The sequence below is a fragment of the Arvicanthis niloticus genome, chromosome 25 (assembly GCF_011762505.2).
Source record: "Arvicanthis niloticus isolate mArvNil1 chromosome 25, mArvNil1.pat.X, whole genome shotgun sequence".
Classification (NCBI taxonomy): Eukaryota; Metazoa; Chordata; class Mammalia; order Rodentia; family Muridae; genus Arvicanthis; species Arvicanthis niloticus.
The window spans coordinates 35,685,616-35,757,704 of NC_133433.1; the positions used below are offsets into that span (position 1 = coordinate 35,685,616).

Sequence of the window (72,089 nt, forward strand, 5' to 3'; positions counted from 1 at the left end):
ATATCCCTGGAAGGCCTTCTGTTTTCTGAAGGGAAGTGGAGAAGGAGTGGGTCTGGGAAAGAGGAGAGGCATGTGGGGGCACTTGGAAAGAATGGAAGGAGGAGAAACTGTGGTTGAGATCTATTGTGTGAAAGAAGAATGAAAAAATAATTAAAAACAAAAACAAAAATGCAGGCAAATGCCCACAAGAAAATGTATGCACTGCTTGGGCCTTGACTATATTTTTGTCATCACCAACTATGAATTCCTAGGAACGTTGCCAAGTTTACATCCAAACTGTCATCTGTAAAATGAAGATAGTAGTTGGAAAGAGTGATCTCAGCTGTTCTGAAGACGGAGTTAATATATTCAGTGGGTCTTCCATGTTTACAGGTTCCACCCATCTGTTGAACTGTTTCTGAACCAGATATGAAGACATTTTTCTTGTCATTGTTACCTAGATAGAGCAACTATCTATGTTGTTTTAAGTATTACAAGTAATCTAGAGCTGATTTAAAGTATATGGTAACATACATTTAGAATATATATACAAGATGATACTTAAAAAAAAACTGTGATGCTGGGAATCAGCCCAGGGCCTGCCTGTTAGACAAGACCATCCACCATCTGCTCCAGCCTTTGTGTTTCTTTGAGACTGGGTCTCCCTATGTAACCCAGTGTGACTTTGAACTCAGACTCCTCTGTTCTAGCCTCCTGAGTGCTGGAGTGACAGGCCTGAAGCACCATGCCCAGCTATGCCACTTTAATGCTATTTTAAATATCATTTTCTATAAGGGAGTTGAGCATCTGCAGATCTTGGTATCCATGGGGGTCCTGGAGCCAGTCTTCCATGGATACAGAGAGATAGCAGTCTATGGAAATCTCTGTATAATGAGTGTTACATAAGCACTAGCTGTTATTACTAAAAAGAGTTCTTGACTTTCAAGATGAATTATGCATTTTTCTCTGACAAAAAAATTCAAATAATCAAAATTTCTTTACCTTTTTGTCCCTCAACAATACTGCCTGTGGAAGGTTGCTACACAATGACTAATAAGTGTATATAGGTACATAGGCTCACTCACTCTATCTATCTATCTATCTATCTATCTATCTATCTATCTATCTATCTCAGTAAAATTTTGGCAGTGAGCTAAAACTGCTAAAAGTAACTGCTACCCACTTTTAAGTGTATATATGTTCTGAAGGAAGTACTTTGGAGGAGAACATTTTGAAAGGTTTAAAATATTTCCGATCAATGTATCATTGTAAAACTTAAATTAACAGTGAGCCTTGTATACGCTATCCAAACATTTGCTCACTAAACTACATCCTTGGTGAGAAAAAGGCACATTAAACTCTATATACATTAAAAATTTAAAGAATCTGTTTTCCACATATTTAAATTTTTCCCAAATAATGAGTCTCGGTCATATCTGTTGAAAAGGTCATCTGCAAAGTCTTTTGTAGGTGAGACTTATTAATCTGTAGCAGAAGGTTGGAAATTTACTAGTGGAACCTCCACCAAAGCCGTCACAGAGTTGGGTGATAGAACTGAGAAGAAAAACGAGCTACTTAGCAGATACAGCCAATAGCAAAGCATTAAAATAGCATTTTAAAATATCTTTTCAGCACAGGAGCTATTAAAGCGAAGCATTACGGTAAGGAGACCTGGACCCTGACCTTCAACTCACTATATTCACAGAGACTGAAACCAACAGTTATAAAACAGCATGTATGTTTTGTGTTTTAGTAGTTCGACAGATTTTTGCAAAAAGAATTTTATACTATCAATAAAATGCTATGGGACAGAGTTGGGGATGTGTGTATAGTTGAGGAGATGGCTCAGCTGTTCAGAGCACTGGTTACTCTTCCACAGTTGTATCCTATATGATACCCTCCATGGATTCTCAGCATCTACATTACAGCTTATAGCCATCTGTAACTCTGGGTCCAGGTTTTACAATGCCCTCCTTCTGGTTTCCACTTGCACCAAACATGCGCATGTACATGCAGGCAAAACATACATATACACAGAAGTAAACTTAAAAACACATGTTAGTGAACTTGTGTATCCCTCTCCCTTTCACTTCCTGTCATCTAAGGATCCAATGTTCTTTGTTCTCTCTGTTCGGTGAACAGTTGCTGAGACTTGATGTAGGCCAAGTTGTCTAGGTTCAGAGTAGAGAAATAAAAAAAAATATGATCATTACCTTCAAACTACATTTGCCACCATGTACAAGACATATGATAAGGAACTATACTCACAACCAAACTCCACAGACTCCTGTGCTCTGCTCTGCCTTCTGGCTCTACTCAAAGGCCTTTAAACGACCAAGAGTCTGCTCATTTAAATTCAAGGACTTAGATTTAAAACTGATCTTTTGAATGCTTACCTGGTTTTGAGTAGTCACAATGAAACATTGTGACCTTCTCTTTTTCTGGATATCTACAAAGTGGTTTATGACAATCATGTGAACGGAAGCCTTACTGATTGGACAAACATTTTCTTTGCAAAGCACTGTGCTAGACAAGGTACAAGGTACAGAGATACACTGGGTTTTCAGGGGTGAGGGGTGGGGTGGGGTATCTTTTCCTTCCTTACGTGCTGTGGGTTGAACCCAGAGCCCTGTGTGTGCTGGGCATGAGTTCCAGCACTGAGCTACATCCCTAGTCTCACGGGGATTTTATGTCCTTGACACAACTTGAAATAATGGAAGGAATGAGGAGAGCACCCGCTTTTCTGGCATGGTCTGAGGACTGTTCCACTGCTGAGTGTACCTGTTGCTACTTTGTGTTTCTAACTATTGTGTTAATTCCACCACCTTGGTGTTGTACTGTTTGGAGATTTATTGGGTTTTCTTTATCAGTTGTCACCTTTTCTCCTTCCTTGTCATGTCAGTCTGAGACAGGCAAATTATGTTTTATTTCTATTTATTTGCAGTAAAAATCAGTATCTGAAAAAAAAAAAATGGACAAGAAAGCACATTTACTAAGACCGTGAAAAGAAAGTTGAGCATATGCACCACCCAGGCTGGGACTGAACTCAGGGCCCTGTGCGTTATGGTGGAATCATATACTTCTCCCTAAATAGCAATGAAAAGTGGTAGTTTGGGGTATTTAAGGCAAAAGACTGACCACATGACTTCCTGTGGGTTTGTTTACTTTTAGATTGCAAATAAGCAAACCCAAAGCTCTCAGCTTTAGAAGAATTTATACCAGTTTTATTTATTTATTTTCCAAACAGGGTCTCTGTGTGTAATTACACTAGCCTAGAATTAGTGGGCCTCTCCTTTCAGCCTCCAGTGTGCAGGAATTTACAGGCATGTACCACCATGCCTGACCAATTTATCTTTTCAAAATCAAGCAGTGACTTAACAGTTCAGAAACTTTAGACCTGGAGTGAAAAGAAAAACTCAGCTACTGATCTTGTCTCATGATTCGTAAGCTACACGTGACAGCGACCGTGTTGTTCAGTGTGCTAATTGTTTGAATTTTAACTGGTACTTCTTGCTCTATCCCTCCCACAAAATGCCTGTTTTCATTACAATAATCTTTTGTTGGAAAATGAAAAGAAAAGCACAGTTTGAACCAATTTTTAAACCAGCCCAAGGCTGGAGGACACAGCTCTGGCTGAAATCTCATTGTATCACTCACTTATCAGCTCTGGATCTAGATACATTTTTAACTAGCCTCATTTCTTATAGTAAAAGTAGCTTTTACTTCATAAGGTTATTAGAGGATTAAATGAGACAAACACATATATGGAAAACAAATTTAAATTATCTAATCTGAATTACATATATAACGGATATACATATTAAGGTTGACTGGCGATTCTTGCTGTCTGCCTTTCAGTCACTACTTTGAAGGATGCCTATGTTATATAGCAAAGAACTAACATTCCATATGGAATTAAGTTTGCCTACCAGATGCCAATAAGAAGGTGAGCCCAATGGCTACAAGGACCCTAGAAAGTAGGAAAGGGAACAAAAGCATCAGAAAAAGGAGATGTAGCTCTCTAGTATGTGAGGCCCTGTGTGTGATTCCCAGCACAGCAAAAGAAGAAAAAAGCAACATACATTATCCAGGTTGTGGTGGTATGTGGTGCTTGCCTTTAATCTCAGAATTTAGGAGGCAGAAGAACTCATCTCTATGAGTTCAAAGCCAGTCTGGTATACAAAGCAAATTCTAGGACAACCAGGAATACAGAGAGAAACTCTGTCTCGAAAAACCAAACACACACACACACACACACACACACACACACACAGAGAGGGGGGGCGGAGAGAGAGAGAGTCAGTAGTCTCTTTCTCTCTCTCTTTCTTTCTTTCTTTCTTTCTTTCTTTCTTTCTTTCTTCATTTTCTTCTTTTTCCTTTGTTTCCTTCTTCCTTCCTTCAGGCAGTGGTGGTACAAGCCTTTAAATGTCAGCACGAAGGAGGAAGGTAAATCTCTCCGTTCAAGGCAAGCCTGCTCTATGGAGTGACAGAATGAGTTCCAGGACAGCCAGGGATACACAGAGAACCTGTCTCAAAAAAAGAAAAACAAAACAAAACAAAAAAAAACATTTCATGAATTTTGGTTGCATTCTTAAACAGGACTCATGCTAATTTTTGTATTGTTCCAATTTATATATATATATATATATATATATATATATATATATATATATATATATATATATGTAGCTTTTCTATATGCTAATAATTAATTTGCTAAGCAAGGAAGAAAAGAAATAGGAGTTGGGGAGTCTCACAATACCTTTGACACAAAGGCAGGGACCTCTGAAATAGACGAAACGGCTCAGAAACTGCACAGCTATAACCGGCTAACTTTTGGCAAAGATGTTAAAATACATATTAGAGGAAAAAACATGATGTTTGAAAAATTGGATTCCTACGTGAATGAAATTAGATATGTATCTCTCGCCCTGCACAAACTTACTCAAAATGTATCAAATACTTTAATGTCAACCTAAAGTTTGGAAACTGCTGGAGGAAAAAGGCTTTAATATGTAGACATTCCAGGACAAAGAGATGGCTCAGTAAAGGTACTTGCCACCAAGCCTGACAATCTGAGTTTGATTCCCTAAGACCCACAAGACAGAAGCAGAGAATAAATTCCCACAAGTTGACTTTTAACCTCTCAAGTCCTATGGCATGTGTATGTGCTCACACTCACACACAACTACACACACACACACAAATGATGAATAAAAAAATAAAACCTTTGCCCCTGTGCTCTGGTGCCTTTGGTGTGGGAAGGTACTCTACAGACTACTAAAAGAGAAATGTAAATACCTTTGATCTACAATGGTGTACTATTAACAAAATCTATGTGCTAGGGAAAGGTGGCACAAAGCTTGTGGGAGTGACCAACCAATGTCTTATCTGACTTAAGGTTCACCCCAGGAGATGGAACCCATACCCAACATTGCCTGGGTGACCAAGAACCAGAGACTAGATAGCTGAGGGACTTATGGTAAATATCAAATACTACTGGTCTAAAAACAAAATGTAGCATTAAAATGCTTCCCAATGATATTCTACTATTCTCATAAATCAGTGCCTTCCTCAGCCAGCATTAAAAAAGCTACCTCCTATGGCAGGGAGCAAATACAAAGATCTCCCAGACCGACATGATGCAGGAAGAGAAACTTTGGAACACAAGCTTTTATTGGGATTTCTTCATCAAATCCCTTCCCTCAGAGCCCAGGGAACCCCACAGAAGAGGAGGCAGAAAGAATGCAAGAGCCAGAAGGGATGGAGGACACCAGGAGAATAAAGACATCTAAACCAACAGAGCAAAGCTCCTATGAACCCACAGAGACTGAAGCAGCAAGCACAGGGCTGCAGTTCCTCTGTGTGTTACAGCTTTCAGTTTCATACTCTTAGGGGACTCCTGGGTGTGAGAGCTGAGGGCTCTGATTCTTGTGCCTTCACTTGAGGCTCCTTCTGTTGGTTTGTCTTGTCCAACTTCAGTGTGATGGGTTTGCTTTATCTTATTATGTTGTATTGTGTTATGTCTGGTTGTTGTCTCTTAGAAGCCTGTTCTTTTCTAGTGAGAGACAGCAAGGGAGTAGATGCGAGTGGGAGGAGGTGGGGAGGAGCCAGAAGGAATACAGGGAGGGGAAACTGTAATATACTGTATGAGAAAAGACTCTACTTTTAGTGAAAGGGAAAAGGACATAAAAATAGGACATATATTAATAATCGAGAACCATTCTATGGAGGGAGAGGATGGTACAGTGACATGCAAGGTGTCACAGACAGCAGAGTGCGTGTAACAAGGGCTGGCGTTCCTTCCAGGTGTTCTTGGAGGTGTGCACAAGACGAATGACTAGTAGAATGTGGCTCTTTGTGGAGTCTTTACCGTCTTACAGCTGCCAGCAGAAAGGATGAAGAATAAAGGCCAGAACTTAATGGTAACTGGTGACGAGCAATTAAACATCCAACCATGAAGTCATAGATGGCGCATAAGGGCACTTGCTGGAAATCAGACCCTGGATGATGGATGCAAGCACTGGGGCAGCATGAGTGAGGCTCTTGTTGTATTGTGTTATGTTTGGTTGTTATCTCTTAGAAACCTGTTCTTTTCTAATGAGAGACAGAAAGGGAGTGGATCTGAATGGGAGGGGAGGAAGAACTGCGAGGAATAGAGAGAGGGAGAAACTAATCAGAATTTATTTAAAAATAAAGAAAAAATAGACACAAAGACTTTCTAAGCAACACTCCAGTAACACAGGAGAAAAAAAATTAAGAATTGACAAGTAGAAAAAACCGAGAGTGATTGAACACATCTTTAGTTCTTGCACTCTGGAAACAGACACAGGAGGCTCTGTGTGAGTTTGAGTCCAATCCTAGTCTATATAGCGAGTGCCAGGATGACGTTGAGAGACCCTGTCTTAGAAAAAAGACCAAAAAATGCCATGGAATTAATTTCTGCCCAGCAAAAGAAACAATCACTAAGCCGGGCAGTGGTAGCTCACGCCTTTAATCCCTGCACTTGGGAGGCAGAGGCAGGCAGATTTCTGAGTTCGAGGCCAGCCTGGTCTACAGAGTGAGTTCCAGGACAGCCAGGGCTACACAGAGAAACCCTGTCTCGAAAAACAAACAAACAAACAAACAAACAAGCAAACAGAAACAATCACTAAATGAAGAGCCAGACTACAGAATGAGGGAAAGCATCTTTGTCAACTACTCATTAGACAGGGGATTAATGACAAGACGTAGAAAGAACCTCAAAAAATAATTGCCAAAATCTAAATTATCCAATAAATAAATATGCCAATAATTTCATAGGTTCATATGCAGAACCTGAATTTAAGTATGTGAGTTTGTGTGTGTGTGTGTGTGTGTGTGTGTGTGTGTGTGTGTGGTGTATTTTTCCGAAAGAAAAACTACAAATGACCAATAGATACTTGCAAAGTGTTCAACATGCCTAGGCCTCAGAGAAATGCAAGTTATAAGTACTCTAAGATTCCATTTCACTGAGTCAGAAATGCTATCATAATGAAATCAGATCACAATAAATGTGCTGGCGAGAATATCGTGAAAGAGGAACCCTTATTCACTGCTGGTGGAAACGTGAGCTTGTGCTACCACAGTGGGAATCCATGTGGAAGTTCCTCAAGAAACCGAAAATACAACTACCCTGTGACCTGTGACTACCACTCTTGGTATTTACCCAGAGGATAACACCGCAGAGATGCACATCTGTCTCTATCGCTTCACTGTTCACAGGAGCCAAGAAATGGGACCAGCGTAGATGTCCGTCAGTAGATGAATGGATTTTAAAAATGTGTTGATACACCTACTGGCAGCTCACAAGTGTCTGTAACTCAAATTCCAGTGGAGCAGACTCCCTCACGGAAACACACGCAGAACAAACACCAATGTACATTAAATAAAAATAAAAGATTTAAAAAAGAAAATATTTTTTTTAAAGTAAAAAATGTAGAAAAGTCAACTGAATTCACTCCCGAGTCTTTCAATAACAGAGCAGAGCGTGGCCACACTTTGACTTTTCGTTCATTAATGCTCATAGCAGACATCTCACCTATAGCGCTGTAGGATGGTTTTATTGGTCTTGTTTAAGGACTCTATATTTATGGCCACATGCTGTAGTGGCAAGTGGAAAACAAAGCAGTGTGGATGTATATGTTTAGATATGTCAGGAGCCCTTTAAAAATGTAGGCAAGTGAGAATAATATGAAAAACCTTCTTTAAAAGTGTGTGTGCGCGGCCGGGCAGTGGTGGCGCACGCCTTTAATCCCAGCACTCGGGAAGCAGAGGCAGGCGGATTTCTGAGTTCGAGGCCAGCCTGGTCTACAGAGTGAGTTCCAGGACAGCCAGGACTACACAGAGAAACCCTGTCTCAAAAAACCAAAGGGGAAAAAAAAGTGTGTGTGCGCGCGAGAGAGCACATGTAGAAGCCAGAGATTGATGTACGTGCCCTCCTATTTCCACCTTCTCTTCAAGATAGCCTAGCCAATCAATTACCGTGGAATGCTGGGCCAAAAAACCCCATTGGTCTTCCTATCTTGACTTCTCTGGGACCGTGGGTGCTATCCACTGTGCCTGGCTTCTTATGTGTGTGCAGAGAGTTTGGATTCAGGTTACTGTGCTGTTGCAAGCACTTTACGAGTTGAGCCATCTCTCCAGCACTAGAAAACTGTGTTTGAACATTATTTTCCACAGTGGAAGCCAAATCAATTCATCACATTTTGTTTTTTAAATGAATTTGGCTTACCATAGCGTAAGATGTTCACCCAAGCAGTAGAAGGCTGCTGGTTTACCAGACATTTTAACCCAGATACCTTCTTGCTGGTGAGACCTAACCACGATAGAAAATAAAATTTACTCAGGTGAGATCTAGCATCATATCTTTTTCTTACTTGTATACAGACACCTTAGAATATCATACAGATGTGTTCTGTGCTGACAATACCAAAGTCTAACAAGCATGACCCTGCCTTTTCTCTGAGGTCATGAGGTTTATCGAGTTTGTCACCCTCCCTGAGAGCTTCCTGCCTCCCTTCAGCCCCATGATCACTATCGCCCTTTAATCCTCACAACTACCCCACCATTATCCTTATTTCACAGATAAAGGACCAAGAGATCAAAGAGGTGGAAGCGCCTTGCTCAGGTCAGTGATAGCTCTTCTGTCTGAAGCTCTGCTCTCCCCAGGGTGCCCAGAACCTCCCATGGCAGTCAGCAGAGCTGGCTGAAAGGCTTTCTATCAGAGATGTAGAAAAGTTTACAAACTTATTTTTTTAGAATATATATGTATATATATATTATATATGTATATATATTATATATGTGTATATATGTATATATACACATATATGTATATATTATATATAATATATACATATATAATATATACACATATATAATATATACATATATCTATATGTATATATAATATATAGTATATAGTATATAGTATATAGTATATAGTATATAGTATATAGTATATAGTATTATATATATATATCACATATACACAATACACACACATATACACACTAAAAGAGGGCATCAGATCCCATTACAAATGGTTGTGAGCCATCTACCATGTGGTTACTGGGAATTGAACTCAGGACCTCTGGAAGAACAGTTGGTCAGTTAGTGCTCTTAACTGCTGAGCCATCTAACCAGGCAGGACAAACTTAAATTTAAATGACTAAAACAACTGGAATACACTACAGAGGCCTCGTGTCAGGAGAGGTCAAATGAGATGATTAATGGCAACTAGACAATTAATTAGTCCCAAAGAATGGCAATTGTGGGGGGTGGGTAGAGATGCTTCAGAAAAACAAAAAGTTCACGCCTTCTCTAAAGGGAACAGTTAGCAGCTAGTTATTGCTATATAAGGACACAAGCCCAGTGTTGCCATGGGTACTAGTTACTTTTCTTGTTACTGTAAAATACCCAACAAAATAAAATGCTGGACAAAAATAATTTAAGAGAGGAAGGATGAGCCGAGAAGATGGTTCAGTGAGTAAAGGCACCTGCCACCTACACTCAGCTGATGAACTGAATTCCATACCTAGGACTTACATACTGGAGAGAAAGGACTCCTCAAAGCTGTGCTCTGACTTACAGGCACACACACACACACACACACACACACACACACACACTGTGAGAAGAGAATGCATATGTCCTTACTCCAATACACACAGAGAGATAATAACTGTAAATTGATAAATGTAGTAATTTTTAATTAAAAAGGAGAGAGTTCATTTTGGCTCATAATTTGAGAGTATAATCCATCATGGCAGGGCATGGTGGCAAGAACAGTCTAGCTTTGGCAGCAGAAGCATGAGGCAGCTAGTCTCATGTTAGTCAGGAAAGGAGAGGGAGAGGGAGGGGGAGGGGGAGGGGGAGGGGGAGGGGGAGAGAGAGAGGGAGGGGGAGAGGGGAATGCTGGACTCAGCCTACTTTCTCTCAGGATTCTGCGTAAATAGTACAAACTTGATTCACTGCCCAGTGAAACCTCTCCAGAGATGCCCTCAAAGGCTCAGACTGTATCTCCTAAGTGATTCCGTTCCAGTGGAGCCGTCGATCAAATTTAGCCATCATGCCATGTGTATTAATTTTTCAGTTAAAGCCAAAACATGTATCCTTATGTAAACATTTTAAAATACTAAGAATGATTCCTCATTTTACTTTGAACACTGTTTGGGACAAACAAAGTGCATTTATCAGGCCAACTTGCCTATTTGAGAACATCACACAGAGAATATAGGAATTAGTACTAATCCAGAAAATGAGTCTATTAAAGAACAGAAAAGAAAAAAAAAAGTGGATCAAAATTGTTTTCCCTTCTCACCGTGTTAGAAATTGGGCTTCAGACTTCGTTTAGAGAGAAATGACATAAAAATTTGAAACTTTCAAACTTATGCAATACCAAAAGGGGAAATAACAGTTAAAATTAATACATGCTTGAGACTAAATGTAGCGGCATTTGCCTGTAATTCCAGCACTTGGGAGGCTAAGGCAGGAAGATTGCAAATTCACCCTGTCTGGGCTACTACATAAAGAGACCATAACGCAAAAGGAAAAAAAAAAAAAAACAGTCAAACAAACTTAAGACTCTCGTAGATACGTGAGGGAGGAAGTTCTGGTTTGAGAAACGCAGAAATATCTGGAAGAAGATGGATGAGTGCGAGTGGGTGCTACAAGTTGTCACCACAGTGACCCGTCGCCAGCAAAAGCGCTGTGCCCCATGAAGACGTGGGGGAGGGGCTCAGCTGTACGGAAACCTGCAAGGTAAGCTGTGCATTTGGCTCTGTGGTAGATCTCTCGCAGGGATGAAACCCTGGTTTTGCACCCCAGCACAACAGGAAAGTGATAGCTGGCCTGTAGACTTTCAAGAAAAAAAAACAAAACAAAAACAAAAACAAAACAAAACAAAAACAATGAAGCAAACTAACAGAGGCCAACCCGGTGGTGTGACATGTGTCGTCGTTGACCCCCACCCCCACCCACCCCGGCCCCCTAGCACAGTGGGGAAGAAGGCAGAGAGCTAACACACACAGTGGGAACAGCAAAAGCTCGACACACACCATTAATGATGTTTTAAATTGCTCTGCAGTTTTACGGCACTTAAAAGCACACTTCATTTTTTGAGCAGTGTCATGGTAATAGCAAGACTAAGGAATAAGGAAGGTTAATAGCATTTGTTCCGATACACATTTGGCCCCCACACCACAGGCACTACCCCCCCCCAATGTCTCCACCCCCACGGGCATGTGTTACAGCTAATAGACCTACATTGAAGCATTGTCACCCGAGCCCACGGCATACCTCAAGAACACTCTTGGTGCTATGAAGTCCGTGGTGTTGGACACATGCATAATGACATGTACCCACCGTTACAGCATCATGCAAAACAGTTGTACTTCCCTAAAATCTTCCATGCCGTATCTATTAATCCTTCCCCTCTGCTCAGCCCCTGATCTTTTTTACTGTCTGCACATCGCAGGTCTGGAGAGCATGCAGCCGGATCTATATAATATAGTAAGTGCCTTTTTCAGTTCGGCTACTTTCCCCTGGTAATATACAGCCTGCCTCTAACCTTCCCGTGGCTTAAATGTTCATTTGTTTTCAGAGCCAAAAAAAAAAAAAAAAAAAAAAAAGGGTGTTCCATTATGTGAACACGCCAGTTTATTTACCCATTTACCCACTCTGGGCCCTTTGCAGTGGTTGCCATGTTTTCTACATTTATGAATAGAGACCTTATTTAGGAAGAAATGAGAAGCATTAGTTTACTTTTGTGTCACTGTGTCACTGTGACCGAAAAGCGCAACAGAAGCAAGGGAGAAAAGTACGGTTGCCGCTCAAAGATCCAGTTCCCCTGTGGCAAGGAAAGGCCAAGTAGCAGCTCCATTTGTAGCAGTGTGCTGGGGGCTTTCGTATCGTGGGACGAGGGAACAGAATGAAGGAAGCAAAAGCTGCCCGGAACCTTTAACAGCCCTCTCCAGTGGCCTGCTTCCACCAGCCTAAGTCCCGCTTGGGGAACACATCCTAGAGGAACTTGTCACACATCACCACTTAAGATTGCCCACTCTACCCAGGGAAGTGTGCTCATTTTATTATGTAGGAGTGTCTCTCACAAGTCTGTCTCTCTTCTGTCTCTGTCTCTGTCTCTCTTTCCCTCTCTCCCCTTCTCTTTCCCTCTCTCTCCTCTCTCCCACTCTCCCTCCCCACATCTCAGATTCCACCAAGACTCTAACACAACCTTTGTAGGTCAGACTACAGCAGTCTTCTCAGAGAGGGGAACTGGCTTTTAGCGACCTCTGCCTAAGTGGGAGGCAGATAGTGAAATAGAACCTGGATCTTGGACACGCCTGTGTGAAACTAGCCTTACCAAGCCTGAGCGAGTGAATGAGTGGGAATGACTTGGTTGAGGTCCTTAGACCCGGTTTAAAAATGGTGAGGGGACCACACTTCTGTTCATGTATCTACTGGGTAGAAAGGAAGAATTCTTTTTCAGTGTCAAAATCCCACACTGCATTCATTGAGCCAAATTATCCAGCTGTATGGTCTTTCCCGTACTCATTAACCGTCTGTTTGTCTGAAGCAATGTGAAGTTTTGAAATATTTTCTGGTTTCATCAGTACTCCAGGAATTTGAGTGCTTGAGCCACACTATTAAAGGGGAAAGCGTGCCCCCTAGAGGCCAGAGCGCCCTTGTTTACAATCCTCCATCCGGCTAGCATAGAAAGAACATGGAATGCTGTAAAAACAGTACGTGTGTATGAAATTCTCACAAAAGATATAAATAAAATAATATACTTCACCAAAGATTAATAAATAAATATTTGGTAAACTTTTTAAAAGCATTTTATCTTAAAGCCCTCAGTAAACTGGTGTGTAATGATTAAAGAATTAGAAATACTTATTACTCTGATTTAATTATTATATACTATATATGTATACTAAATTACCATAGTGCACTTCATACACTAAGCAGAAAAAGTACAAATAGTATTTCTTATTAAAAAATAAAATAAGTTAATATTTATGGAAGATTTATTTTTTAATACAATAAAGACATTTTTCCCCCCAAACAGAGCCAGCTTAGGGAGGTAGGATGGCATACACCCATGTTTCCAAAACAGGCTGAAGCTGAACTAGGGGGAGTTTGAGGCCATCCTGGGTTATAAAAAAACAAGGTTGATTTGAAATGCAACAGTTCGTCTTTGTTGCTCTGTATCCGGAAACAAACTTATAAATCTTACTTACAAATGTTCAAGTTTCACTGGGTACTGTTTTATTTCTTACTGAATTGGGGTCTCGGTAGGTTGCCCAGACTGGCCTTGAATTCCCTATCCTGTCTCAGCTTCTTGAATGCTGGAATTATAGCTGGATACCGACATGTCCTGCTATCTCATTGGAATGTAAAAAGAACTTAATGGGGCTGTGTATACGGTGTCCTCGCTGACAAGCTTGGCATTTCAGAGCCTCTGTGAAGATTTATTATCACTATGCAGTCTGGAAAAGTATTTCAGATGAGAGTTTCTATAGAAATAAATTAGAATAAATAAGGAAAAGGAAGACTTAACTACAAGAAAACCTAAGAACATCTGTGAGGATGTGGAGAAAAAAAATCTGTGAAAACTTTCTCTTTCTTCAGAATGAATTCTCTGTTGTAACTGTTTGTTTCTTTATTTGTTTGGTGGTGGTGGTGGTAAAGGGTATCTTTGTTTGGTCTCTATTGCTGTGTTAAACAACATGAACAAAAACAACTTGGGGAGAAAAAGGTTTATTTAAGCAGTAGCCTGGACCCTCCCACGTGAATCATGAATCAGAAAGATGCTCCCCACCCCCACTGTCAAACTCTAATCAGGACAGGAGCACTACTCCCTTGGGATAAATGTTCAGAGGCTGACGAGATGCGTGGGAAAAGGCACTTGCTGCAAAGCCTGATGACCCAAGTTCGATTCCCAGACCCAACAGTGGGAGGAAAATTGTCTAACTTCCACTCAGGTACATACTGGGCCACACCCCCTGAATAAATAACTGGGAAAGGTTTTAAATTTTACTAAGAGAAATATTCAAAACCCATTTAAACAGTGAATTATTAGACTGGGTATAGTGGCATGGGCCTTTAAACCCAGTACTCAGGAGGCAAACAGAAAAAAAAAAAAAAAGGAACTAAAGGTTGGTTGGTTGTTTATCTGGAGGATAAGAGTTTAGAATGTCTATAAAGTTGTGAAAAATAGCTTGTGAGGGGCTGTAGAGATGGCTCAGTGGTTAAGAGCACTGACTGCTCTTCCAAAGGTCCTGAGTTCAATTCCCAACAACCAGATGGTGGCTCACAACCATCTGTAATGGGATCTGATGTCCTCTTCTGTTGCGGCTGAAGACAGCAACAGTGTACTCACATACATAAAATAAATAAATAAATATTTTTTTTAAAAAAACAGAAAATATTCCAAGACAGGTGCATATATAAGATCCTCTACATTTTCAAAGTGCCATTTCAACTTAGTGGGAGAAGATAAACATCTCAGAGATATCTTCAGACTACTGGTGTTTTAAGATCTAAATGCCTTCTGTAATACAAAAAGAAAAAAATCATGAAATTACTTCTAAAGTGCATAGAAACAAATATTTTAATGAACTTTGGGTGTAATTTTTGACAGCTACAGATAGATAGTTCAGTTTCTAAGGCTGACGGAAGGCCATGAAGGAAATAACAGATTGGCCAGATACATAGAGATTTCACACCTTGCACTCAAACCTGCCCTGCCTTACCTGTTTCTTTTCTCCTAGGAGTCCCAGAGGTTAGCCACGCTCAGCAAGGACAGCATGTAAGAAATAGGACTTGGAAGGGGCAGGTGTCCTAAGGGCTGTGCTTTGCTTTACTTTGATGCCGGGCATCACTTCATGCCCAGGGAAGAAAAAATGATTTCACATTTAGGGGGTTGATATATAGGCTTGAGAAACATGGTCCTGAGTCTTAGTATTTTTAATGTTAAAATGAATTAAATGGAGTAAAAATTTATTTCTACCCTCCCCTCAACACCAGTATAATTTCCATACAGTACAACAGAACATACTGAAATAAAAAGATGAGCTGGGCGTGGTGGTACACACCCATAAACCCAGCGCTTGGCGGCAGAGATGTGGATGCTAACAGTTCCAGACCATTCTGCTCTACACAGTGGAATTCGAGGCCAGTTAAAGCTAATATCAAAAAGCGAAAATTGGGGCTGGAGAGGTGGGTGCTTAAAAGTACTTGCCCTACCAGAGGACCTTTGTCAGCACAAGGCTCTGCCAAACCAAGATCCAGGGATCCCATACTTTCTTCTGGTGACCATGGGCACAGGTAACACACACTCATACACCTTAAATAATAATACTTTTTAAAATAATCCAAGTATGGTGACACATACCTGTGTTCCCAAAACTCGGGAGACATAAGCAAAAATATAGGATTCTTGGCTACACAGTAGTGAGACTTGGGTTCTTTAAAAACCCAGTCATGTTATGTATGTTTTTGTTTTAATCCCAGTTTGTGGGATGAGAGGCTGCTTCACAGCAGTGACTATGATTTGCCTTGTGTACTAGCAGGGGCGTGATTTTTGACAGCTGCAGATAGTTCAATTCTGGGGACTCCAGAGAGGGTATAAATGAAAGATTCCTGAGAGGGCCTGTGATGGTTGCTGTTCCCCTTGCTGTTGGTCCCTGCTGGTCCCTGCTGGTCCTTGCTGGTCTCTGCTGGTCCCTGCTGGTCCCTGCTGGTCCCTGCTGGTCTCTGCTGGTCCCTGCTGGTCCCTGCTGGTCTCTGCTGGTCCCTGCTGGTCTCTGCTGGTCCCTGCTGGTCCCTGCTGGTCTCTGCTGGTCTCTGCTGGTCCCTGCTGGTCTCTGCTGGTCCTTGCTAGTCCCTGCTGGTCCCTGCTGCTGCATTTGCTACTGTGTTTGCTCTTGCTCTGATTACTGGTTTGCTAGACTGTTGGATATTCTGACAACAAAAATTGGGATTGTGCCATGAAACCCAACACCCCTATTTGGCAGGAAGTGGCCTAGTGAGGTGTACACCCCCTTCCCTCTAACCTGTTTTCTCCTAACAAGTAGAGTTGGAAGGGATCTGGGTGGAATAAAGTTGGAAGGGAAGTAGAGGTATAAGAAGCCAATAAAATAGTAAAAAGATACACCCATACTACACAACAAGCTCTAGGCCAGCATAGGCTGCCCCGTCTCAAATATTGACTTACAAAAAGAATATCTGCAAGTGTGTGTAACAAGGGATTATTATTTATAATATGTAAAGAATATTTTAGAAAAATGAAACAAGAGAAAATAACCAAGGGGTTGGGAGTAAAGGAATGAGTAGGCAATTGTCTTAGTTACTGTTCTATTGCTGGGAAGAGACACCATGACCCAGGCAGCTTATAAAACAAAAAAAAAGCATTAAATTGGGGGTTTGCTTACAGTTTTAGAGGGTAAGTCCATGACCATCATGGTGGGTATCAAAGTATCAGGAGTGCAGGAACTGGAAAGAGCTTACCTCCTGATCAAAAGCAGCAGGCAGAGAGAAATTGAGATTGGGCCTGAACTGGGTGTTTGAAACCTCAAAGCACACCCCCAGTGACATGCCTCCTCCAACCAGGCCACACCCCCTAATCCTTCCTAGACAACCTACCAGCTGGAAATCAAACATTTACATATAGGCGCGTTCTCATTCAAACCATCACAGCCATTCACTGAGAATACAAGTGTTCAGTACACAAATATGTCTATGTTGGATATCAGTGCTGATCAGAGAAATACAAACTGAGGGAGACAGCTTCAGTAGTGTACCCGAGTGACAGGGGCACAGGGACGAGAGGGCGGGCAATACATTCCCTTTCTGTAGAGATTTTTTTTTTTTAAGGTTTATGTAATGTATATGAGTACACTGTGGCTGTCTTCAGATACACCAGAATTCATTACAGATGGTTGTGAGCCACCATGTGTTGCTGGGAATTGAACTCAGGACCTCTGGAAGAGCAGTCAGTGCTCTTAACTGCCGGTGAGCCCGAGAATTTTTTAAAAACAAAATCTAACTCCATTCTCTAGCAATTCTAAACTGTGTCCATGGTAAACTGCTTTCCTTCTGGGGCAGACCACACCTATTCACTTCACACAGGATTAATTGCACCCCATATTAGTGTGTGCCCATCAGCTATTTGTGGAATCAGATTTTGTGGGTGTCATACTGAAAAAATTAAATCAATATTTTAAATATGTATTTTCCTTGGCCGACTTAGTTATTTTGACAGGCTCTTACTATGCATCCCTGGCTATCCTGGAATCCACTATATAGACTAGGCTGGCCTTGAACTTGTAGCAATCCTCCTGGCTCTGCCTCCTTAGTTCTGGGAATATAGTTGAGGCTCTCCACACCCAGCTAGTAATTCCTTTATCTGAAATCCAAAGTACAGAAATATTCTCCAGGGCTGGAGAGATGGCTCAGTGGTTAAGAGCATTGACTGCTCTTCCAAAGGTCCTGAGTTCAATTCCCAGCAACACATGGTGGCTCACAACCATCTGTAATGGGATCTGATGCCCTCTTCTGGAGTGTCTGAAGATAGCTATAGTGTACTCATATACGTAAGATAAAAATAAATCTTAAAAAACCCAACAGAAATATTCTCCAAATGAGGCCAGATATACATGTAGATAAAATACACATCAGCTTAATAAAAGAGATATTTGGAGCATAACTCAAATAATAACCACTTGAAATTGAGTAAGCTAATAACGGTAGAACCCTGAAATGGCTAGCATGTGATGCTTAATTTGTTTTCAGATTTCTTCAGTTCTGACACTATAATCTTAATTTTAGACTTTTGAAGACAATTTCAAATTAAAGGCATTAAAAGAAATGTGGGCAATGACAGCATTAATGGAATGACCATAAAATCCCTTGGATAATCACCAAGAAGACATTTTAAAAATTTCAGAAAGAGAAAATTAATTTTAAAAATTACTTTTCCTTTAGGACGAGGGGTGTAGAGGTCTTACTTCACAGGTATAAGGCCCCAAGTTTGATCCCCAGCCCAGAAGAAAAAAATATTTAGTTAAAAAAATTTTTTTACATTATAGTGTGTGTGTGCACGCACATAAAATGCCACAAACACACGTGAAATTCAGAACTATATGGGTTCTCCTACTATATGGGTTCCAAAAACTAGAACTCGGGTCATCACATTTGGTGGCAAGTAACTTTACTGGGTGAGTTACCTCACTGGCCAATGAGCTTTATGTCAAGGGAAGAGTTCAGAACAAAGATGGCACAGTTTCTACACGCTTTTTGTATTTTTTACTTTCCTTATTGCTGCTGTGGGTGCTGGGAACTGAACTTGGGTCTCTGCAAGGGCAGCAGGTGCTCTTAACTGTTGAGCATGGGTGCCATGGCAAAATCAATCCCAGGGAGACAGGGCTTTTTGGGCACACAGTTGGAAGGTACAGTCCTGGCCGCAGGAGCTTAGGTCATCTGGCTGGAGGAGAAAGAAAACGATGAGTGCCATGCTCATCAGGCTTTCTCCTTTGTGTTTGGTCCAGGACCTAAGCCATGGGACAGTGCTGCCCATGTTCAGTGTGGGTCTTCCCATTTCAACTCTATAATCTACTTACTAGCTTACAGACATGCCCAGTGGTTTGTCTCCTAGAGGACTCTAGAGCAGGGGTTCTCAACCTTCCTAATGCTGAGACCTTTAGTACAGTTCCTCATGTTGTGATGACCCCAAATCATAAAACCAATATGTTGCTACTTCATACTTGTAATTTTGCTACTGTTAGGAATCATCATGTAAATGTCTGATATGCTACCTGCCCCAAGTGGGTGTCGAGACATAGGTTGAGAACTACTGTTCTGGATCCTGTTAAGTTGACAGTGTTAACTCTGATACCCTATCTAGTCATGGTATATAAAACAAAGAAATTGATGTTGGTACAGTACTGTTGACCAGGCCACAGATGCCATTCAGATTTCATCACTCTTTCCACTAATGTTCTTCTCTTCTTCCACCATCCAGTCTAGAGGTTGCATTTATTCACTATGCCAAATAAGATATGTCCATTCATATGTGGTCCCAGAGTAGCCAATTTCATAGACATGGAAGGTAGAGTAGCCTCTCCTGGAGGCTGGGAGAGAGGGGAGACTGGAAACTGGGGATGTACTTACTACTAAACTATACACTTAAAAATGGTTAATAACCCAGTGGCTGGAGAGATGACTCAGTGGTTCAGAGTACTTGCTGTTCTTGCAGAAGACCAAGGTTCAATTTCCAGTGCTACCTGGTGGTTCACAACCATCTGGAACTACAGTTCCATGAGATTTGACACCCTCCCCTGCCTTCTACAGGCACCAGGCATGCACATGCTGTTCATATATGCATGTAGGCAAAACAGTCATACACACAAATCTATAAAACAAAGTCTAGAGTTAAACCGATAAATTGTATATTATCTACCTTATCATAATTTTAAAAATAATGAAGGGAACTGGAGAGTTGGCTCAGCAGTTAAGAGTGCTTGCTGCTCTTGCAGAGGTCCCAAGTTCACGTCCCAGCACCCACATCTGGAGGAGGATCAATCCAATGCCGCTGCCCTCTGCAGGCACCTACACACTCTCCATACATGTAGTTAAAAATAAAAATAAATCCAAAACCAATTAAAACATGACACTAAAAAAATCATGGGGCAGAGTGATGGCTTGGTTGGCAGAGTATTTGAGGATCCAACTTCCTCCCCTGAACCCAAATAAGAATGTTGATATGTACAGTCTTAGTGCTGTGCAGGCAGAGCCAGGAGGATCCCTGGGGCTTGCTGCCCAGCCAGTGTAGTCTATTGGTGAGTTTTGGGTCAAAGGGAGATTCTGTTTTGATGGAAGTAGATGGCCTTCTTGAGGACTGACAAGCATGCTTGCATGTATACACACACACACATACACACACACACATACACACACACATACACACACACATACACACACACATACACACACATACACACACACACACATACACACACATACACACACACACATTTCTTCCTTGTCTCTCAATTATTTGGAAGTTATATTTGACTGCATCATTTGGAGCAAAATGTTAGAAATATTGTCATAACGGTTAGATTATGTCTATACTACTGGCAAGAAGAAAGGGAAAACCACAGGCACTGGGAAGAAGGATTTGGGGATTTTCAGACTTGGACAAGTCTGCATTTAATTCTGGAATGAGTGGACACCCAGGCTTGAAACAGAGTACAGACAGCAGAAAGTCTTCCCCCAATTTTTGAAACATGTTGTTGTTGTTTGTATGTTTTCAGTGTGGGGATTGAACCCATGGTCACACAAGTCCTAGGCAATTGCTCTACCACTGCTATACCCATTTAAAAAAGCAGATTTATTTTTCTTTTAAAATTATCTGTGCGTGTGGAGGTGAGGGTGGGGTATTGAGTACAGGTACCCTCAGAGGTCAGAAGACAGCATCAGATCCCCTGGCACTGATCCCAATATGGGTTCTGGGAACTAAAGCCTAGTCCTCTGGAGGAGTAAGAAGACTCTTAACCACTGATCCATTGAATCTTGTTTAACAACCTTTGTGTATATTATGAATTATGCAGTAATGTCATTGGGGTTCTCATAATTTATCATACATGGTTTCTAATGTTTGCTCAAAATCTTCATTGGTGATCCAGTATTGAGTAATATTTAATTAAAGCTGTTAGACTGATTCTATTATGGTTTTAGGCTAATTGCCTAATCTTTTCACGTTTCTATGTCTTTATCTGTAAGAGAATAATGTGAGGATCTAATTTTATGCCGAAGCAGAACAACTAGTTTGGATCCTGACATAGTTGATATCCAAGGAATCATAGTAATGGTCCTTCCTCATGGGACTCTTACAATCTCCAAACCCTCATGTACTCTTTCTGTTATTGAAGTTCATTCATATGTTAAACACAGAAATTACCACAAATTCCGAGAGGGCAGAGACAATGTCTTGTTACCTTGGAATCATGAACAGTATCTGACACACAGGATAGTCCCAGTAAATGGCTGGTGAATGAATAATGGGATTTGGGCCCATATTTTGTGATAATTTTAGGATGAAGAGATATCAGCCAATCTAATTAAACAAACATTTATCAATTTCTTATTGTATTAAAAAGCTCTGATCTAAGCCTAGGACGTTAGATAAGTAAGCTATGACCTGAGCTCTCAGGATAATATTAGTAAGGCTGGGAGATGGCTCAGCAACCTTCTTCCTAGTGCCTTCTACCTAGCCTAATGTCCTGGCTGGTTTTAATGTCAACTTTGCACAGGCTAAGATCATCTGGGAAGAGGAAATCTCAAATGAGAAAATGCCTTTCTTAATCAAACTGACCGTAGGCAAGCCTGTGGGGGCATTTTCTTGATTAGTAAGCAATGTTGTGAGGTGGGCGGCCCCGCTCCTAGGCAGGTGGGCCTGGGCTATAGGCAAATTATGAGAAGCAAGCTGGTGAGCAGCCTTTGCTTCAGGTCTCCTCCAGTGTCCTGCCCTTGCTGGACTTCCTGCTCTGGCTTCCTTCAGTGGACTGTGACCTGAGATATGTAAGACAAATAAACCTTCTGTTTCCCATAAGTCGCTTTTGGTAAATGTTTTATCACAGCAAACAGTAAGCTCAGGTCATATGACAACATGTTGAAGCAATAGAACCAACTCCAGTGCTCTGATTCTAGTTACAGCAGTCATGAAGACCTTGTGCTAGACTTCAGAGGCTAACCACAGCAAAGCAATCACATTTTTAGGGAGGACTTCTATTGAGGTGAAGAACATACATATTGCTTGCCTGGTTTCTTCTTGTATGTACATTCTTAAAGTAGAAAATAACTTGGCTTTTCTGATGCTACCTCCACTTCAACTATTTGTAATTTTCTAGTTTCAGAGGTTAAGAAGACCATGGTCAACAAACTGAAGTATCATCTTAATTGTTTTAAGAAATGTCTGTGAAGCTCTCTGCTATTTTCAGATTCTGGTAATTCAATAACAGCTTGGCAGACCACAGTGAGTAAGCAGATCAGACCCGAGAATGGATGACAACATTAAAGTATTAGGATGTAGGGATGAGGCCTCATGGGCAATGTGCTTGCCTGGCACGCACAAAACTCTGGGTTTGTTCTCAGGTGTGTGTAAACAATGTATGGTGGTGAGTAGCCGTCATCCTATAATTTGGGATGTAGAAGCTGAGGACCAGAAGTTAAAGATCATTCTTGGGAGTTGAGGCCCACCTAGGTTATGTAAGAACTTGTCTCAAAACTGTTAAACACTAGGCATATTCTTATTAAACAGCTTGGTTATAGGTGCCAAGTTTGTTGAGTTTTATGGTTCTTTGGGCTGGCAGTCCTGTATCCCAGATACTTCAAAGAACATTCCAGAGATGGTCTGACTTACTGGCAATTTCAAGCTAAGCTTCAAACTCCATATTTTCTCTCTTCTCTTCTTTGCTCCTTCTTTTTTAATTATGAGACTATACTTACAAGGACCATTTCTATAATTCATTAAATTAAGACCTTTTATTATGAAGTGTTGAGACATTTTACAGGACACTTTAGTTTCTATAAGTCAATGACATAAACCTTGAGACTGAGAGAGAGATGGGTAGAGGGGACAGGATGGGAGAGAATTAAAAGTTCTATGACATCATTTTTATCCTGACTGGATAACTATAAAAGGATTTTTTTTTTTAAAGAAAATCAAGACTATTTGGTTATGGATGGAGCTGAAGAGACAGCTCAGTGCTTGTGACCTTTGTTCTTCCTCCGGTTTTCCCTAGATGATACTTAATTGCCCTAAATTCTTAATTTAAGTTGTGATTTAAGCCATTCTTTTTTCTCTCAAAGCTATTAAAGAAGATTTTTCCAGGAGCTGAAAGGATGGCCCAGCAGTTAAGAATACTGGGTTCAATTCCCAGTACCTACATGGTGCTCACAACCATCTGTGACTATGAATCCTGGTCATCTAATACCTTCTTCTGACCTATATGGGTGCCACATACATGCATATATGCAGACAGAATGTTCACACACATAAAATAAATTAAATAAATTTTTTTTAAAACTCTAAAGATGAGCCTGGCATGGTGGTACACACCTTTAAACCCAGTACTTGGGAAGCAGAATTTCTGTGAGTTCAAAGCCAGCCTGTTCTACAAATCCAGGACAGCCAGGGCTACACAGAGAAAACTTGTCTCAAAAACATACAAATTTTTTTTTAAAGACTATTTGCTAATGGGACTGGTATTAGACCTTATTGTTGTTAGTTTTATGATCTGTTATTGTGTTATATAAAAATGCTCACGTTTTAAAAAAATAAATAAATAAAAGGTGAGTTTTTTTTTTTTTTAATTGTATGTAGGCATGTATCTGTTTGTATATGTGCAGGAAAGTTGCAGGTGCCCCAGGAACCAGAAGAGGGCATTGAGCTCCCTGGAGCTGGGATTAAAGGTGGTTTTGAGCTGCCAGATGTAGGTTCTAGAAACCAAACTCAGGTCTCCTGAAAGAGCAGTAGTTGTCCTTAGCTACTGAGCTACCTCTAAAGCCCCAGATGATGTTTATATTTTAGAACTGAATCATTAGTATACAACCCCCCCCCCCCCCAAATTCCATGATATTTTGAAGGTGTTCTGACATAGTTCAGCAAAGGAAGACCAGGACAGACAAATGAAAACATCAGCACACTGAGTAATCTGATCGTTTCAGAATAAAAATGTTTAAGACGATTTTTTTTTTCTTTTGAGATAGGGTCTTGCTACATAACCCAGGCTGGCTTCCTTCCCTGGCTCTCTAGGTCCTGGGATAACCCATGTGCCTCACCACACCTGACTACGGAAGTTGTCACTTGCTATTTACAACTTCCTAAAGTTGTCCTGAATTGCATGCTGTTTCTATGCAGACAAGGTCATGCTCCATCTACTAGTTATAGTTATACTTAAAAACACGACCCTGTCACCTGAGGCTGTGTGGGTGTCTGTGTTCCCATTGACTGTGAAGGACAAGGAAGCTACTTTTGCAGTGTTATCAATGACTGCAGACTCACAGCTGAGAAAGAGGGTCATAGAAGGCTCCTGTGACAACCCTTACCTGGTCCCCCAAACCAACAACTTAAAAAATCTTGGTAGGGATGCTGCAAGTGTGTAGCTCTGCACAACTGAAGGCTTCTGGTGGGAGATGGGGAGAGGTGCAGGGGAGAAGGACTTTCCACCACATGGACTTTACTGAATCCAGTGTAGACAGATCTGTGAAGGTAGCATTTGCATATGTATTGTGTAAAGGATCAAGACCTCAGCCTGATGGGAGAGCCAGATATGGACATTGGAGCATGGGATAGGACTAGAATCCAGAATGTGGTATCCTTTGTAGAAGGGCTTAAAAGACTGCCGCAGAGGTGGTGGAGACAATAATGATGTAGATGATGACCATAAGGATGACAAGATCAGGGAGCTGATGTTCTGGTACTTGCCAGTGGAGGCATAGGCCTGGGCTCCAATCACATCATCTACTTTCTTCCTGTCCTTGAATGTCACAAAGTAGGCATAATAGACCACAGTCATTCAAGAATAGTGAGTTAAACAGGGACCAGACCACCTGGTCCAGCACAAAGGTCAGGCACAGAGACCTCTCTGGTCATGTTGATCACGGTGGTTCTCACAACAGCTGAGTTGTGGGGTTCCTCCAACTTAGACACCCCTTACTCCTCTTTGATTGTCTCATAGCTTAGAGTAAGTCTGGCATTGGTGGTCAGGAAGACTTAGGAATTGGGGCTTATGGTATTGATTCTGGATCAATGAACTCAGTTATCTTTAAGGGGCTGGCCACTGGGAGTTTGACCATGTTCCAGTGAGTATAGGGGTACCATAAATTGTACTTGTGTTTCTTCTTTGATCAGAGTTATGATGTGAAATTCCTAAATAACTAAAAATACTATGTTGAAAAACAAAACACAAACCTTTTGTTGTATTCTCTGCTAAAAATCCTTCAAAGGATTCCCGTTCCTGAAATGTAACCAGAAGCTCCTGTGGGAGCTGGCTGCCGCCCTCCCTCAGCCTAGCCTTGCTAGCTTCTTTCAGATCTTCAGGTCTGTTAAGGCCCCTGACCTTCCCTGAGATGGTCATGGGACACCCTCCTCTACCTATTGTTTTCTCCGCTCTACAATCCTGTTACTTTCATTGGCAATTTTTATAACTTGTTCTTTTGTTCCATGCCTGTTTTCTCCACTTCTGAAATCTTTGTGTGTCTTCTATTTGCTACAGTACAGACAACAGCACTTCATTTTATGGATTCACTAAGAAATGTGTTTTTCTAAGCTTCAATCCTGCGTCACAGAAATACACTTGAAGTGTAAGGTTACGAGTGTTAGAAAGAGGGAATTTAGTGAATGCTATCTGAAAGGTTGATAGCTGAAGAAAAAGAAGGGGTGTTTGAAGGAAGTATCAGAGGGCAGTAAGTGGCCATTAAGCTCCTAAGTGAATTGTTAGTAACAGGGACACTAGGCAGCCACAGTGGTTCTCTGTGTGTCTGAATTCATTACTTTCTAGATCTGTGATGCCACATCTGCTCAGTCAGTGCCTGACCTGCAGCTGAGTTCTTTGAAGTACAGGGAAGAAAGCATAGCCCCTCACTAATGAGCTGAGTCAGGAGACAGGGGGCAGATGAGGGGCATGGGGCTCTCACTAGCAGCTAGGAAGCCAGAATTGAAGGAGACATGCAAAAATGTACCACTGCACCAACAGGGAGAGCTGAACACCATGTTCTAAAAACAAGAATAGGCAAACACACAAAATTTCAATAAGAGTTAACAAACTAAAGTCTATAAACGTATGTAGAATTGCATAATCATATTTATTTTCAAAACTCTATACTACATAGCATTTATGGAGAGAGCACTAGAACTCATTGAAAGAATTAAAGAGTGCACGTTAATTTCCAGCTTCTGTGGAACATTTGGAAAAGCACCACACATTGGGTCACAAAGCAAGTGTCAATCTACACCAGCAATTCAATACTGACAAGTCTAATGAAAGGGAGCTCAGAGGATGACAGCAGGGAAGAGAGTATGGTCCTTGACAAAGGAAAATAAATACAGAATGAGGGAGATGAGTGATGAGGGGAGTGAGGGAGGGAGGGGAGAAGGAATCAGAATTAAGGAACATTCTACAGAAATAACTGTCTGGTACTATAAGAATGTCAGCATTGTACTGTCCATTGTGGTACACACACACACACACACACACCCTAAACACTTGGAGAGCAAGACAAGAAGATGGCCAGTCCAAGGCCAGGCTGAGCTACATAGTGAAACTCTGTCTCAGAACCACTAGCAGCACAAGGTCAATGGTCAGAGAAGATAAAGGGTGAAGAGCTGACTGTTCAGAATAAAGAAGACTATAGACACATATCAGAATAAAGAAGACTATAGACACATATCAGAATAAAGAAGACTATAGACACATATCAGAATAAAGAAGACTATAGACACATATCAGAAAGCAACGCCCAAACCAGGATTTTCTGTAGCCATGAAATATGTTACTAGGACAATTGGTGAGTTTATAGATTAGTCTTTCGTAAACATTGGTTTCCTGGATTTTAAAAATTGGCCGATGGTTATAGAGAAAATGCCCTTGTTTTAAATAAGGACTCGGGCCGGGGGGTTGTGGCGCACGCCTTTAATCCCAGCACTTGGGAGGCAGAGGCAGGCGGATTTCTGAGTTCGAGGCCAGCCTGGTCTACAGAGTGAGTTCCAGGACAGCCAGGACTACACAGAGAAACCCTGTCTCGAAAAACCAATAAATAAATAAATAAATAAATAAATAAATAAATAAATAAGGACTCGGGGACTGGGGGCTAGGAATCCATCGTGCCTGTAAGTAAAGTAGTTCAGCAAATGTCTAACTCCAAGAAAACCATAATGGGCAAAAGATTCTTCATTATATTGTTTCAATTTTTCTCTAGAAAATTGAAACAATATAATGAAAATTGAACATGCATGTACGTATGTGCATGTGTGTGCATATGCATGCATGTGTGTGTGTGTGTGTGTGTGTGTGTGTGTGTGTGTGTGTGTCTGTTTCTCAGAAACAACTTCCTGGAGTCTCTTGCCTCCTTCCACCTGGTTCCCTAGGCAGTCTGTCTTGTGGCTGCGGGATGGGTTTTGTATCCAGGCTAGCCCAGGAGCTTTCTTTGGTCCCTCCCTCCCACCAGGTGCAGGAGAGTTAGGATTACAGATATGCCCCAAGTCATCCTTTTTTTTTTTTTAACAAAGATTCTGGGGACTGAATCATGTCATCAGCCTTGTACAGAAAGAACCAAACCAGTTCTTTGGCCCCTCTTCCAGTTTTTCTAAACCTTTGAAATGGAGTTTAAAAAAAAGTATATGTGTTAAGAAATTTAAGTTAATGTTTTCAAAGTTCTCAATTTTGGATAAGTAGGTATTTCATTATCTCCTGCATGTTTTAAATATTTATAAATAAATATTTATTTAAAACAATTTAAAAGGAAAAATTTAATCTAGCCCATGAATCTAACCTTTGTTCTTAAAAAGACTGCCCTGAATCAGAATTGCTGAGCTGTTACTCAATGCACAGAAGGTCACCTGTAGATAGGACAAAGTGCCCTCTGGGCTGCATTCCTAAGGCTTTAAGCACACAGGATGTGCTGGAGGTGACCTGTCCAGTTCAACAGCTCTGGCCTGACATCTTATCTGTAAACAGCAGGGGCTGTTTCTCTTTATGTTACAGGATACAGAGGTAATAAATGCAAAAAAAAAAAAAAAAAACCAAAACACAAACAAAAAAGCCCCCCTAACTTACAAAGATCAATGGGGGAAAGCATAAAGCATACAGGTCTATGATCCACAGTGAGTACGCACAAGTGATTTTCTTCTCCTGCCTCTGCACAGGTATCTAACAACAGTGATCATATGACGATCCACCCTCAGCACGTGGCAGACTCTGTTCTAAGCACTATCTAGGATCTCCCTAATTTAACCCTCATTGCAACCCTCACAGTGAGCACCTTTATTTTATAAATGAAGATACAGAGACACAGGCAGGACAAACAAGTTTACTGGAGTTCAATCAGGCACTAAATGACAGAGCTAGGACTCATCCTGGACAGCTGGGCGCAGAACCAACATCTGTAATCACCACATGTGGAAACAATTCTTCGGTCAGATGAAGCCCTCCACACTTGCTCTATACATCCTTCTGGTCCTTCTCCCAAAACAGGAAGACATCTGTGAAGATAGATTCATGTGGGGAAGGAACAGCCAAACACAGTCATTTTTATTTTTTATTCTTTTTGTTGTTGTTATTATTGTTGTTTGTTTCGTAATATTTTTAAATTTTCAATATCAAACTATTGAAATTAGAGCCCCAAGAGAATTTATTAAATATGAACTATATCTATACAAACATGTAGTATGTTTGTTCAGTCTCCATACCTTTGTGGATGATATCTGTTAAGGCTTATAAAACATAAACAATTGAAAGTTTATAAATAACTTGCTATAACTAAAATGATCTAAACACATATACATAAAGCAAATAGAGAAATTGGTGAGATATATATCATATGCTTTTAAGTATGAATTTTTTTTAACCTACTAGTCGCAAAAAAATGTGTTTTACATTGCTATTCTATGCCAAGGAGGATACAAATGATTGCTCTCCTATTCTCAAGATAGAAATACCAGTTTAAGCATCCTTCCTACAAAAAAATACAAAATGCAAGCTTTTAAGCTGTCTGGAAATTTTACCCTAAAATTCTGCTTTCTTAAAGGTGTCTTTTGAAGAACTGAAAATGTAGGAAATAAATATAAATTACAGCAGAACTACAGAAGCAATTTTGGTAATAACAAAATCTTTGTACTGTATTTAATCCCAGCACTAGAGGCAGAGACAGAGGCAGAGAGGCAGAGACAGAGGCAGAGACAGAGGCAGAGACAGAGGCAGAGAGAGGCAGAGAGGCAGAGAGGCAGAGAGGCAGAGAGGCAGAGAGGCAGAGAGGCAGAGAGGCAGAGAGGCAGAGACAGAGGCAGAGAGAGGCAGAGGCAGAGAGAGAGGCAGAGAGACAGGGAGTTATTATTTTAATGTCATCAAGTTGCTTGAGAACAACAATTTATTAGTAGGTAGTGTTTTAGAACATGTGATTGAGAGCAGGTTTGGGTTAATTACAGTAACCCTGACTTGTAAGTTATTTGACCGTCACCTGCCTTCTTTGGATGTTTCTCATCTGTAAGCGGAGATCTTGTCTGTCTATCATACAGGGATGCTATAGACTTAAGATGACACAAATAAGGCACCCACAGCTTCCACAGGAGCACTCTTTCTTGTTACACTTCTTTAGTGTCTCTTGGGGGGAAATACCCTGACTCATTTCATCAGGTCTAAACCTGTAGCTTACTTTCGCTGTTAGCAACATAAACAATAGCGACATTTCCCATACAGTTCTATTTATTATTTAGGATTAAATCTACTAGGATGATTACTGAAAACTTCTAACACATCAGAGAACTACCTATCAACATCTATTTACTAAATTAAATATTCTCATGTTGCTTTAAATATATATTCAATTCTAGCCAACTCTGAATTTTTTTTTAAAAAGATCTATGCTAAGTTTTAAGGCAAACCCTATCCCTGCTTAGCATGTTTCTTTTTATACATCTCACCATTTCTTCTTTGTTGTACTAGAAGGCTCTTTAAAGTATGAGAATGGCGCAAAAAGAAAAAGGTGAAATAGATTTTTAAAAAGTTAAATCTCTCCCTTATACTATCTACAATACAATTCATGTGGATTAAAATGTTAAGGGGACAAGTTTCTGTGTAACTCACAAGAGAGTATGAGCCAGCATAAACTGATCTTGGCACGAAGAGAACTTTTTAAAGGCTACTGATAAAAGCGGAACCCATCACAAGGGCACCGCTTGCACTGGGTTTCCCAAGTGTGTGCTTCCAATACAAAGTAGTTCAACAGCTAAAGCCAGGGAAAATGCTACTTATCAATTATGCCAAGAGATGGCTACAGAAACCAATGCCTCTGCCTATCAGAATCCAAGATCACCATACATTATACACTCTGAACAATGTAAACCCAGCAGACGTATCTGAAGGACATGGCCCAGTATATGCTCAAAGCATGCCCTCGTGTATTTTTACTGGTTGGGTGATTGTGTGTGGCAGGGAGGGGTGGTGGTGAAGGGAGAGGGGACAGAGATTTGATAAATACCCCAAACTAGGCCAGTAATCTTTATCTTTATCTTCTTTCCCCACCCTTCTGAGAGTTAGGAGCAGCTGCCACACCTGGATTCTTAAAGCAGACACTTGACAGACTCCTGTCTTCAGACATTCTGGAGCCACTGCTTGTCCTCTGTAAAATGAAAATTCATTAGCACTGGAGGTTCAGAGAAGTATTACAATGGAAAACAAGTCAAACTAATTGCATTTGTACTTTTTGGTTGTTGTGATAAAACACTATTATTAAAAGGAACCATGGAAGAGTTTATTTTGGCTGGGGGAGGGGTGTATGTGTGTGTGTGTGTAACAAGGGGCAGCACAGCTGTAATGGGCATCACAGTGGCAGGAGCAGGGGGCTATCTATGTCTTCAGCCATTAACACACAGCAGAGAGAGCAAACTGGAAGTGTGGCTGGTAGGTATAAATTTTCAAAACCCAGTGGCTTACTTGCTCCAGCAAGGCTGCACCACCAACTGGGGACCTTGTGTTCCATTATCTAAACCTACTGGTTCAGATAACCTACACTTCATTCAAACCACTACACTGATTTAGTCTGACTTGACTACAGAATCTTTCCTTCAGCTTGATGCTACTAACCTCCGTATGATTCATGGTGTACACCTGTTCCTGTGTTGTAATTTTATTGATTGAGGCTCCATTTGAAGGACTTTCTGACATGCCTTATTGAGGCTCAGTGCTGATGTAAATACACAAACTCCACATTAACTTGCTGCGTGCCTACACAAGATTGCTTTGGACTTAATTTTTGGCATATCGTTTTTGATATACTCACATGTTAAAAAAATAAAATAAAATGAGCCAGGCAGTGGTGGCGCACCCCTTTAATCCCAGCACTTGGGAGGCGGAGGCAGGCGGATTTCTGAGTTCGAGAAATGCTCTACCCGCCTGGTCTACAGAGTGAGCTCCAGGACAGCCAGGGCTACACAGAGGAACAGAGCTAATGGGAGAGAAGGAAAAAGAAAGGGAAGAGGAGAGAGAAGGGAAGTAGAGACTAAGACTGAGAGAAATGCAGGGCTATTATTAGAGTTAAGTTATAACTGTTAAGTGACCTCGTAAATCTTATTTTCTTTCCTAACAAAAGTATACATCATTACTATGTAAAGGGAAAGAGAGCGAGAGCGAGAGCGAGAGCGAGAGCGAGAGCGAGAGCGAGAGCGAGAGCGAGAGCGAGAGCGAGAGCGAGAGCAGGAAGAGAAATACAAGTGCAGTCACAAGCAGCCCTGGGGCATTAGTTACTTAGACTGACTATTTAAATTAATATTAATCTGAACTGTAGAATGTTAGGTTTATATCCGTTATGATTTGACTTTAAGCCAGGCACGATGGTGCATGCGTTTAATCCCAGCAATTGGGAGGCAGAGGCAGACCTCATGAGTTCGATGCCAGACTTGCTCACATAGTGAATTCCAAGCCAGTTATGATTATACAGTGACAGCCTATCTTGGGAGGGAAGGAGATTCAACTTCAGCTACATGTGTATCTGTAATCCCAGCACTCACAAGGTGGTGGTAGGAAGATTGAGTTTGAGGCCAGCCTGAGCTAGAGGTCAAGAATGATAGTTTGTGCTACACAGAGAGACCCTGTCTAGCAAAACAAAACAAGACAAAAACAAAACAAAAAACCTCCTGTTTCTGTGGCTCAGGCCTGTAATCGCAGCTAGTCCAGAGGCATAGACAGGAGGATGGAAAAGTCAAGGGTCTATCTGGGGCTACAGAATGAGTTCCAGACCAAGCTAAGCAACTTGGGCCTTGTCTCAAAACAAATAGAAAAATGAAACCTAGGGTTCAGTTGCACAGATCGTTTCTAGCATTCATGAGGCCCCAGGTTCAATCTTCTCTTCGGCATTACAAACAAACAAACAAACAAACAAACAAACAAAAAAAGATACAGCTTTAGAACAACTTCTATTACATTCATTTATGCATGCATATGTGCAGCATAGATGTGGAGGTCAGAGAATAACTTACAGGGGTCTGTTATAGCCTTCTTCCATGTAGACATCGGGGATCAAAGTTAACCTTGCCAGTGAGGGCCTTGGAGACCCTCTGCAGTCTTCCCAGCTCAGATCTACTTCTATGCTAAACCTGTGGGATTGGAGACCCAGATCTTTTGACACACGGATTTGCTTTTAACCCTAATTATGTTTCTAATGAAGAGTCAGACACTGAGTAAATTTACTGTTGCTCAGTTTCTTCATCTCCAAAATAGAAATAACTATGATGGTACCTGTTTCAATGATATTTTAATGTTAACTGAATACATGGAAAGATGCTAATGTGCAGTTGATGGTAGGTGGACGTTAATAGCTATTACTGTTATTGTTGTTGTTATTAAACAACTTTGATTCCTTTAAAAACAACAATAGCCGGGCAGTGGTGGTGTACGCCTTTAATCCCAGCACCTGGGAGGCAGAGGCAGGTGGATTTCTGAGTTCGAGGCCAGCCTGGTCTACAGAGCGAGTTCCAGACAGCGAGGTCTACACAGAGAAAGCCTATCTCGAAAAACCAAAATAAATAAATAAATAAATAAATAAACAAACAAACAATAAACATACTAAAGTGGAGAGGGGAAAGCCCATATGACCTCAACCCTACACAAAGAACTCCAGGCAGTTAAAGAGTGCTGAGAGGAGACGAATAGTCTTACCTAGGGAGGAGCACACCAGTAACTTATTCCATTAAAAAATAGTCAACCTTGAAAACATACATACAAATAACATAATACAGACTGAACAAATTGTATTTATAAATATATAACTATGTAACAGTAAGTAATGCAAAAAGCTATTATTTTTACATTACTTTTGATTAAAATAATAATCAGATAACTTCGTCGGGCAGTGGTGATGCATGCCTTTAAATCCCAGCACCTGGGAGGCAGAGGCAGGTGGATTTCTGAGTTCCAGGCTAGCCTGGTCTACAGAGTGAGTTCCAGACAGCGAGGTCTACACAGAGAAAGCCTATCTCGAAAAACCAAAATAAATAAATAAATAAATAAATAAATAAACAAACAAACAATAAACATACTAAAGTGGAGAGGGGAAAGCCCATATGGCCTCAACCCTACACAAAGAACTCCAGGCAGTTAAAGAGTGCTGAGAGGAGACGAATAGTCTTACCTAGGGAGGAGCACACCAGTAACTTATTCCATAAAAAATAGTCAACCTTGAAAACATACATACAAATAACATAATACAGACTGAACAAATTGTATTTATAAATATATAACTATGTAACAGTAAGTAATGCAAAGAGCTATTATTTTTACATTACTTTTGATTAAAATAATAATCAGATAACTTCGTCGGGCAGTGGTGATGCATGCCTTTAAATCCCAGCACCTGGGAGGCAGAGGCAGGTGGATTTCTGAGTTTCAGGCTAGCCTGGTCTACAGAGTGAGTTCCAGGACAGCCAGGGCTACACAGAGAAATCCTGTCTCAAAAAGCAATCAAACAAAACAAACAAACAAAAAATAATCAGATAACTTCAATAAAACAAATGGACAGAAATAAAATTGGAGACTAAGTATCCTTTATTTCAGAGAAAAGATAGTTTATTTAACACAAAGAACAGTTATAGATTTATATATGTACACAGACACACACACACAATTTGAAAAATGCATCAGTTGAGACCATGAATTTGAAGGAGAGCACGGAGGGGCATATGTGAGGGTTTGAAAGTAGGAACAGGAAGGGGAAATATAATTATATTATAGTCTAAAATAGAACAAATTGAAAACCTCCTACATATGATGCAGGCTGGGGTTATATCCCAGTTAGTAGAATGCTTGCCTGTCATGCATTAAGCCCCAGCACTGCATAACCTAGGTGTAGTGGCATGTACCTCTGACCCCTGGCATTTGGGAGGTGGAGGCAGAGAACAGAAAATTCAAGGTCATCCTCCACTATAGGGAGTCTGAGGTCTGCCTGGGCTCAAAAAACAAAACTATATATGCATAGAAAACCTTAATAATTGTGATCTCTAACTGCTAACAGACAATGTTACCTTTCTTTTAGACTTATTTTTTAAACATTTGATGACAAGCATTTCCCTTAATACTTAAAAAAGAAGACAGGCAGGTGCCATCACTCAGGAGACAGAGGCAAGTGGATCTCTGTGGATTTGAGGCCAGCTTGGTCTATGTAGTGAGTTCTACATAAACGAAGACAAATATAATAACAGGATGTTTTCTTGAAAAGTGTTCTTACGAGTTGGCAAGCAGTAATTCTCAAAATGTGACCTGCCCATCATTAACATCACCAACCAGAAACCCTGCTCAAAATGTAAACTCTTAGGCTGCTTCCAGGCACGTTCTTTCTGGAGCGTTGCCTTTGATTCTGATGGTTGCTTAAGTCTGGAATTACTGCCGACTTAACCCTTCTCACCTTTATACAATATAAAGACTACTCATCTTGCCCAAAGTGCTCTACAACTTAAAATTACTAAGTCCTCCATTTACGCTTGAATATACTTTCTCCATGAAGTTTTTTGTTTTGTTCTGACAAGTTTCTGCTCCATAGCTCAGATTGGCCTTGTACTGGGTCTCTCTCCTTGCATCATCCCTCCAGGGCACTAAGGGTCTTTTGAAAATAGCAACTGCTGTCCCAGTTACTGAATGATACAGAAAAACAAATGTTTTCTGGATCCAGGAAGGTAATCTGTCTCAAGGTGTTTTGATGTTAACACTTTAAAAATGTAACTTTTTTAGGGAAGTGCTGTTCACTGTTCAAACACATGTATATTAAAAATAATAATTTAAATTTCTTGTGGCCCAACCGAAACAGCCAGATTTTGCCACTGGACACCAGCTGTTGCTCACTTCTTGTTAATTTTCTCTCAAATTAGAGCAGTGGAATACATGATTATAACTATGAATAAGGTCAGTTATGGCACTTGCTAGTAAGCGGTAATTTGAAAAAATGATATCATATTTGAAAAATTAATATACTAAAAAAAAAAAAGTAGCCTCATAGAAAACTTTCTCTCCCATTTTCTTAGGACCTTTAACCAGCCTAAATAATTGGATTTCACTTCCTAGCAGTGGTGGTGGCCTTTAGGCCTTTTCCACACCATTCCTTTTCACTTTTGTCTTCCCCCAAGCACACAACTTTCTGCGCAAGAGGAAAGTACGACGGGACACTACCCACAGCAGCCTAGGAAATGTGGTTTCTCTGACTCTTTCTCCTGGGCCATAGAATGGGGGATAAACTACAAAAGAGATCCAGTTAAAAAATACAACTACCGACAAGCCCCGCGAGTCCTCGACTTCCTTTCTGCCCCCACCTCCCGAGTGCCTTCCTCTTCCTCCTCCCCGCGTGCGTCTAGTCGCTTTGCATCACGGTATTTGAAGTTCTTTCTGGACGGAAGTACCTAACACTCCTTCGCGAGAAAGCAGCCGGAAGACTCTCGTTCCCAGAGGGCAGAGCGGAAGCTACGCCTGCGCAGTCTCAGTGAGGGCGTGTATGTCTGTGTCTGAGGGAGAGAGCGAGAGTGAGTGAGTGTGAGTGCGGGGTGGGGTGGTGGCCGTTACGTTCGGGGCAACGGCTAAGGCAGTGGAGAAGTGAGAAGAGAAACAACGTCCGACGCTTCCGCCTTCCCCTAGGAAGAGGAGGAACTGGTAGGGAAAGGAAAGCCATTCGCCCTGGGCCTGGACTAGACCTCGTCGGGCCGGCGGAGGTCTGGCTATGTGCCTTTGAGGGTCGCTTGGGACGCCGAGCGAGAGCCGAGCGCGATGTCTCAGCCGCCGCCGCCTCCTCCGCTGCCGCCGCCGCCGCCTCCCCCCGAGGCTCCGCAGACTTCGTCGTCCCTGGCGGCGGCGGCTACTCCGGGGGGCCTTTCGAAACGAAGGGACCGGAGAATCCTTTCCGGGAGCTGCCCGGATCCCAAGTGCCAGGCGCGTCTCTTCTTCCCGGCCTCGGGTTCTGTCAGCATCGAGTGTACCGAGTGCGGACAGCGGCACGAGCAGCAACAGCTGCTGGGAGTGGAGGAGGTGACCGACCCGGACGTAGTGCTGCACAATCTGCTGCGGAACGCGCTACTCGGGGTGACGGGGGCTCCCAAGAAGAACACGGAACTGGTAAAGGTGATGGGCCTCTCCAACTACCACTGCAAATTATTGTCGCCCATATTGGCACGCTATGGAATGGACAAACAAACGGGCCGGGCCAAGCTTCTCCGGGACATGAACCAAGGCGAACTGTTCGATTGCGCGTTACTCGGCGACCGGGCCTTCCTCATCGAGCCAGAGCACGTCAACACGGTGGGCTATGGCAAGGACCGCTCCGGAAGCCTCTTATATTTGCATGACACTCTCGAGGATATCAAACGGGCCAATAAAAGTCAAGAATGCCTCATTCCAGTGCATGTGGATGGGGATGGACACTGCCTAGTGCATGCTGTGTCTAGGGCTCTAGTAGGCCGAGAGCTCTTCTGGCATGCTCTGAGGGAGAATCTTAAGCAGCACTTTCAGCAGCACTTAGCCCGATATCAAGCCCTGTTTCATGACTTTATTGATGCTGCCGAGTGGGAGGACATTATCAATGAATGTGACCCTCTGTTTGTGCCACCCGAAGGTGTCCCTTTAGGCTTGAGGAATATCCACATATTCGGCCTTGCCAATGTGTTACATCGTCCCATAATTCTCTTAGATTCCCTCAGCGGCATGAGAAGCTCTGGTGATTATTCAGCCACCTTTCTACCTGGGCTCATACCTGCAGAGAAATGCACTGGGAGAGATGGTCATTTGAACAAGCCAATCTGTATTGCGTGGAGTAGCTCTGGTAGAAACCACTATATTCCCTTGGTAGGCATAAAGGGGGCTGCCTTGCCCAAACTACCCATGAATTTGCTACCTAAAGCATGGGGTGTGCCTCAGGACCTTATTAAAAAGTACATCAAGCTTGAGGAGGATGGTGGCTGTGTTATTGGAGGAGACAGAAGTTTGCAGGATAAGTACTTACTTAGACTGGTTGCTGCTATGGAAGAAGTTTTTATGGACAAACATGGTATCCACCCTAGTTTGGTTGCTGATGTACATCAGTATTTCTACAGAAGGACTGGGGTGATAGGAGTTCAGCCTGAGGAAGTTACAGCAGCTGCTAAAAAAGCAGTAATGGATAATCGCCTTCACAAGTGTTTGCTTTGTGGTGCCCTTTCTGAACTTCATGTCCCTCCTGAGTGGTTGGCTCCAGGAGGGAAACTGTATAACCTGGCAAAAAGTACTCATGGACAGCTGAGGCCTGACAAAAATTACAGCTTTCCCTTAAACAATTTGGTTTGTTCATATGATCCAGTGAAAGATGTCCTGCTACCAGACTATGGATTGAGTAATCTAACAGCTTGTAATTGGTGCCATGGCTCATCTGTGCGAAGAGTCAGAGGAGATGGCTCTATTGTGTATTTGGATGGAGACAGAACTAATTCTAGGTCTTCTGGTGGCAAATGTGGTTGTGGATTCAAACACTTTTGGGAAGGTAAAGAATATGACAATCTTCCAGAAGCTTTTCCTATCACTTTAGAGTGGGGAGGAAGAGTAGTCAGAGAAACAGTATATTGGTTCCAGTATGAAAGTGATCCATCTTTGAATAGTAATGTTTATGATGTTGCAATGAAACTTGTTACCAAGCACTTTCCAGGTGAATTTGGGAGTGAGATCCTAGTTCAGAAAGTTGTCCACACTATATTGCATCAGACTGCAAAAAAAAATCCTGACGATTACACTCCTGTAAATATAGATGGTGCTCATGCTCAGAGAGTTGGAGATGTGCAAGGACAAGAATTGGAGTCTCAGCTACCAACTAAAATTATTCTTACTGGACAGAAGACAAAAACTTTGCACAAGGAAGAATTAAACATGAGTAAAACTGAAAGAACTATCCAACAGAACATCACAGAACAAGCTTCTGTGATGCAGAAACGGAAAACAGAGAAATTAAAGCAAGAGCAAAAGGGGCAGCCCAGAACTGTTTCTCCAAGTACTATTCGTGATGGGCCATCATCTGCACCTGCCACCCCAACCAAGGCTCCCTACTCACCTACCACTTCTAAGGAGAAGAAGATTCGAATAACAACCAATGATGGACGGCAGTCCATGGTTACCCTTAAGCCTTCAACAACCTTTTTTGAACTTCAGGAAAGTATAGCCAGAGAGTTCAACATTCCTCCGTATTTACAGTGTATTCGATATGGCTTTCCTCCTAAAGAGTTATTGCCACCCCTGGCAGGAATGGAAAAGGAGCCAGTTCCTTTACAGCATGGTGACAGAATTACAATAGAGATCTTAAAAGGCAAAGCAGAAGGTGGGCCATCCACTGCTGCACACTCAGCCCACACTGTGAAACAAGATGAGATTGCTGTTACTGGCAAACTGACGTCCAAGGAGCTTCAGGAGCAAGCTGACAAAGAAATGTACTCCTTGTGTCTTTTAGCAACATTAATGGGTAAGAGCAATTGAACTCTGATGGTATGCTTTAATTGTGAGTATAAAATACTGAGGTTTTTTTTTTTTGTTGTTGTGGAGAGGAAAAAAAAAACCTGTTTGGTAGTAGATACTAACATGATTATTGAGTATTAGAACAGCATGAAACTACAGAATGAAAATAGTTACTCGACTGTTACCAGATTAATATATCTTATTTCAAAATTTGTTTTAAAAAACAGATGTATCTGTAGTTAAAGCCCTTTCTCTTTCTTTCTGTCGGAGCTCCATCTTGATCCTTTTTAACTTATTTTTAATTTCATTTTCCTGTCTGTCATGTGATTTCATGACTTCCTGTTTGATGAATTGCAGTTTCTGGTGTTTATAGTCTCACTGTACTCCCATCTACTAGCCTATCTCCTCCATTTCCTGTTCTTCCTTCATTATGTTTTTCTTATGTGTTTGCTAGGTTTTGTTTTTTATGGTTCAGAGACTCCATGATTGCAGTGAATAGCTGTAAGAAACAAGCAAGAAAGATGGCAATGGGGTTAGGAATTTCTTTTTGATAACTTAGTATAAATTGAAGGAAAATATCAGCTAAATATGGTAATTTCAATCTTTAGATGATTTGGGATCCTGCCTAGTGGTATGATTTTTGAATTATTTGTTTAACCTTTGTCTTTAAGTCGGTGTTAACCTGCTTTACACAAGTTTTGAAGTATGAAGTAAAATTTAAAGGTTAGTTGTTAGAAGGGACTTAATTATGCTGAGATTAGAACTCTTAGCTAGAAAAGTGCTGGCTTTTGATTCTGTTTTCTCAGACTACTAAATAGTAGTGAATTGGACTATATAATGATTCATTATTATTATTTTTAGTGAATTGGTCTACTATAATGATTCATTATTACTGGCTTATTAAGTTGGGAGCCTACTAGTTCATGAGAGATATAAAAACTGTACAAAATTTCAACTTGATATTGTTGATTTTGGTTTGGTAGGCATAAAAACTGAATTGGAGAAAACAACCTAGGTATTTTCCATATTTCTGAGACACTGTGGTTTCTTAGAGACTTTGTGGAATAGAGGAATGGCTGTGATGTTGGGAATCAGAAGAAACAATTTTACTCTTGGCTCTAATAATTAGTGATTTTAGGAAAACTCCCCAGTACTTCAATTGCTTCTGTACAAAAGATCACTTGTAGTTGATATGAACATGGGTAAAGTATTCCCAGGATTCTGAAAATAACATCCTCACAAAATGGGCAAAATCAGGTATATACAGAAAACATGCAGTTTCCCAAGTTAAAACAGGATGATAATATCGGTCTTTAAAGAGGATAAATTTGGGGTTGGGGATTTAGCTCAGTAAGGCCCTGGGTTCAGTCCTCAGCTCTGAAAAAAAAAAAAAAAAGACAAAAATAACAAAAAGACCAAAAAGAGGATAAATTTGAACATTTACGTGGTGAATATCTCCTGTTCACTTTGTTTATCCAGTAGCTAGTGTCCAGCGAGTAGTAAGCAGTTTGAAGGGTTTTGTTTTGTTCTTAATTGAATTTAACATGTCTAAAGAAAGACTGTATCTGCAGAAATGGAATAGATGGTCAGCATTCAACATTGAAAAGGAGTCTGAAAAGCAGAATTTGGCAATGCGTATACACTGTTGTACAAAGGAGAAATATATCACTTGGGGCTCATGATAATTCTGGTAACTAGAAAGGTAATTTTTGCTGAAGGATAGGAACATTTTTATAAGTCTGGTTTTGGCCTCTCTGCCAGAACACCTTCTTTACCTGATTCCATGATTCCATAAGAGCATTTACTTGGTAACATTCATTTAGCTTCATTTGATAATAGGTGAAAGTATAGATAAGGATTCCATTTACTCCATTGTAGATTAATACATTGACATTAATACATTATAAATCAGTAGTCTTAAATATTTGCTCAGTATGGTAATATATTCTGTAATGAAAGTTAGTAAAAATACTAGCTTATAATTACTTTTCAAAAAATATTTATTTAAGCTTCCTGCATCTGATTTTCTAGGAACTAGTTTAGACTATACTGAGTTCCCCAAGATCCCACCTTCTATTCTGATCCTCTGCCTCTTCACCTTTAATATTACATGGCTGTCCATAAGCCGTAAGATCTTTTATATATATCTATTACCAACACAAAAATTAAGTATAAAGGTGTATTTCTGCTTTAAGAAATAACACAAGCCTGGTATGGTGGTACATAACCAGCACTCCAAGCATTTGAAAACCTAAGGCATACGCATCATGAGCTTGTCTTGAGCCTGGGTTACATAGCAACCCTCTAAAAAGAAGAAAGGAAAAAAAAAAAAAAACAAACCCTAAAGCAAAGTACTAAGACTGGCTGCTTTGATGTATTAGTCTTCTCTCTCTGATTGTTTTTTAATTATGTAGAAGGTACTCTTTAAAAGTAATGTGTTTGTAAAAATATTAGTTTTGGAATAGTTATATACATACATATGACCATATATAGTAATTTGGTGTTTAGATTGGTGATGCTAAAAAATAATAGGAGTTATTTGGAAATTTGCAAATTTCAAAATGTAAAAATTACTGCCTTTATATTTATTTAGAAATAGCATGAAAAATCAAGCTTTACAATACATATTTATTTACTTTCTCACTTATATTTAGTTTTGAATGTATACTCTCAAGTTTGACCAACTTTTGCTTACTATTCTAAGTAGATCCTCTTTATTTTTATATCCTATTCATTTTCCTTATAGCACCTATTACATACAAGCTTGTTTAATTATTTGCTCCTTCTCCACTAGGTTTGAAATCTACAAACATAGAAAATATAACCTGTTTTAATGGATGCCTTAGTCACCTAATGTAGTCCTGCTACATTTTATGATACCAAGCAGATGCTTACTGACTGAATGAACAGATTAGTTCATCAAAATGAATGTATGCTGTGAGCCTGAGACTACATCAGATGAATGGAGACATAATTCCTTCCTTCTGCGAACTTATGTGTTAGCTATTTATCTATTGCTATGCTAAAGCACCATGACCAGGGCCACTTAATAGAAAAAGGGCTTATGGGTCCAGAGGAATAAGAGAATATTTATTTAGACATAGCATGAAAAATCAAGCTTTACAGTACTTATTTATTTACTTTCTCACTTATATTTAGTCTTGAATGTATCCTCTCAAGTTTGACCAACTTTTGCTTACTATTCTAAGTAGATCCTCTTTATTTATACATCTCCATCATGACAGGGAAATGTGGTAATATGTAGGTATGGCATCTGTAGCAGTAAACTAAGAGCTTACATCTTAAAAATGGCAGCAGGAAGCAAAGAGCTTACTTGGAATGGCACAGGGAGGCTTTAAAACTTGTCACCTAGTCCACGCCTCCTAAATCTATCCAAACAGTACCACCAACTGGGAACCAAACAATCAAATGCTGGAGACTTGGGGGATGGGAGGGCCCTTTCTCAATCACATCAGTACAGCGTGCCTGCTAGGGTCTCTCTCTGCTGAGGAAGTCTTCTGATTTTATAGCTTTAATCAAAACATGACCAACCTTGTTTTCTATAGACATAAAAAATGATAAACCTCAAGTATATTCGTCATAGTATTTTTTTTTTTTTTTTGAGGCTGGTTTTGTTATTGAGCTAATGGCTTTAGATGGTTCAGTTTATCACACTGGGGAGGGTGTGGTAGAGCGCAGTGTATGTCATGGAGGTCATGGGGCAGAGAGAAGGGCTGTTTTGAGCTTTTATATGTTTTTGTGGTACTAGGATTGAACTTAGGACCTTACCTTCTTTTGTTTTTAAGTACAATATTCATTAAATAGATTTTTGTATTATATCAACAAAATAATATATCAGTCATCTCGGTATGGGGCATTCATAGAAATAGTCACAGTTGCTTTGAAACATAATGGCAGTACAAAAATTTTCCTGTGATATTTCACATGTACTTTTAATACATTTTATCCAGACTGTTGGAGTTTATTTTAACGTAGTTTTTACAGACTGCCATCTTCATTATTTCTTTTTTTTCTTTTTTTTTTTTTGGTTTTTTGAACAGGGTTTCTCTGTGTAGCCCTGGCTGTCCTGGAACTCACTCTGTAGACCAGACTGGCCTGGAACTCAGAAATCCGCCTGCCTCTGCCTCCCAGGTGCTGGGATTAAAGTCGTGCAGTACCACCGCCCAGCACCATCTTCATTACTTTATATAGTGTTTAAATCAACCCGATTATGGCTTTGCAAAATATACTAGTACAATTCCTTGTAGATCACTTATTTGTATTTTATTGTATGGCAACATAGTAGATATGACCTTCCATAAGAATTTGGCGCATTTTTTTTCTTATTATTTTCTGATTATCACAGCATTATCAGGAGATAAAGATAGGTTTAGTGAAAACAAAACTTGACTGTAGTTTAGTTATCTCATCAGTTTGCTACCAACTTTTGAAAAATGGAGAAGCTTATTGGATTTTATTATACTGTTTTTCTTCCTGAAAGGACTGTGGCTTTTTACTGTATACTTTTAAAATATTGGGCCTATTTGGGTCAATCCCCTGCATCCAAAACCCTCATAACACTTGTAATTTCTTTTTTATTTATTGGTGAAGGTGGTACTGGTGATTGAATCTAAGATCTCATGCATGCTTAGCAAACATGTTTCTACTTACTAACCCATCAGAATTCCTCAGGATTTTTTAGAATCACATTTGGAACTCAGATGTTTATTTTTTTAGGTGATGCTAGATCTCTGTATTATTATTCTCTCTTTATATTTTTCTTCAAATGCTAGGTGAAAGTTTGAAATCTAGGTCATGCTTATACATACTGTTATTCCTTATGTGCCATTGAATGGTTTTACTTATTTATATGTAGTACATCTGTAGTGAGAATAGTCATAAAGTTGAATATGATGTTAATCATATACATTGTACGTAATTTATGTAATTATACTTTGAAGATTAAGTTAATCACTTTATATGATTTAGCCATTTGATATATTTTACTTACTTTTATTTTCTTCCAAAGAATTCCAATATATAAAAAGTAACATTTGGTAGTTTTTTTGAACCATTGGCCTTTCCCTGAATCTGAAAATCTTTTAGTTTAAAAGAAGAAAGAAAAGTTAAACTAAATTAGCCAGCAGTGTAATAGTGGCCTTGGTATTTCTGTAAATATTGACATCAAAATAGGTATTACTCAACCACTCAGATGAATTGTAGAGGAAGTGGCACATAAATTGAATTTTATACTTTATTTTTATTGTACTTATTTAATTTGTGCGTGTGCATGTGTATACACACACCTGTGCATATACTCCACAGCACATATGTGGAGGTCAGAGGACAGATTGAGGGGGTTGGTTCTCCCACAATGAGGGTCCAGGGATTGAATTTGGGTTGTTAAGCTTGTCAATAAGTGTGTGCCATTACCTGACTGAACAATTATTGAATTTTAGTTTTTAAATCTGCCTTTTTAAGGAATACATAACAATTATTGGCCTTAGGACACTGGAATGGTTTGTGTTGAGTCATAAAAATCAAGGCAGAGGGAACTGGGTTTGATGGTGCATGCCTTTCCAGCACTCAGGAGGTGGGTGAAGAGGAAGTATGATTGGTAGTTCTAAGCTAGTCTCAGCTATCTGGTGAGACACTGTCTCACAACAGAACAAAAAGTCAAGGTGTGGTGTGAGGTTAGCAGAGAAGGACTAGCTCTTGAATTATATAAAAAAAGGATCTTGGACTTTTATCTATGTTCTTTTCTTTTCCTTTTTTCCCCCCTTTCTTTTTTAGACATTGTCCTATAGCTTACACTGGCCTTAGGACTCCTTGTGAAGCTGAGGATTTCTTTTGGACTGCTTTGCTTCAGTATGGGAGATTTAACTCTACATGAGCAAAGGGAGTTGGGGACGACAAGACTCAGGGAAAACCAGTTGAGTGGGGGCAGTAGTCTAGGCAGGAGACAGAGGTAGTAATATAGATGGAGAAGGTGCCATGGAGACTTTTATGTGACTGTGGTGAACTTGTACAAAGATCCTGATCTCCTGTTCCCTATCTTGTTTCTTTTACCAATAAAGATAATTGATATTGTGCATATTTATAAAGCAAGACTGTGAATAGAGCCATCATGTTTGTTTTAACGTGATTTGAACTCTAGTAGATGTTTAATTTTAGGGTTATGTATAAACTTTGGATTGGTGTGAAGAGTCATACCTTTTCTTGCCACTTATTAGCTGCATGATCTTGGGAGAATTATATAAGCATTGTTCTGAGCTTTGTTTGCTTGTGATAGTAGAAGAAGCTGTTAAAGGTACCTTCTCAGCTCAAAGATAGGTAAATAATAGCGGCTTAGATGGTATTATAGTTCCTTTAACCACAGAGTGATGATGTAGCATTATCCTTTGTGGAGCAAAAGTTAGTTCTTGGGGGATAGAGAATGAAAAATTTTACACTTAATGTATAAAATTAAATACAAATACATAACATAAACAAAATAGTATAATAGAGTATCTGCTATTCATATTTTATGGGGAGTGGGGCTGATTTGGAAAATAATGTCTGAAGAGTCTTTATGGGGAGATGATGAAAACAAAGAGATACATGACCTGCTTAAAGAAGACATGGTCTGGAGTGTGAAGTACTAAGAAATGTGATATTTTTCTCATTATTCTCACTTTGGCACCTGTTCAGATTCTTAACCCTAAAAGCCAAAACAACAGCAAAAAACCCCAAACCAACCCCAAACCCTGCTACCCCTACTTTTTGATGTTTCCCAAATAAATAATATCCTTGAGTATTTTAGAAAAACTGTGACTATTTAGGATAAGAGTGACCATAATTAAATGAAAGGTTATCACCATAGAAATACATTTTCTAGATAAAATTTGGTCAGTGTGGCTGTTAATAGTGTAGGAGTTATTAGTATATTTGTACTTGGGTGGATTTGATATTTTAACTCATTTTAAATCAAACGTTCCCGCATGTCTTCATTTAAATATAGCCATTTTGGTAATAGTACTGTATTATTAGTAAAAAAATGTTTGTGTAACTGAATGTTCTGGTTAAATGAAGGTTCATGTGCCAAGGCTTTTAAAATTTTATATGTTAAATTGGTTCACTAAGATAACTTTAGCTGAGTGTTACACAGCTTCATATTCCTCTTTATGGTGTGGGAAAGGAGTGCAGGCATATGGTTAATTAGCATCAGGTATTTCCATACAAGACTCAGGGCCAGCAGTATAATTGTCTAGTAGGAAAGACAAAAATTCATTCATTATTGCTATGTGTTCTTATTTTCTATGGTGTAATACAATAATGATGAAAATAATGAAAGTGTAAAGAAGCAGCACATTGACATAGTTCCATTCTTTCATTCTGATGCTTTCAAATGCTATTTTCTTTTTTTCCCTTTTATTGGTAGGTTTGAACTCTGGATCTTGGGCAACAAAAGATAACATTAATTACTTACGTTTAATCTGTCTACTTATTTTCCCCCTGCCTTTTTTCTTCTTCTTATTTGCTTTTAACAAACACATGCACAATAAAATTTTATATTCTGGTTAAAAGTGAGTATCTTTTCATAATCTTTTTTGTTCCTAACCAGTGTTTACCAGCAAGTTTCCCTTGAGGTATTCTGAAACTTCAAATATATTTTGTTTAATATGCTCAGTACTGGTTTGTATAGTTTTAAGGATACTTTTATTAGCTTCTATATTTAAAAATTGAGGGAACTTATTAAAAATTTAGATTGTTATAGTGTCCTGAAAGGTGACGTGGCCCTTCAAACACTGGGTTAGGCTTCTCTGTAACAGTAGTTGGCAGTACGTTTACATGGTCCTTTCCGTGGTCCATCGATTTTCTGGAGTGCCATTGTATCACATCCTTGTTGTACTCGTTCTGGATCTGGCCCTGCAGTCTCTGTTTTGGGCTAATCTGTGTCAGCATAGTCAAGGACGGCGCTCCTGTGTCTGAGTTCACACTTTGCTTTTGTCTTTCAGGAGAAGACGTGTGGTCTTATGCAAAGGGACTTCCTCACATGTTCCAGCAGGGTGGTGTATTCTACAATATTATGAAGAAAACTATGGGTATAGTTACATTCTGATTTTATTCTTGGATAATGTTTCTATCTAAGCTATTATAAACTTGAGAACACTCAAATAGGGGACCAGTGAGATGGCTCAGTGGGTAGAAGCACCTGCTGACTAACTTGACAACCTGATTTTCATCCCTGGGACCTACATGGTGGAAGGAGAAAACCAGCTTCTGCAGTTGTCCTCTGACCTCTACATGTACACCATGGCACTTGGATACCCCTGCACACACATGCATACACATAAAATAAGTAAAATGTAATACTATTATAAAAGGATAATCATGATATTTTATTAAAAATATTGTCAGTTGGCCATAGTACTACATGCCTGTAGTCCAAGTTGGGGTATTGATAGTGGAGAACTCCTTGAGCCCAGCAGTTTCCACCTAGCCTAGGCAACATAATGAAACATCCCACTACCACTTCTTTTATTATTTTTTATTTTTGAAATCTAGTTTATGTCTTTGTTATACTTTTTTCCCCCATACTGTCTTTATTGATTATTTGGGAATTTCACATCATGAACCATGATCACACTCCCCAGTCCTTCCAGATCTCCCCCTCCCCAACCCTTGTGGCCTTACCCCCACAAACGAAAGAAGAAGGGGGAAAAAAAAACCCAAATCCAATATATTTGTGTTGCCCAATATAGTCACTGGAGCATAATCGAACTCCCAGTGGCCAGCCCCTTAAAGAAAACTTGAGTCCTTCCCTACTCACACCCCTGCCAGAAGCCATAGTTCTGGAGAGCTATACTCTAGCAATCTTTATCACAATTTTTAAGATTTCTTGTCAATAGCTTTCTGTCTAGGCTGTTACTTTTTGGAGGCGGTGGGGTGGGTAGGGGTTGTCATAGAAACCTTCCATGTCCCTCTGTGAGTCTGCAGTCATGGGTACTACTGCCAAAGTATCTTTCTTGACCTTCATAGTCAGCAGGAGCACGGATGATGGACTTCCATGTAGTTTCTTGCAACAGCATGGACCATGCATATCCACATGAGATGCCCCTATTTCTTAAATATTTATTTTATTTTAAATTATGTGTGTACATATGTGTGTGTGTACATGAGTGCAGGTGCTCTTAGACACCAGAAGATGTTGGATTCCCTTGAGCTGGAGGGGCTTTGAGTGTCCAAACCTATGAACTGAACTTGAGTCCTCTGCAAGAGCAGAGTACATGTTCTTAACCACTGAGCCATCTCCAGTCCAAGAGACTGCCCCCATGTTTTTTTGAAGTGTGTGCATGTTTCTTTCTTTTCTTTTTTTCCCCTCCTTTAGCGCTTGTGTTTGAACCAAAGGCTTTACTCGCGTTAGGCAAGTGCTCTACTACTTAGCTATGTGTGGTTGTGTGTGTATATATAAGTTCTCACCACTGAGCTACATCCCAGCCTTGTGGATAAGTGTGTGTGTGTGTACATATATGAATGTGCATATGTGTGTGAAAGCCAGAACAGAGCCTCAGGTGTTATTCATGCCTCATGTGCTGCCTATAGGTTTTTTTGTTTGTTTTTTTAAGCTAAGGCCTCTTGCTGGCCTGGAACTTTCCAAGTAGGCTAAGTTAGATGGCCAGTAAGCCCCAGAGATTATTTAATCCATTTCTTTGGCATTGGTATATTAAGCATGCGCCACTTTTTTCCCAGTATATGTTCTGGGGATTGAACTCAGGATTTTGTGCTCACAGCAAGCACTTTATTGATAGATCCATTCTCTCCCATCCCATGTGTGTGTATGTGTGTGTTTGTATATGCGTGCGTATTTATTTATTTATTTAAATGCTATTTTTTGTTTACCAATCTGCCTTATTATCCTGATGTGGTCAGGTATGTTTTCTGCAGTGTAATTACACATTAATACATGTTTATATTGCTTTCTTGCTTCTATTTTGGTTCTTAATGATGAAAGAATACAAGCTGTGAAATTAGAGGCAGAACTGATTACACTGCCTGTGACTGTCCCAGAACCAGATAATAGAGTGTTTTTATTATTTTGTTTTAGTGGTGACTTAGTGCTTTTTAGGTTTCAGGAAACAGCTTGTTTTACATTTAACTTCTTTGTTTATAAAGATAAATACATGTGTATGTAAGTATACAGTTACACCTAAAGGATTTTAAGATCTTGGGAGAGAAGTTGATAGGGAATATATTTGGACCTCATATGTTTTTGCAGAGATGTAACAAGAGTACTTTTAGCTTCAGATTTATCATTCTGGTTTAGCTTATTATTTCTCCTACCTAGCTTTACAGACATTAAAAACAAAATTTTGTGTACACTTATTCTTTGAACTTTTTTCCTTCAAAACAACAAATCCCAAGTAGGCTGCTGTAGAAATGTTGAGAGACAGAAAAGAGCAAGGGTATTATGAGTCCTATGTACCTGTCACTTGGCTTCCACAATTATTAGTACAGTTCAACTTTCTTCTCAACTGGACTGTTTAAGCTAATCTTAGATACATGGTTTTAGAACTAAGTCCTTTTAGTGTGTATATAAAATGTGAAATATTTTACTTTTACCAAATATCAGTGTTCAACTATCAAACAGATGTTTTCTTTCAGTTCATTTGAATCAGGGAACCAAAGAATATATATATTTTAAAAAGGATCATTGTTATTTTAAACATCTTAATTTTATTGTGTATAAAAGTGTGTGTGTGTGTGTGTGTTTATGGGTGTCAGCTTGTTTCGTTTGTGGTTAGGAGACAATTCTTTGCTTTCACCTTGGGTCTTGGCAGTGAGCTCTGGTTGTGAGGCTGGTTTGTTAAGCACTTTTCATAAACTCAGTCACTGTGCCATCCCAGAGACAGGTACAAACTAAGTAAGTATCATACACAAAATATTTGGAACCAGAAACATTTTGGATTCTGGGGTTTTAGGGACACTTTGTATGTACATCATGATCTATTTTGTTGATGGGACTCGAGTCAAAAGTTCATTTGTGTGCCCTACACGCCTTAAACATAACACCTGCAGATAATCTCCTTAAGTAAGTTTGTAGTAACATGAAGCAGTTTTTAAGTCACATGAAGCCAGTTTCATAGTGTAGAATCTTCTACTAGTGGCAGTATTTTGTGCTGAAGGAAGTTTCAGATTTTGGCACATTATGGATTTCAGATTGTTGTATTAGAGGTACTCAGAACCTGTATATTCTTTAATACACTGTATATAGATTTTGAGAAATATGCAGTCCTGTATTAACCCCAGTAAAAATACAGGATATCTTCTATCAGTACAGATTTTTAGCCAGTACCCATTTCCCAGTCGCCATACACTGGCAACCACTGATTTTTTTTTTTTCCTGAGTTCATTTATTTTTCTTTTTCACATTGCTGTATTAGGGTGACTTTTTGTGCATGGTTCCTTTTGCTTAGAATAGACATTGGTAAATTAGCCTGAGGGACATGTCACATCTTCTTCCCCCTTCTTCCCCCTTCTTCCCCCTTCTTCCCCCTTCTTCCCCCTTCTTCCCCCTTCTTCCCCCTTCTTCCCCCTTCCTCCCCCTTCCTCCCCCTTCCTCCCCCTTCCTCCCCCTTCCTCCCCCTTCCTCCCCCTTCCTCCCCCTTCCTCCCCCTTCCTCCCCCTTCCTCCCCCTTCTTCCCCCTTCCTCCCCCTTCTTCCCCCTTCCTCCCCCTTCCTCCCCCTTCCTCCCCCTTCCTCCCCCTTCCTCCCCCTTCCTCCCCCTTCCTCCCCCTTCCTCCCCCTTCCTCCCCCTTCCTCCCCCTTCCTCCCCCTTCCTCCCCCTTCTTCCCCCTTCCTCCCCCTTCCTCCCCCTTCCTCCCCCTTCTTCCCCCTTCTTCCCCCTTCTTCCCCCTTCCTCCCCCTTCCTCCCCCTTCCTCCCCCTTCCTCCCCCTTCTTCCCCCTTCTTCCCCCTTCTTCCCCCTTCCTCCCCCTTCCTCCCCCTTCCTCCCCCTTCCTCCCCCTTCTTCCCCCTTCGTCCCCCTTCTTCCCCCTTCTTCCCCTTTCGTCCCCCTTCTTCCCCCTTCCTCCCTTCTTCCCCTTCTTCCCCCTTCCTCCCCTTTCTTCCCCCTTTCTTCCCCCTTCTTCCCCCTTTGCTCTTCCCCCTTCTTCCCCCTTCGCTCTTCCCCCTTTTCCCCTTCCTCCCCTTCCCCTTCCCTTCCCCTTCCCTTCCCCTTCCCCTTCCCCTTCCCCTTCCCCTTCCCCTTCCCCTTCCCCTTCCCCTTCCCCTTCCCCTTCCCCTTCCCCTTCCCCTTCCCCTTCCCCTTCCCCTTCCCCTTCCCCTTCCCCTTCCCTTCTTCCCCCCTTCTTCCCCCCTTCTTCCCCCCTTCTTCCCCCCTTCTCTTTTCCCCCTTCTCTCTTCCCCCTTCTCTCTCCCCCTTCTCTCTTCCCCCTTCTCTCTTCCCCCTTCTCTCTTCCCCCTTCTCTCTTCCCCCTTCTCTCTTCCCCCTTCTCTCTTCCCCCTTCTCTCTTCTCCCTTCTCTCTTCCCCCTTCTCTCTTCCCCCTTCTCTCTTCCCCCTTCTCTCTTCCCCCTTCTCTCTTCCCCCTTCTCTCTTCCCCCTTCTCTCTTCCCCCTTCTCTCTTCCCCCTTCTCTCTTCCCCCTTTTCTTCCCCCTTCTTCCCCCTTCTTCCCCCTTCTTCTCCCTTCTTCTCCCTTCTTCCCCCTTCTTCTCCCTTCTTCCCCCTTCTTTCCCCTTCCCCCTTCCCCTTTCCCTTTCCCTTCTTTCCTTCCTTCCTCCACTTCCTTCTTATTACCAATATAATTGTTCTTATTTTGAGATGGAGTTTCTCTAACTGTCCTGAACTGCCTCTATAGACTGGGCTGGCCTTGAACTCAGAGATCTATCTGCCTGCCTCTGCCTCTGCCTCTGCAGTGCTGGGATTAAAGGCATGGGCCACTACACCTGACTTCATGTAAGTTTTTCATTTCAGTTTGGTAAATACTTAATGGAACATATGGTCATATGGTGAGTATATATTTATCTTTATAAGAAACTTCTGTGATTGGGGAAATGGCTCAGTTGGTGTAAAGTACCTGCTACATAAGTGTGAGAATCTGAGTCTAGATCCCCAACACTCATGTAAAAAAGCAGGGCATGGTGGCAAGTACCTGTAATCCTATCAGAGACAAAAAAGTATTCCTGCAGCTGGCTGGTCAGCTAGTCTTACCAAATCAGTGAGCTGTGGGATCAGTAGAAAGAATCCTTTGGAGAATGAGAGGAAGATAATCAATGTTGACCTCTGGCTTCCACATGCACACACATATGTACACACTCAGCCACCATGAACATATATATCACACACACACACTCTCTCTATCTCACTCACAGAAACTTCCATATCATTTCCCAAAGTGATTAGATTACTTTTCATTTCTATTAGAAACTATATGAAATTCCATTTGTTTTAGTTTTGTTTTGGATTTGGTAGTGTCACTTGTATGTGTATGTGCTTGTGTGTGTATGTGCAGGTACATGTGTGTGTTTGGGTGTGTGTTCATGTATGTGTGCATGTGGAGGCCGGAGGACAACTACTTCAAATGTTGTTCCTCAAGAGTTACCCATGTTGATTTTTGAGATAGGGTCTTTCACTATCCTAGAGGTTTTTGACTAGGCTAGGCTAGCTGGCCTGTGAGTCCCAAGGATCCTTCTGTCTCTGCTGCTCTAATGCTGGGATTACATACATATAAGAGCATACCACCATTCCTAGCTCTTTTACATGGGTTCTGAGGCTCAGTTTTTTTCTTAATCTAATTTTTTTTCTTGGCTTTTTGCGATAGGGTTTCTTTGTTTAATAGCCCTGGCTCCTGGACTTGATTTGTAGACCAGGCTGGCCTCCAACTCACAGATATCTGCCTACCTCTGCCTCCTGAGCGCTGGGATTAAAGGTGTGTGCCACAATGTCCAGTTTAATTGAAAAGTTATTATTTTAAACTACGTGTATGTGTATGGCTCTGTGGATGTGAGTGCAGATGCTTCAGCTCCCCTGGAATTGGGATTATTGGCAGTTGTGAGATACTAATAAGGGTCTGGGAACCAAATTCTAGTCCTCTTACAAGAAGAGTACTCAATCTTAATCACTGAGCCATCTTTCCAGCTCCAGTTGTTTTTTTGGTTTTGTTTTTCTGTTTTGAGACATGGTTTCATTGTGTAATTCTAGCTGGCTTGGAATTCACTTAGTGATCTCTCTGCCTCTCTGTTTAATCAGAGTAACTTTGACTTCTAAAATGGATTTAAGAAATACTTCCGGGCTGTAGAGATGGCTCAGTGGTTAAGAGCTCTGACTGTTCTTCCAGAGTTCCTGAGTTCAATTCCCAGCGACTACATGGTGGCTCACAAACATCTGTAATGGGATCTGATGCCGTCTTCTGGTGTGCAGCTACGGTGTACTCCTATTCATAAACAAATCTTAAAAAAAAAAAAAAAAAAAAAACTTCTTTTGTTTTCTGCTAGATTTTGTCATCATTTGGTAGATGATGCTAGGTAAAATTGATTGGCCAGCAAGGCCGTTGTGTTTAAGTTTTCTTTATTAGACAGTTTAAAAAAAAATTTACTTTATTTTATATTTAAAATTTTTCCTGTATATATTTCAGTGTGTATTTGTGTGTACACATGTGGACATGCGTGAGTCACTGTGCATGTGTATTAGAGGACAGCTTTTGGAAGTTGGTGCTCTCCTTCCACAGTGGGATCTATGAGTCAAACTCAGATTGGGCTTGTATGGCAAGTGCTTTTACAGCCATCTTACAGGGCCTGAACATTTTTTTAAATGTTAGGTATAGAATTGAGACTTGAGGGGCTGGTGAGATGGCTCAGTGGTTAAGAGCACTGACTGCTCTTCAGGAGGTCATGAGTTCAAACCCCAGCAACCACATGGTGACTCACAACCATCTGTAATGAAGTCTGATGCCCCCTTGTGGTGTGTCTGAAGATAGCTACAGTGTACTTACAAGCGGGGGTGGAGCAAGAGGGAAATGGGAAGCAGAAGCCGGGGAGGGGGAGAAAATTGAGACTAGAATTAAAATAATCTATTTTAAAAATGGTATTGAGACAACATAATGTCCATGTGAGTAAAAGCAGGGAACAGCGGTGGAATATTGGAGTCTCCTGGCAGTTCATTCAGGCTGGCCTTGAACTCTTGATCCTCCTGCCTCTACCTCCTGAGTGCTGGGATTAAAGGCATGACCACTGTGTTTTGTTTTTAATAAATAAATAGCCACTTAGATCTGACTTGATGTTTTCTTTCTTTCATTTGTATGGTTTGGCTGGGCCTGAGGATATGCATAGTGGAAGCTCCCTGATCCTGAACTACAGCTCTCTGGCAGCTTCAATTTTTTTGCCAGTTGACTATGCCAAAAACGTGTTAGGAAAAATTTCTACCTGGATTTTTAGTAATTCACATTTTTCCTACTATTGAAATTAATATTTGTTTGAAATTATAATTTAAATTTTAGTAAATAAAGTTACATTTTCTTATTGGTTTACATTGTGGTTGGGTTTTGTTGTTTTTGTAATTCAGATGTTTAAACTTCTTTTCCTAATTTTGCTATAGGATGATGATTTCATATATGTATCCCTCATTCCCTGGGGAACTACTTTAAAGGCTTTTTTTTTTTTTTTTTTTTTTTTTTTTTTCTAGAATCAGTTATTTTCTAGCAAATAATTTTTTAATGTTTTTTCTTTTCCTTTTTTGGTTTTTGGAGGCAGAGTTTCACTGTGTAGCCCTGGCTGTCCTAGAACTTGCTCTGTAGACAGGGCTGACCTTCAGCTCAGAGGATCTACCTGTGTCTGCCTCCTGTGCTGGAATTAAAGGCATGCACTAACACTGACCAGCTGCAGATCATTTTTTGAAAGTTGCTCATCTATCAATTGCATTCAGAAATTTTATTATTTTGGCCATAAATGTCTTTTCTGTGCTTTTGATAGTATTGTAAACAAGATGTTAACATGTTAAATATCTTTCCTTTTCTTTAGGCATGGCTGATGGCAAACATTGTACTTTTCCACATCTACCTGGCAAAACCTTTGTTTATAATGCTTCTGAAGATAGACTGGAGTTGTGTGTCGATGCTGCAGGACATTTTCCCATTGGTCCTGATGTTGAAGATTTAGTTAAAGAGGCTGTAAGTCAGGTTCGAGCAGAGGCTACTACAAGAAGTAGGGAATCAAGCCCTTCACATGGGTTATTAAAACTGGGTAGTGGTGGAGTAGTGAAAAAGAAATCTGAGCAACTTCACAATGTAACTGCCTTTCAGGGGAAGGGCCATTCTCTAGGAACTGCATCCAGTAACCCACACATTGACCCCAGAGCTAGGGAAACTCTGGCTGTAAGAAAGCATAATACAGGGACAGATTTTAGTAATAGTTCCATTAAAACAGAGCCTCCTGTGTTCACAGCTGCTTCTAGTAATAGTGAGCTCATTCGAATAGCTCCTGGAGTAGTAACAATGAGAGACGGTAGGCAGATTGATCCCGATGTGGTTGAGGCCCAGCGAAAAAAATTGCAGGAAATGGTTTCTTCTATTCAGGCTTCAATGGACAAGCATTTGCGGGATCAAAGTACGGAGCAAACACCATCTGATCTTTCTCAAAGAAAAGTAGAAGTTGTGAGTTCTTCTGTGAGGCCTGGGAATCTTCAGACTGGCTTGCCTGAATCTTTTTCTTTAACTGGTGGCACTGAGAATTTGAATACTGAAACAGCTGATAGTCGTGTAGCCGATGTCCTGGGAGCAGCATTTGCCACAAGGTCAAAAGCACAAAAAGAAAATTCCATGGAGGAACCTGAAGAGATGGATAGTCAAGATGCTGAGACAACTAACACAGCTGAGCCGATGGATCACTCGTGATTTAGAGGCTAATAAAGGCAGAATGTTTATTGTGAATATGTAATATTTGTTGGCTGGGCCACATAACTTGAGTAGTCATTAAAATCTTGTACGTATATAATTCAAAGATTATATCTTGTTATTCAGTGCATGATAGCAAGTGTGTGATTGGCAATAGCTTTTAATATACTGCTGCCCAGGCTGGCTCTGAATTCTTGTAAATTAGTTTAGATCTTTTGAAAGGGTTTCTTCCATATATGTGGTTCATTGGAAGTTCTTTGTCATTTTTAATTCCATGAAAGTCTTAACTTTTCAGACATGAAAATTCTCTTGCTAAATGTTTGGTTTCTGCAGAGACCAGAATTGAAGAGGAAATGATAGTTGTACATGTTTTCATCAAGGTAGCCGTCCTACATTTCATGAGAATGTTGATTTCAAGTTTACCTGAACTAAATGTAGCTTAAAATTCATAAAACACTTTATTAGACTACTTAAAAGTTATAACATTATAGAGACAGCTATTGTTGGCAAAGATATCTTGACACTAGAGACTAATGATACAACATTTTCCTGATTTGAGCAAAGTTGGGAAGAAATCCCTATCCTAGTGTGATAAAGTCAGTGTGATTCAGTCAGTTGGTCTGAGCCAGTATGGCCAGTTATACGCTCTTGTTGATAATATGTTGCCATTATTTTTTTAATCTTGGCCTTGTCAAGTTTCACCTATTATTTTTTAAGTCTCACATAAAAGAGAATGGCATTTTGTTCTAGAATATTTAAAAATAATGGTAGCAGTAGTAGAAATTTCTAATTTTCAGAGTATGTCAGAGTCACAGAGAATTTATCTGTATGAATGGTTCTATAGTTTTGACACAGTGGTGTGTAAGCCTGTATATGCTAAATGTCTCTAAGCCACTTTGAACCAAAAATGTTTTCTTTTTTCTTTAGTGTCTGTAAGATTTTCTGTCAGCTTCACTTGAGTTTGGATGCATAGTTTACTCCAACATAGCCTTAGCATTTGCTTAAGTCTTGCTTCATTAACTCTTCAGTGCCAGTGTCCTCACGCAGCTTTCATGCTTACGTAGTAAAAGCACTGCATAGTCCTAAAATTGGTACTGTACTCTTGTATTCTGTTCTGTAGATTTGTATTTGTTAATGTATTTCAGGCCATCATCTTCCTTTGTTTACTGAAATTAAGTTGAATTTGAATGAACAAATGACAAACGTATGTTAATTTAATCTCTTAGAGCATTCAAAGCCTGGCTCTCTCTGTTTGCACATGTAACAGATGCAGAACTGTTCGCAATTCTACAAAACTGTGTGTCAGAAAATATATTATCAGGTGTTTAAAAATCTCTTCCTGTTCATTCAAAAGGGATGTTGTACTTTAACTTTTTCTAGATAAGGGAGTTTTTGTTTTTTTTCTGTGACAGTATCTTTAACTGAGTCTACATACTGATTAACCCACGTTGTTGAATGTGGAAGGAAGGGAGAATCTAGATGTTTTAGAAGTGTAGCTGAGGTTAAGGTAATGTACACCACTACACACACACACCTGGATTAGTGTTTATCACATCATATTTTGAAATATTTTATCTCTACTCATCCATTTATATTAAAGTACCAGAAAAATTTACAACTTTTATATTGCATACTAATTTTGCATGAAGTAAGATAGCCAAATTCTTAACAATTAGCTGTGCTTTAAATAACCCCACCCCACCCCAATCCCTTCACTAACCACTATTATTTTGGCTTAGTCAGTCACTGAGATATTCTTTAATTTTTTTTTCCTAGTTCAAGCACAAGAAAACTGCTCAATAAGCAGAAAATGTACTGCTTCAAATAAATTATAATCACCCTGCTTTAACAGATGCTCTTCTGTGGCTTGGTATTTTAAGTTAATAACTGGTAGGATCTCAAAGTAGGACTATCACAAACAAAATTTTTTTTTTTTCCAGACACAGTCTTACTATGTAGCCTTGGCTGGCCTAGAGCTCACTATACAGACCAGGCTGGCCTTAAAAAGAGATCTGCCTGCCTCTGCCTCCCAAGTGTTGGGACTAGAAGGTATACTCAACCATGCCTGGCCAGAGACAAATTTTACCTCTGTATTAACTATTTGAATTTAGTGTAAATTATGCACATGTGAACGTTAGAAGATGGACTTAAATCTCTGACAATATTTCATTGTCTCTAGTGACAGTAGTGGTATTTAGGGTTAGAAACTTAATTGGGTATAAATAACAGTTTGGGTTCTCCCTTGATAGAAAACACAGACAAACCAACAACCAAACAAAGAACAGGTTTGAGAATTCATCAGCATTCTTGAACATATTTTAAATCAGTTGAGATTTAAATGGGATTATTAGTGGTTTGAAGTTTTGAGAAGGTTTGTTTTAAACATTTGTGTAGTTTATGTGAGTGTAGATGCTTTTTTACTGTTGTGATACCACTGCTGCATCAGTGGAGCACAATAGCTTGTGATCTCAAGTAAAAGTGGTTTTTTAGCCCTAGATGTAACATAACTGTAATTTAAACCTATTCAGTTCTGTTTGCAGTGTTCACTGAATACTGAAGTAATATTGTAAATATTATTCTTCAGTAATCCATTTTGTAATTGTACCAAGTTTGAGTTGATGACCCGAAGTCCAGGCAGTTAAAGGTAGTGTATGTCCAGAAAGCTTGTAATGAACAATTGCTCAAGTTCAAGGAAACAAGACACTGCCAAGTATTATGAGTAGTATATAATTAGCTCCAAGGGAATGGTCACTCAGGAACTAAAGAGCAAGCCTAGATAGCCCATTTGTCTCCCACCCCTTAAACTATGTTTCAGGTGTTTATTGGAAATTATTAGGAAAGAGGCCTGAGAAATTTAGCAAGTGCTAGTATTTGAAATGCTTTATACCTTCCTATAGTTTTTAGTTTGGTTTTTACAATTAAGCTTTACTGCTTGCAGTTGAGATAGCATTCTGGAATGTACTTGTGAGACTAGCCATAGGTCTTACAGGTCTTTATTGCCATTATTTTAAGGATCATATTCATTGGATATTAACAATGTCTTACTAGGGTCTCTCACCTCAGGGAAGATAATTTACTAGCAACTCCTATATTATTATTGACAAGTTTTGGAGAACTACTTTGACATATCACATGTTAGCTACCAAATGCAAAAAAAAAAAAAGTATTATGTAGTTACCCGCTGTCTGCTACTGAACATTTCTCTAGATATTTAGGACCCTATTATTAAGTAACATATTTAGATGTGAAATAAACTTCTAAGTTCTGTCATTAGTTATACTTCATTTTGTCACTATAGTGATACTATTTTTTTTTTTAAATTTCAGAACATTAATACAGTTTTGTCCTCATTTTTCAACAGTCAATTTAATTGGCCCAAACTTAAATACTATACTCACGTACAAACAAGTCTTGAGAATTTTATTTTTCTTGCTTTTTCCCCCTGGATCTCAAAGCAAGGTCGCCACATTAAGATTCTTATAAAACCAGAGCCCTTGCAAATTGGTTTAAATTGTACTCATTTTAACATAGATTCGAAGTCACTTTTTATAACATAAACAGGTGAATATTCTAGGCTGGCTAGATGTTCTACTTTCCAAGACTATAACAACATTGTATAACATAAGAGGCTCTTCACAGAACAACTCATGGAGATAGGCCATAGTGGTAAGATGTGTATTTAAGAAGGTAACAAAGGGGAGATAGATCACTAATGTCACAGAGTTAATTGCAAGTTCTGCCATTCTTTGAGATGCCAAGTGTTTCAATTCATATTTAATGATACTCAAATCGTGGAAATTTTAACGTTTGTTCCAAAATAGCAGAAACTGTAAAAAAAAAAAAAGAAAAAGAAAAAGAAAAGAAATTGTGAATTATTGGAGAAAATACCATTACTTGTATACCTGACATTTAAAGTTTTTAATTATGGAGTTGACATGTTTTTGTAGTATAATAATACAATGACTATTCTCTTGTAAAAGAAAAGGAAAAACTAGTAAAGAAAAAGTTTTAGTTGATGTTATTTGCTTGTATCAATTACTAGTATTTTAAAATTTAAGGTATTGCATACTTTTCTTTAGAATGCAGAAATCCCTCCTGGAGCCTTTATGCCTGTTGTAGAGCAATAAAGGACTGAAAAGCTTATATTTTCAGGTTTGTTTGACTTAAAGTATTAATGCTACAAATTGGAGAATCTCCTTTTTGGAGGGAAATGCTACTTAGACTAAAACGAAGCCATAATAGTATAAATATTTAGACAAAAAACCTAGCAAGTCCTTTAACTTGGCAGTGAAGTAGTATAGATGCTGTATCCTCTGTAAGGCACTAGCTGTTAGACATCACTTTCTGGTTTCATGATTGTATACATTACAACTGAGAATGAATAATTGGTAACAGTATAACAGTACAGTGTTCTTGAGCACACCTCACTGAACAGTATTTGAAATTTTGTATTAATAGTAAAACTAAATAATATATTCCTGATTTCCCCTCAACTTCACATTGGCTTTTTAAAAAGTAATGTTCTTTAGTTTCCTCTAAATAGACATTAATACAATGCATGAACAAATAGTTCAGTTTTATAATAAAACTCTTAGCATAATAAAGTTGTTTTAAAATCATATATATATGAATTACACAGGAACTGTAATTTCTTTCCTTAATGCAGGATTTAATATTAAATGAAACAGATCTAATTATAAAAAGTAAGCAAAGTTTCTTTAGAAATTTGGGACATGCAATGCTTACTAGATATTTCAAAACAAGGTATGTTCTAATCTAGAATTTGTTTTTGAAAAAGTACTAGTGACGAGGATATGAAGGGAAAATATAGAAAACAGCAGTGAAGTCCTCATAGCTCAACACTCAACTCTCCACTTTGATTTATTTTTAAGCTTTAGTATATTTATTTAATATCTATTGGATCACAGTAGACCATTTATCTCACTGGTTAGAACTACCCTAGACTCCAGACTCAGGTCCAAGTCAAGCATACAACCTGCTGTGTAACCTCTGTTTCACTTTCTTCTTGGAAGGATGATACTAGCATTTATCCCTAGGGCTCTGAGGATTGATGAGCTGTTACCTGAACATTAAAACCATGCCTGTTACAGTGAACATTCAAACACTTGCTCTGGCTAGTATGCTTTTAAGTTGTGATGAGAGCTCAGCTACCACTGAAGTGCAATACAGCCTTACGTGTAGGGCTTGCTGAGAGTAGTCCTGAAGCAACAGGCACTGTGAATTCATAATGCTGAGACTACAGTCACAAACTGAAGCTTGAGGTCTTCTGTGTGCATGCCATTGGTCACATACCATCAAGATAGAGCTCTCCAAACTTCAGTCAATAAAGAAGATAAACATTCCACTTAAGATAGTTCATTCCTGGATTTAGTTTTATTGACTGGCTGTCATACCCCAGTAAGTAAAATATGACCGCACAAGTGATTGTTTCTAATAATTAAAAATACACAGAGGAAAAATTGAAGTAAGTCAATTGATTTTCTACACTATGGCACATGGAAAGTGAAAAATGGTCTTCAAATTTGTGCTCTTTGGAACTAAACCAGCCTTTGATCCACTTAACATACTTGTGTGTGTGTATATGCATGTGTGTGTGATTATTTGTCTTGGTTTTGTGTATAGAAACAGATGAGATGTCTGCCTGTAAAATTACTAATTTTTACATTTGATTTATGGAACTAGGATATTGAGTAGTCACTCTGTAATCAGTCAAAACAAGTATTTGTAAAAAGCCACATGTGCTCTTTAGTGCATACAGTCAAGTAAATGGTGCAGTCAAGTAAAGACCACACTTACAACTCATTACAGTGATAAGTCACAATAACTATTAAAGTGATTCTTTTCCATGTATTTAGACAGTAGTTTAAACACTTAGCACATGATGATTAACCAAAATGTTTGTGCTTGGCTGGAAGCTTATACAGGTTAGGTAGTTTACCCAAGAGTGTAGAACTGTGTCTTTGAACATGACATGGTCATCATGGTCTTGAAGTAACCATCAGAAGACTAGCTCCCTCATAGAAATTGGTTGGGTCTCAGGAGCTCTTGAGATAGTGTGCTGAAGAACACAAGGCCCTTCCCTTCTTGGGGCTATGTAAGCATTTGGCATAGTGGCTCATGCTCCTGTAATCAGCTTCTCATCCATGTTCTTGTAAGTAGACCTGATTCATCTCTTTACCAAGCTACACTTGGGTGGAATCCTTTCTTAGGTTTGTTGGTGCCCTGGCACAGTGGTGAATAGGCATTTCCCCCCCCCCCCACATCTCCCCAGGAAAAGTTACAAAACACCAAAGTCTTGTAGTTAAGAGGCAGAATTGGGTAGCAACTGAAATAAACCCAAATGTTTATGACTACACAGCCTATGTTCTCAACCTCAATGCTACATTTGTAATTAAAAGGGTGGTCCTAGGTCTTTTTGAATACCATTTAAATCTAAATTTTATGTTCACCAGTCTGTGCTGAACGCATTTCAAAGTATAGTATATGGTTTTTATATTCCCTGCTGTTTTGAAGCCCAATTACCTACCCAAGTTCCTTCTTTGGGCTTATTCCCCTGCCTCCAAATGTGCAGGTTCTACAGGAAAAAGAAGTTTCATATTTTCCTCAGTGACTAATCTGGGTAAATTTGGGAATCAGTGGTGAGATAAATGTCCAACAACTTTATTTCAAAGTCCTAGAATACTGATTTGCTAGATAGGTTTCTCGATTTGGCTGGAGGGCTCTCCAAAGGTCATGTTTCTCAAAGTGTAGTTTGTGTGCTATATGCCCTTCTAGAATTCCTGTGGAATCATGTGTCAGGTACTTTGCATTAGTAATAGGTGTGAGGATGTGGTGTGGTTGGTAGTTTTCGTATCTAGCATGCACAGAGCACTGGGTTTCAACTCTAACACTAGATAGACTGGGCATGGTGGTACACACCTGTAATCTCAATGCTTGAGAGATGGAGGTAAGAGGCTCAGAAGTGCAAGCTCTTCAGCTACATTGTGTACTTGAAGCCAGCCTGGGCTACATGAGAATGGATGGAGCAGTGGGTCTCAACCTTCCTAATGCTGCAACCTTTAGTACAGTTCTACATGTTGTGGTGACCCCCAACCATAACATCTTCATTGCTGCTTTTATAGCTGTAATTTTGCTACTGTTATGAATCATAAATACTTTTGGAGATAGAGGTTTGCCAATGGTAACAGCCCACAGGTTGAAAAATGCTGGTCTGGGGGCAGGGGTGGGGGAAGACAAGGAATAATAAGCTTGTATGAGCAATACACACTCCCTGTTTTCATTATGCTCACATTTTTAGTGAAAGAAAGACATTAAAACAAGTTAATAAACACAGGAGAGGAGGTGCTTTGGTATTAGACTACAGGAAGAACTAAGCTGATCTGCTAATGATTAGGGAATGCTTTCTGAGAGATGATCTGTTAGTTGAGGCAGAACTTAAAAATCAGTGTCAACATTGGACACTTCCACAAAAATTCTTTACAAGGCCAGTCCAACAAGCAAAATTAAGTGGAATCAGGTAGAGAGCTATCTCAGAAGTAGGTACTGTTCTTGAGTTTTGTTCCCAGCACCCACACTGGGAGAGGTGCTTACTGCCAAGCCTGACTATCTCGATTCAATCTCAGGAGACAACAAGGCAGGTGAGATGTTGGACTAGTTGTCTTCTGAACTTGGCACATGAACCATACTGTGTATGGACACACACACACACACACACACACACACACACACACACACACACACACACGTAAATGTCTAATAAAAAGATGGTTGCTAGGAAAAGAGAAAAACTAACAGATAATGAGAATTTGTACTGAGTGTATGAAAACTCAGATATATGTCTTTTGGAATCAAAAGCTGTCTCTGTTACTAAATATATTCAATATATTTAAGTTACACACATGCACACACAACAAGAATGTAAGCAAAAACATAAGAAATCAGATTAGGGATTGGAACCTAATTCTCAGTGTTGTTTTTTAAACAGGGTCTCATAGCTCAGGATCAAGCTCAAAGATGACCTTGAACTCCTGTCTTCCTAGCTACCACCTATAGAGCAGGTTACAGGCTTGTGTCTGTTTTAAATGTTATGGTGGAGAACTGCATGCAGTAGGGCTTCATGCTAGGCACACATTCTAGCAGCCAAGCTGTACTCAAGAAACTCCTCTCTTCTGATTTCTTCCATCAGATTATAGATTATAGAGATTCACTTATGGCCCTGTACCAGTCTCTCTCACCTTTTCTTGTTTCTCTTAAGCAGTGGCTAGTAAGTGTCTGAATTAAGTTTTGTCACAGAAATTCTTTTTAAATTTAATATCATCATTACATAATATTTCTTATGAACTTGAAATATTCTCTGGCTCTTTAGTAAATGTTGCATTGTTACCATAGTTATTTTTGGTTAAGTGAAGTGATAGAAAAATCAATTGTAAACTGAGCATGGTGGAACATGCCTCTATTATCCAGCAAAAGGGAAGCTGAGGTAGGGAGATCAGGAGTTTAAGTCAACCTGGGCTATATAATAAGACTCTATATTTAAAATATAAGTAAATACATTTTTAAAAGGGCCTAGGGAGATGGCTAAGTGGGTAGGTGGCTTTAGTGTGTTGCTGTACTAGCATTAGGATATAGGTTTCAGTAGCAGGCAGAGACAGGCAGGTCCTAAGAGGTTGCTAGCCAGCCAACCTAGCCAAAAGGCAGGCTTCTAGCTCAGGAGAGACCCTATCTCAAGGTAATAAGATGGACACTAGTAGAGGAAGATACCCACAGTTCTGCTCTGGTCCCCACAAATGCACACAGGGCTGAGTGCTGCATACTCACATGTAAGACTGTACATACATACACTACACATAGACACACAGACATACACAGCCCCCCAAATGGAAAATATCTGAAGAAGTAATATATAGAAATATATATTTAAATATAGGTCTTAGTCTTTTCCAATTTAAAGATATCTTTTTATCTATCTATCTATCTATCTATCTATCTATCTATCTATCTATCACAGTGGTTCTCTATCTATCTATCTATCTATCTATCTATCTATCTATCTATCTATCTATCACAGTGGTTCTCTATCTATCTATCTATCTATCTATCTATCTATCTATCTATCTATCACAGTGGTTCTCAACTTGTGGTTTGAGACTCCTGTGCCAGGGGGTAAGGGTGAGGGGGTGGATGACTCATTTACAGAAATACAGAAAATTAGCATTTCTACCCAAATAGCCATTTCCAATTTATTTTCTAGATTTTAACAGCTCTATTACTTATCAAGATTTGTGATGTCAAAATGATGGTCTTGGAGCCATAATTGCTTTAAATATAAATTATTACTACTATTTATATTTTACGTGTATAGGTATTTTTACCTGCATATGTGTTTGTGCACCAAATGTGTGTCTGCAGAGGCCAGAAGAGGGCATCAACTCTCTTAGAACTGGAGTTAGAGATGGTTATGAGCTGCCACGTAGGTCTGGTAATTGAACCCTGGTGTGGTGATTTCAATATGCTTATTCCATGGAAAGTAGTACTATTAGGTATGGCCTTGTTGGAGGAAGTGGGGGTTGGCATTGAAGCTCCACCAAGTGGGGGAAGAGTCAGTTTCTCCTCGTTGCAGTCAGATCAAGATGCAGTACTCTCAGTTCCTCTTGCACCATGCCTGTCTGGATTCTACCAGGCTTGACGCCTTGATGATGATGGACTGAACTTTTAAACCTGTAAGTCAGCCCCAATTAAATGTTGTCCTTTATAAGAGTTGTTTTGGTCATAGTGTCTGTTCACAGCAATGGAGACCCTAAGACACCTGGTCTTCTGGAATAGCATCCCTTCTCTTCTTAACCACTGAGTCAAGTCTCCAAGTTCCTCCACAATTTCTTTTTATTTGCCAGTCTGTTGGACTAAGCTGACAAATAGCTGGAGGTGGTTTCAAATATTAAAATGAAAAGGTCCTGCCTACCTACCATATCTACTAGAAGTTGGCGCTTTCCCAAGGCAGATACCTATTTTGCCTGGAAATAAATGAACTGGTAGTTACTCCACAAGAAGGTTAGACTCAGTTATGGGGGAGGTTGACATAGCTGTCCCATAGACAACTCAGCTATTGTGTTTTATGTCCTACCACCACTCTTATCTTTAGACCTTCAGTTCTCAATCTGGAGCCTTAAGATCCCATTGGGAAATTCAGCTCCTATTTTGCTGCTGTCTTCTGTATAGCATCTGAACTGTGCTATATATATCTTTATGTCCCAAGGCTTGCATAAGTGCAATTCTGCTGAGCTACACTTCTATCTTCAGTCATCAGTATGCTTCATACATCAATATTTCCCATTTCTTATCTTCTAGAAACACGTTAGTAAGAATATATCCCTCCTGCTTCTCTTAGATATTTTAGTTCTGGTTCCTTTGTCTCCTTACTATTATAACATGAATTTGGGATAGAACATCAACTGTAACAAACCAACAACCAAGATTTTAAATTTATAATGAAATTGTAGATATAATTCTAGGTTTTTGTTTTGTTGTTTTTTTAAAATGATGTTACCATTTTGTAAACCAAAAAACATTTTGATCTCAGAGAAAGGAAGAAATGTTAAAAATTAAAATTACTCTCTAGCTGTTTTGTTTGTTTTGCTTTCTTTTTTTTATATAAATTTATTTATTTTGGTTTTTTGAGACAGGGTTTCTCTGTGTAGCCCTGGCTGTCCTGGAACTCACTCTGTAGACCAGGCTGGCCTTGAACTCAGAGATCTGCCTCCCTCTGCCTCCCAGGTGTTGGAACTAAAAGTGTATTTCACTACTCACTGCCCAGCTACTCTCTAGCTTTTATTTTTTCTTTTAATATGTAAAGCATGTAACACACACACACACACACACACACACACACACACACACACACACACGAGAGTGAGAGAGCATTCTTTTACTTTTGTCCATTTTTTCTCTTTCCCACCAATCTGTTTCATATCAGACCACAATTTATAGTTTCAGCTGTGCTTTAGAGTTCCTCACATGGCTACTATGAGAAAAGCAGCTCTTCATAGCTTTCTTGTACTCCTTTACAAACCTGGTTGGCCAAGTTTGATAGGCCCTGGCTAATACTTTATCCAGATCATTTCCAGAAGTTGTTTAGCAACTGGTGATTTTGAAGTAACATGCCACCCTAAACAAGAAGCAGGTTCATGTACTGCAAAAGCTGAAAAACAAGAGAAATGGATTAAACATTTAAAAGCAATGGAATCCCCTAAAGCTTTGTATTTCTCCATTAAAGCACAAACTCCCTGTGTGCACAATGCTCATCTGGGCCCATTCACTTACTCCTCACCTCAGAGGGCTAAGGGATCTTGCACAAGTATGTTGGTGCTTATAGTGTCTGTTGTGCTATAATAATATAATAATCCCTCATTATTGACCTAAGAATGATCGTTTAGAAATAAATATTAGCCAGTTCCAGGCTATCTTAGTTTGTAAACATTGTAAACAATGTAAAAATCAAATCCTAGACACGATTACTACTGGATGAAAGTATCATAAGTAAAGGGGGAGTCCTAGATATTGCGGACCCTGTAATTCTTTTTTTTATTAGAAAACTTCTATAATGTTCATTCTGGTTTTCAAAAGTTTCTGAATTTCTATATGTGCATGTATATGTAGAAAATTTCATGAATTCCCAAGTTCAACTTTGATTGTGTAAGAATATAGTTGAGTAATAAGATAACTTTGCAGCATGTGCAAACTCTGGGGATCAATCCTCAGAATTAAAAACTATGTATGTGGTTAAAGAGAACACAGAGGTTAGTGGTTGGATGTGGGATTATGGGGACATTGAAAGCATTCACACCAAGTTGATCCCTTCCAAAGATTTCCAAGTGTTTCCTGTTTTTATTATTGGGTAAGTATTTGAAAATGAACATCTGAACACTGAGTTTTGCTTTAGAACTGTTACTTGATGTATGGAAGGATGGCTCATTTGGAAGAATTAGGTAAAAGAAGGTTAAAGTAGGCTAGTGAGATGCCTCGGGGAGAGGAGTTGCTTGTGCACAGAACCTGGGTAAGTTTTAAAAAAAAAAAAAAAAAAAAAAAAAAAGGCCAATTACCAGAAGTTGTCCCCTGACTTCAACATGTGTGCCACGACATGACCACATGCATGCACATAGAAAATGAACATTTTTTTTAAAAAGGTTAAGCTATATGATTCTTATTTGAGAGGCTGTCTGGCAGTGCTGTTGATTTAGGATAGGACATGTAAGTGACTGCAGTTGGGTTGGAAGTGAGTTCTACTTTGGACAGAGTAAACTTGTGTGTTCAGTGCTTCCAGAAGGAGAAATATGAAGTTCAAGCTTGAGTTTGAGACTGAAAAAAAGTATTTGTTAATCACAGACTATAACTTAAATCATGAGTGTAGATGAGACTGTTTAATAAGAAAGTGTAGATTAAGAAGAGCTAAAAATAAAATGTTGAATTCTGAGAAGCCATCAGAACAGTTTTTACAAAGGAGTCCGAGGGATGCAAACTATAGACATGATATCACAGCAATCAAAGGACAAGTGAAACTGAATGTTATGTGTGCTGGTTTGAACATGCTTGGCCCATGGGAAGTGGCACTATTAGGAGCTGTGGCCTTGTTGGAGGAAGTGTGTCACTGTGGGTATGGGCTTTGAGACATTCCTCCTGGCTGCCTGGAAGACAGTTCCCTCCTTTCTGCCTTTGGATCAAGATGTAGAACTCTTAGCTCCTTCTCCAGCACCATGTCTGCTTGGATGCTGCTGTGCTTGTTGCTTTAATGATAATGGACTGGACTGCTGAACCTGTAAGCTAGCCCCAATTAAATGTCCTTATAAGAGTTGCCTTGCTCATGGTGTCTCTTCATAGCTATGGAAACCCTAACTAAGACACTATACGAACTTCAAGTAAAATGAAGAGTATCTCATTTTTTTTTTTTTTTTTTTTTTTTACAAACATCCAGATTGATAGGATTTTGGCCACAGATGCAACAGTATGTTGGTGTTAGTAAAGTCAGAGTGCTAGAGGCTGTAAGTTTGATGGGAATTGAGGTCAAGATTCTTGTAGAAGACAGAGGCGGCATAGACAGGGTCGACTAAGATGCAATTCATAGGCTACTTACAACTTTTTAGAGCACTTACTTCCTGTCTTGTTTTGGATATGCTTGGTGTGTCCCTCAAGGTTTCATTCATGGGGGTTTGGTCCTTCCAGTAGCTGTACTGGAAGTTGAGTTCTTGTGGAAGTCTTTAGATCATTGTGCCATGTCCTCATAAGTACTTCTGGGACTCTTGTCTTCTGCTTTCTGTTTTTGATGTGATATTCTCTTGCTCCTATCCTTGGCATCTTGACCCTCTCTCTACAGTTAGGTTAATACTGTGGGCCAAGTCAATGTTGCACTCTCCAGCATGATCTTGGATTCTGAAGTTCTAGAACTTTTAGCCAAATAAACCTTAGGCATTTCATCACAGCTACAGAAGATGGGCCGAATACAGACTTCTGACTGCAGAGAAGAAATAGAAGGTCTCTTGCTGAACTTGGAGCTCATCAATTTCTCTACACTGGCTGGCTAACAAGCCCCAAGGATCCTCTGTCTCCACCTCTCCAGCATGGCAATTACAGGATTACAGGTCTGCACTGCTGTGTTTGGCATTTTGCTTGAGTGCTGGGATCCAAACTCAAGTTCTGAGGCTTACACAAGAAACTTTTTACTGAGGCAGTTCCCAGCCCCTTCAATATTAAAAAAACAAAAACTAAAACCCCAAAACCACATCTACTTATTTTTTTGTTTGTGTGTGTATATGCACCTTACTATGCCGACTCATACCTGTGTGGAAGTCAGAGGACAACTTCTCCTTCTCCATGGGTTCCAGGATCACTTACATCATCAAGCTTGGAGGGAAGCACTCTTAGCTGGTGAGTTATCTGGCTAGTATGTTCCCATGTATTTTTTTGCAGTATAAAAAACCAGTCATGAACTTGTGTTCATGTATGAAAAGAAGTTAGGGCCTTGGCTTAAAGAATTGATGTGCCAACACTACATTGCCCCTTCAAAGCGAGGCTTCCAACATGAGAACCACTTGTCCTGTCACATGAGTGTATGTGCTGCTTCTTTTCCATCCCTACCCTGAATGTTGTTGTCATCTATTTTATCAGAGGCAATATTTCTTATTCCTTTTCAGCTTTGTCATCTCTACAGATTGCATGTCTAGGTGTTTCCACAGGGAACAGAGAATTTTAGAAATTCGCTGGTTGGCAAGTTATTTCTGCTTCAAATGTTGAGATCTTCTCTCCTGGCCTGGAGTTCCTGTCTTTTATTTAGAACTGGGTAGTAGGATTATTTGTTGTAAATATGGGCCAAAGTATGAACACTGTGAAAGAACAATTTTTAAAGATTTGAAAGCATGATTTTTATAACTACAGATCAAAATGTTAAAAATGAATTAATTTTTTATTGGTGCAATAGCAAGTTACCACAAATGTGTAACTCAAAACAGCACGAATCTCTTATCCTGTGGCTCTGAAGGCCAGAAGTGAGAAAACGATCCCACTGAGCTAAAAGCAAGGAGCTAGGAGGGCTACATTCTTTTTTCTAAGTTCTGGGAGAAAATTTGTTTTCTTTCCTTTTCTGGCTTCCAGAAGATGCCTGAATTCCTTGTTTCATGAGCTTTTCCTGTACTTTTACAGCCAGTGGTGTAATATCTACTCTCTCTTCTGCTTTCCTCTTTTACTCTTTAAGTGACTTATGATTAGTGCCTCGGGACTAACAGACAATAGTCTCTCCACTCAAGATCTTCTATGGAATCGTTCCTGCAAAGCCCTTTTACCGTGAAACATAATATGGTCACAGTTCTAGGGATCAGGACATGAATAGATTTGGGGAATTTTATCTATCCCCAAAATACAGAGTGAGGAGATATGGGTTGAAACAGGGATACTTAAAACATTTCTCTCTTGCAACTTTTTCTTGCAGTTCAATTGCTTTTATTTTTAAACTTAAAAGCTGAACTCAAAGAAATTCTGTAGCTGCTTGTGTTAGATGGCATGACATCTATTAATAATCTCCATCAAATTTTAAATGGCACTCTAAATATGGGGATTAGTAAAAATATTGGTAGTGGGGGAGTCAGGTGGGGGTAAACGTTTCTGTATCCAACCCAGTTCTTAGCTAGAGTGTTGTTTTCAGATGAAATATGTAATGTTTAATAATGTGTGTGATAAATATGTCTCGTCCTTTCTGTTGGAGAACATTTCTTCTAGCATTATCGATGCAGGAGCAGGCATAGAGATTGTATCATCTTTTTGCTGCAGTAATGAGATACCCAAGAGGCGTTAACAGTGTGGGGGTTACAGTCCATGGATTGGCCTTGTTTTTTGAGGACTGATGAAGCACATCACAGCAGGAGAACATGATAGGGAAGCTGCTTAAATCAGGAGCTAGGACAAAGGAGAGGAAAGGAAGGGGCCAGAATCCCATAGTCTCCTGAGGTATACACACCCAATAATCACCTCTCAAATGGTTCTACCATCTATCAACAGTGTTACTCTGAGAACAAACTTTTCACACATGGGCCCTTGGGGACATTTAAGGTCCATAGGGTATATATCACACCTGTGCTGCTTCTAGGGTTTTCAGTTATTTTTAGTATTTAACATCATCTTAAAAAATAAAAAAACCTTAACATATAATTTAACGTTCTTCTAAGAGTCAAATAATACAAGAGCAGTAAATAAACAGATAAAAATCTCCTCATGGAAATGGTTGTGCACACACACTTTTGTTAAAATAGTTTCATAGGTACTACATGAACCAAAGCTTTTCAAACTAGCAAATCTTGGGTGAACTTGGTCTTTCATCATACAGGATGGGAAGAAGGTGCAGCTAAGGCATTGGTGCATCTCCCTATGAAGGGATTTACTTAACAACCTCAAGAAAGGGAATTAGTAAAGTGTGTGTGTGTG

At 39.8% G+C, this 72,089-nt stretch overlaps 1 protein-coding gene, 1 long non-coding RNA gene and 1 pseudogene across 2 annotated transcripts; 2 read left to right on the forward strand and 1 right to left on the reverse strand.

Moving 5' to 3' along the window:
- Nucleotides 1-22,204: 22,204 nt before the first annotated feature.
- On the forward strand, nt 22,205-23,577 carry LOC143438411 (uncharacterized). The gene is made up of 3 exons (XR_013107267.1): nt 22,205-22,335; nt 22,413-22,508; nt 23,374-23,577. It is a non-coding gene; the product is annotated as an uncharacterized LOC143438411 (long non-coding RNA).
- Nucleotides 23,578-24,861: 1,284 nt separating this feature from the next.
- Nucleotides 24,862-31,379, reverse strand: LOC143438359 (interferon-induced transmembrane protein 2 pseudogene; annotated as a pseudogene).
- A 4,825-nt stretch (nt 31,380-36,204) lies between these two features.
- Nucleotides 36,205-59,973, forward strand: Vcpip1 (valosin containing protein interacting protein 1). The gene is made up of 3 exons (XM_076924402.1): nt 36,205-39,228; nt 47,219-47,305; nt 55,237-59,973. The coding sequence occupies exons 1-3, from the start codon at nt 36,522-36,524 to the stop codon at nt 56,106-56,108; spliced, it is 3,666 nt and encodes a 1,221-aa protein (XP_076780517.1). The 5' UTR covers nt 36,205-36,521; the 3' UTR covers nt 56,109-59,973.
- Nucleotides 59,974-72,089: the final 12,116 nt, after the last annotated feature.

What these genes read in the sequence shown, in the direction of transcription:
- Vcpip1 (XM_076924402.1), top strand. Translation starts at nt 36,522, where the DNA reads ATGTCTCAGCCGCCGCCGCCTCCTCCGCTGCCGCCGCCGCCGCCTCCC. An exon ending in TCTTTTAGCAACATTAATGG is followed by an intron (nt 39,229 to 47,218) that starts GTAAGAGCAATT and finishes TTTGTCTTTCAG; the next exon opens with GAGAAGACGTGTGGTCTTAT. An exon ending in TATTATGAAGAAAACTATGG is followed by an intron (nt 47,306 to 55,236) that starts GTATAGTTACAT and finishes CCTTTTCTTTAG; the next exon opens with GCATGGCTGATGGCAAACAT.